Source organism: Vicia villosa, linkage group LG5 (genome assembly GCF_029867415.1).
Source record: "Vicia villosa cultivar HV-30 ecotype Madison, WI linkage group LG5, Vvil1.0, whole genome shotgun sequence".
Lineage (NCBI taxonomy): Eukaryota > Viridiplantae > Streptophyta > Magnoliopsida > Fabales > Fabaceae > Vicia > Vicia villosa.
The window spans coordinates 9,477,435-9,549,523 of NC_081184.1; the positions used below are offsets into that span (position 1 = coordinate 9,477,435).

Below are 72,089 nucleotides of genomic sequence, written 5' to 3' on the forward strand. Positions count from 1 at the left end.
CACCGAGTCCCTCTCTCTTCGCATCGTGGCGTAGTCTGGTTCGCCAGTCAAACTTTCCAATTTCTCTTTCTCTTTCTGATTGGCTGTCACGCGCACATGGGACCCAGGCTGAGTGACATTGTTGACTTTCTCCATTGAATCATTATTTTGTATCTTATGTTTATTGAGTGTTTGATTTCCAAATAATAATTGCAGCTGGAATGGTTGAAACGTGTGTGGCTTTCACTTCAGGAACCTGAGATCGATCCCCAGGGACCAATTCATTCATTTCATTCACTCACTACTATCACTTTTGGAATCAATTCATTCATTTCATTCACTCACTACTATGACTTTCCAGTCACACACTCCTATTTTTAGGGTTATTAACAAACTTGAGGGAGAATGACGAATACAAATGACTAAGTCCAGCTAAACGTATGCTTTCAAGGTAAGACCAAGCCGAGGATGTACAGGCATTATTTCCATTCCCAAACAGTGGAGATATAAGGATGTTAATCCCTCGTTACCCCCTCGAGCCAGGAGTTGGAGTTTGTTTCTACTTTTCAAAAAGAACCTTGATTTTAACCAGGGGCAGGGTAGATGTCAACTAATTCAATGATGTATTTTGGTTGCCAAGAGAATCAGTCAATCCAAGCATAAGGTTCAAGCATATCTTCTTCCTCGCATTCATCCAAGATTGAGGAAGCAATGGAGGTAACATTTACAACACCTTCTTCCTCATTACATCATTCAAGATCGAGGAAGTATCAAAGGCGAAGCTTACAAATCAAAATCAACATAGCAGTCACAACATGCAATATCCAAGAATCAATCTCAAAAAAAGCTTTCAAGAATAAAAAACGCCCGCTAAGTCAAAATGAAAATTCCATAAAAGGAAACAAAAAGACTTAGGCAAAATTGGGGCATCCCGATGGGTCAAATTCAAAAGAATTAGCTCATGCAAAAATAAGGGATAAAAACAAAGGCGAAATACAAAGGATAATCTTGTGACTGCTAAACCATCAAAGCTTCACATCAATGCTTGGATCTTTACAACATATGTCATCAAAGTTTGGATCTCTACTAAGGCTTCTGCTCAACATCGAAACTGAAACGATTCTCTTGCAAACAAAGCACATCCATTGGATTAGGCGAATTTTTAGGATCTGGAGAACATCAAGGAGAAAGGGGTGGGATAAATAAAATTTTGAGCCTTATATCCATTGTTTCTTAAAACATGAACCAGGCCAAGTTACAACATTTAAAAGTCCTAATTGAGGCAAGGTTAACTACGAAAGCATATTAAGCAGGAATTTGTTATACTGACTCCTATGTTTGTTAAAACTACTTCTAATCACTATGCTTCTTCAAGCATTCTTTTCAAAACCATCCAGTCCTAATTCATAACGGACTTCGATTTCAAAACTTGCATACGCATTCCATTAGAGCTACTTCTCAAAAAGTACAACACCATCTACGAGTATACACTTAGCATCGAGGAAATCTCGAAATGGGTTAATCAAAGGTGATCATTTCTAATAAAGACCCTGGAGTCGGGGGAACCACATCTAGGGGGTTCTCCTAAACAGGGGCAAAATTTTCAAGGAGCACAGGGGCATACAATCGAACATCCTATTAACTAGGGGCAGTCTTCCTAAGGTTCAATCGACTCGGGGCACATCTCGAAGCAATCTCAAACAGGGGCATGTCAAACATGGGAAGAATTCAAATTCAGAAGGATAACACACTATGGATAGTCCTCCATATCATGGAAACCAAGGGCACACCCTTTAATCTAAACGGCAAAGCATCCGACGAGGCTATTTCCTGGGGAACTTCCCTCATAAGCATCTTTTTCCATGAAAATATTGGGGCAATGGATATCAAATCCATAAGGCGCACAGCATAAAAAAAGGCGTTCTCGCACTTTACAACATCGAACAAATCTTTCTCCTAACTACGATCTTCCAAGCTCAAACAAAACGGGTATTGGGAAATCGCGCTAGCATCACACCCCATCTTATCAAACAAACCTGCAACTCCAGCAAGCTATATACGCTTTGGTTATCAACAACCTACCATTGGAGCATCATACAAATACATACAAATCATGCATTGCATACATTGGCTGATACATTACACCACACCTTTCTAGGCAGTCTTCTTTAAGACAAATCCTACGATCCTTTTTAGGAACCTTTTTCAGGTAGTATTTTCTAAGACATTCATCATCCTTTCTAGGAACCACTTCAGGCAGTCTTATTTAAGAATAAATTGTCATCATTTCTAAGAACCTTTTTAGGCGATCTTCTCTAAGACATTCTTTTTTTTTTAAACCTTTCTAGATAGTCTTCTCTAAGACAATCAACGCCATTCTAAGAACCTTTTTAGGTAGTCTTCTTTAAGACATTCTTTTCTAAGAACTCCCCTAGGCAGTCTTTTCTAAGGCATTCGTCATCCTCTTCAGGAACCTCTTCAGGTAGTCTTCTTTAAGATATTCTTTTTCCAAGAACCTCTTTAGGCAGTCTTAAGACATATTTCAACCTCTTCAGGTAGTCTTCTCTAAGACGATCACCATCACTTCCAAGAACTTTTTAGGTAGTCTCCTTTAAGACATTCTACAAACCTTTTTAGGTAGTCCTTCTCTAAGACAATCATCGCCATTTCCAAAAAAACCTTTTAGGTAGTCTTCTTTAAGACATCCTCCCTCTAAGAACCTTTTTAGGTAATCTTTTCTAAGACATACATCGTCATTTCCAAGAGCCTTTATAGGTAATCTTTTGAGACATCTTTCAGCTTTTCCAGGTGGTCTTCTTTAAGACATTCTAAGAACATTTCTAGGTAGTCTTCTTTAAGACAATCTTCTTCATTTCTAAGAACCTTTCCAGGTGAGTCCTGTGTAATACGTATCACATCCTTTCCAAAAACTTTTCTAGGTTAGTCTTGTTTAAGACATATCATACCTTTCTAGGTAATCTTTTTAAAACATGTATCCAATCCTGCATCATCCTCTCCAAGAGCCTTTCTAGGTCAGTCTTGTTTAAGACATATCTAAGTTAACCTTATAGTCTTGTTTAAGGCATATTGTACCATTCCCAGGAACCTTTCTAGGTTATTCTTGTGTAAGACATATCCTAACTTCTCTAGATAGTCTTGTTTAAGACGTATCATACCCTTTCTAGGAAATCTTGTTTAAGACGTATCATAACATTTCTAGGCGATCTTGTTTAGGACGTGTCATAGCCTGTCTAGGTAATCTTGTTTAAAACGTTTTCATATCCTTTCTGAGAACCTCTTTAGGTTAATCTTGTTTAAGACATTCCATATCCTTTCTAAAAAGCCTCTCCAGGCGGATCTTGTTAGGGCACATCTCAGCCTATCTAGGTCAGTCTTGTTTAAGGCATATCATGCCTTTCTAGGTAGCGTTCAAATCCTATTCCAATTCCAAACTCCTATTTTTATTTCAAATCCCATTTCAATTCCAATTTCAAACCAAATCGTAACCCTCGCGTTACGTCTTATCACGGCAGTGATAATGGCAATTTCAAACCAAATCGTAACCCTCGCGTTACGTCTTATCACGGCAGTGATAATGGCAATTTCAAACTAAATCGTAACCCTCGCGTTACGTCTTATCACGACAGTGATAATGGCAATTTCAAACTAAATCGTAACCCTCGCGTTACGTCTTATCACGACAGTGGTAATGGCAATTTCAAACTAAATCGTAACCCTCGCGTTACGTCTTATCACGGCAGTGGTAATGGCAATTTCAAACTAAATCGTAACCCTCGCGTTACGTCTTATCACGGCAGTGATAATGGCAATTTCAATCTAAATCGTAACCTATCGCGTTACGTCTTATCACGTTAGTCCCTTGGCAGTGATAATGGCACCTTCAGTTTCAATCCAAATCGTAACCTATCGCGTTACGTCTTATCACGTTAGTCCCTTGGCAGTGATAATGGCACCTTCAATTTCAGTTCAAATCGTAACCTATAGCGTTACGTCTTATCACGTTAGTCCCTTGGCAGTGATAATGACACCTTCAATTTCAATCCAAATCGTAACCTATCGCGTTACGTCTTATCACGTTAGTCCCTTGGCAGTGATAATGGCACCTTCAATTTCAATCTCAATCCAAATCGTAACCATCGCGTTACGTCTTATCATGTTAGTCCGCTAGCAATGATATGGCACCGAGTTCTTTGGCAGTAACCAAGACTCAGTTCAATTTCAATTTCAAAATCAACCCCAACCATGACTTATTGCGTTAGTCCCTGAGCAGCAGTAAGATTATGTCTTATCACGTTAGTCCCCTGGCAGTGATACAAAGCTACGTCTCTTTGCAAGTAGGGATTTATTTTCCCTGATCACAAGGTTTCTCGAACAGTTCTTCAAATTGGGTTTATCACGTTAGTCCCTCGGCAGTGATCTTCTTCAAAACTTTACCCAACAATCAAAGGTGTTATCTTTCTTTTCAGAGCTACTAACATACTTCAACTAACATAACTAACAATCATGTATCATTCAATTGCATATCTCATTCATACATAATGCATATACAAACATCGCTCTCATTTATTTTGAGAAGCTTACTGCATCATACATCGCATGCATCATACCATTGCATAATATTCAGGTTGCCTTTTTAGGCTATGCTACAATCAAAGCACGTGGCTTCCTTCCAAAAGCATCTGGTTCACAACCTAAAAAGGGGGGTATTTACCTTGGATGGCATCTTTAAGCCCATCTCCCGCATAATTTCTTCCCAAACAAATGCAAATTTCGGGGCATTCTTAGTGTCCAATCATCTTCCACCTTTAGATCACGATAGGCAGACGTGCCTATCCGATTCTTCAGGTTTAAGAAGATTGAACAGGGGCAGCTGTCATACCCCAAAATTTGCCCGATCAAATCCACATCTTGTAATTCATCAAAGGGAAAAATTAAGTGTCATGGGGGTTTGACATTCCTATTGTCAAACCCACCCTCTTATAAAATACCCTGAGTTAAAATGAGGTGAAATTAACAGGTATCTTGGGCCCAGTCATGTGGCCCATCTATTTTATTTTTTTAGGGATTTTAGTCGTTATAATTTATTTTTTATATTTACTCATTTTATTCAACTTATCATTTACTTTTTTACCATTATTATTAGAACTATTATTTTTGTAATTTTTACTAACTATTGTTATTCATTTGGGTTATTAGTAATCAGGTTATTATTCAATTAAGGGTATTGGGTTTAATTAATTATTTAGAATTATTTTATTAATATTAGGATAAATAGATTTAGTTTATTTTTAATTATTAGTTATTTGGGTAATTGGCCCATTAGGTATAGAAAAACCTAATTTAGCTAATATAAATAGGACTAATTCTAACAATTAGGGGAGGCCACTTTCACAAACCCTTACACTGCATAATTTCCAAGTTTTTGTACATACAATAACAAGCCACACACGAACAAAGTTCACAACTTCTATACTAACCAATTTTGATCCACACGTCCTATCACCCAAAACCATCATATTTGTCTCAAAACCTCATGAACTTAATATACTAACAGTTTCTAAGTTGCTGCACCCTATATCTTATCCCACTAACAATTAAGCACGAAGAATCTCCTCTCAAGGAAAATTCATATTTTCCAATCACACTCCCTCCTTCACATTACTTTCTTTTATAAATCCATCTCCAACGTGTTCCACTTTCCGATTGTACAACTACATGCGAAATACAAACAATCAAATCATGTTTCTCTTGTAAAGGAAATTTTTGTATTTAAAGTCATGTTTCCACTGTAAAAAATGGAAAGGTTGAAACAGGGAAACAAACATGATTCTGCTTATTTCCTGTTCTGTTTCTCTTGTATTTGTAACAGCACTCAAGGACGCATATAGAACGAAAGAACTGGACCTTCTTGGCCGGAATCGTCCAGCTTCCAAGCGCAACGACAACACCGATGAAGCTCGACGTCCACCCCCTTGCAATATCATTTACGATCACCGCCGCCGCTACCTTGTCTTCAAACCGCACCGCTCCGACCTGCAATCACCAAGAAGCCACGCCGACCAAATCCCTCAATCGCCATCGTCAGATCTTCGCTTAACCATCAAAGAGCACAACACAACAACAGCCTTCAGCGTCGTAACAGCCTCCACGCGATTCGTCCACCGCTCTGAGCCGCACCGCCGTCGTACACGGCCAATCACCGCCGCGCAACAACCGGCCACCATGTCTTGCATAAATCGCCGGCTATAGATCCACCACGAAGCAGCCAGTCCGGATCCACGACAAGATTAGATTGCATGAATAGAAACAGAGGAGGTTTATGGGGAGACTGGACCGAGGATTCTAAGGAAAAACCGCGAGGAAGACGAAGACGGGCGTGGGCCTTTCTTGTAGTTTTATTATTTGACTCTGTTTATGTTAAATTATACTGGCGTTACAAGAATATAACGATGTCATTGCAGCATGAATGGTGAAGGCCTCATACCTATCACGCTCAAGACAGGGGCTCGATCCCCAGAAATGACAATCTTTTTTCCAAAAAATTCCAATATGGATCCGGCGTTGCTCATCAACATACGTACGCGGTGCACCTTCAGGCATCAACCACATGATCTATCAAGCAGCAGATCCAACGCGCCAGAGATTGATGACACACCATGGAGCTTCAAAGGTCGCACACACAGGATAACTGTCCAGGTTTTTATGTATTTTATTATTTAATTTGTATAGTAATCATTTAAATTAAAGAATAATCAATTATGTTTTACATGAATTATTTAATTTAATTAGAATAATACAATTAAATTAGGACTAGGGTTCTATTAGGTTTTAGGAATTATTTTATCCCGACTATTCGATAATTCGACTTAATTAATTATATTAGTTTTAACCATTAAATCGCATTAAACCCTATCAAGGTCATTAACGAATTAGGGTTTACCCCATCCCATTTGGCCAGAGTATCAAATGATTAGGATTTAAATTATTATTCGTTTCGACTAAATTTATTGGTCGCGATGATTAATAATTGGTTAATTTAATTAATCAAATCCTATAAATTAAAATAATATTTATTTTGCTAAACGGTTTTAACCAAAGCTATTGGATATGATGATTAGCATTTACCCTTATCAATTCGTTATTATTTGTAATCGAATTTATCGATTATAAGGGATAGCGATGAATTAATAATTATTTAAAACATACAAATTTGCTGAAAGTGATAATCGAATCAATCGATTAGAATTGTCAGCAATGATTTATTAATCTGTTAATTATGGTGATCAAACCTATTGATCATTGCGATTAATAGTACAAATTAAAATTAGGGTTGTACGCCCAAACACTTAAAACACATCAAACCACAAACCATAGATTTTCATCTCTTCAATACTGCGAAACTACGAAGGTAATTCAAAATACCTTTGTCAAAACTGCGAAACGGTAATTCAAAATACCGTCAACACACTCATATCGATTCAAAGGCGTACAACCTTGACCCCGAACTACGTTGACTCTGATTCTCCCTAAGGAGATACGTAGGCACTTGGCAACAAGGCGAGTCCCCCACCCTAAAATCTCAATTTTTCCCCTATTCAATTCCTTAGCTATAAACCTTGCCATAAACCTATATCTTTGAAATGTTAGCCTTTAGGAAAGGGTTGAGGGTGCCTAACACCTTCCCTCGACCTGAATATAGTATCTTACCCAGATCTCTCAACTGCGTAAGGTTTCCTATTCGCCTTGGTAGAATAGGTGGCGACTCTCTAAGTTAAATTTTTAGGCAGGTTGCTACAACATTCAAAATTCAAAATACTTTTCACACCTCCTTTTCAGATACTCTCAAACAAGGCTACGCTTAGTTACAAGCTAAAGTCCTTAACGAAATCTTTTTACTATTCACACACGACATTTTATTCAAACAATTCAAACATTTTGAAAACAAAGTGAGCTAAGCAATTAAGAGCCCATGGATAACCATGGATGCAAAGGGTGCCTTACACCTTCCCTTTGTATAACCTACCCCCCGAACTCAAAATCTTTCAAAGGTCTTTCCTGTTCTTTTAGCCTTTCCAATTGGATAAAATAAAAGTCGGTGGCGACTCTTGCTATCCGCACATTTCAATAAAATTCAGTTCACCGTATTACAGAAGCATTCATGAATTGAAGCAATAGAAAGGAAGAAGAAGATAGAGAAAGAGGATAGAAGAAGCAGAAGAAGAAAAGAAGATGAGATAAGCTTTGTATTATTTTATCATGAACCTTACAATAATGTGATAGTTCCATATATATATATACAAAGTAACTTGGTAAACCAATAAACCAACTAACTATCTTATTAACAAACCCTAACTACCTAACTGTCTAACTAACTTTCTCAAGGTAGTTAAGAAACGTCTTTTCCACTCTGGATATAGTGTGTTGAAATGGAAATATGACTACCACAGGCACATTGCACTTTAAGGAGAACTGTAATAGGAAGCTTTGAATATTTTTTAAATCATGGAATTGTTGGAAGATGCACATGTCAAGAAGATTGTGTTTGATATTGGTGCATTATATCTTAAACTTGTTAAAGAAGTTATTATGAACCTACCAAAATGGTTAAATGATGCTGATAGTAGTGAGTTTAAGAAGGTTCACTTGCATGGATACTGTTTTTATTTCTCTCAGGTTGTCATAAATGTGTATTGGGGAAGAGGGATACTCATAAAGCATGATTGTATATTCCATCCATAAAGACAATAGCTCAGGAAATCACAAGGAATATTCATGACGATTAGTCTGCCAAGTGTTTTATCTCTATATCAAGTCAGATTGTGAAGTACTCTATTCTCAAGAAAAGAGGAGTTGCTAATTAGGGTCCCACCAACCATGGATCACGAATAAAACCATACCTTTCTAGTTTTCTCTTTCATATAGGAATAAGAGAATCCTTTGATTTTTGTGACTATGTTTTTGAAAAAGTTTTGAAACAAGTTTAATCTTTTGCAATTATGCTACCTATTGCATTTCCATCTTTGATCATTAGTATTTTTATTAAACAAAAATTGGATATATTAACTGGTGAAGATATTGTCAAAATTTCCGAGTCCTTTAAATTTTAGCTATATGCACTTAGATATGACTGAGTTTGTGCATTTTATGATTAAGGAAATATTTTATCTTACTCGGGTTTAGCAAGATTTTCAAGAGATTCATATTTATTCAAGTTTTGATCAATCCAGATTTTCAACCAACCATTATTGAAGATTTATCCCTTGCGCTTTTGAAGATTCAATCATTTTCAAGATCTAAACCCTATAGGGATTTCGAACTTGACAATTGTTTCTATTTAACGATTTGTTCTCCTTTGTGAAAACTCATACCTTGCACTACCAATTTTGATGTGTTTTATTGTTCTTGAGTCATGTGTTTACTTTTTGTATAATACTTCATTGTCACGCCTTTATTCTATGTTAGAGGAATAAAGTATTTTGAGTTAAGTTATAAATATCGTTCCATATTTCATATATTTTGTAATTCTCTAAACACTTTAGATAGTGTTTGAATGAATGTGAGAGGAATTTAAGATTCAAGGAGAGTCTGGACCGAAGTTTGTGGGTAGTATTAAGAAAATAGGTATTAAACTAGAAGAGTAAAAATCATATAAATTTGAATTTAATTTTATTGAGTTAGCGCCCTTTAGACGTATGTTGTCTTGCATCAGATTGTGTTACCAATTCCTGTGTTACTTATACTATGCCTTTATTTTGTATTTTACACATTGTACTTGTCACATACATTGTATTTGAAATCTTGTTGTCAATAGGAAAAAAAATTTAAAAATTATAATAACGATCTTATTTATTCTAGACTAGAAGATGTACAAAATTGTATGTATTTCTCCTTGCTTATTAAGATCATTTCTCAAAAATCTATTTGATTCAAATTCCATGCTTTATTTTTTGTAGTGGCAGACGATCTCAAACTTCATTTCTTTGAAATTGATTTAGTCATTCTTGCTTTGCAACTATCCATCTTTTAGAGCTTCATCCACAGAGGTTGATGAACTAATCCATGTAAGTTTTGATGAAAAAGAGTTTCATAATGATATACTATCCATCTTTTAGAGCATCATCCACAGAGGTTGATGAATTAATCCATGTAAGTTTTGATGAAAAAGAGTTTCACAATGATATAGTCCTTAACTTGTTATTGTCGTTTTCATTTTTATATGGATTGATTCTTCAACCCATTATATTTTTTTGTTAGACATTTTGTATTCTATAGATCTTGTTGAGTATCTAAAGAGGATAACCTTTTGTGCCTTGATACCAAATTTCTTTTATAAACAGTGATGTTTAAAATATAACATGCATATTCAAACTGATGAAGATAAAAAGTGTTGGATTTTTTTTCCTTTCTACAATTCATTTGGAGTCTTTTAAAATAAGTCATATATAAATTCTATTTTAAAATAACATGATGTATTTATTTACTCTATAAGTGTTTAACAATTTTTAATTATGTGATTATGGTTCTTATAATCTCTTAAAGACATTTATTTTTCCTTTTCCAACTTCATTCTTTTGTGAAGCTAGTTTTTGTTAAGAAATGTGGTTTGACCTAACTCAATCCTATAAAGCCGGTTAATAGGGTGAAGATTTCCCTCATTTAGAAGCACATGTTCAGGTCATATATTATACGATATGAGACTTTTAACACACCTCCTCACGCCCATAACTAAACAACTGGAGCATGATGTGAGACTCTTAATACACCCCCTCACGTTTAAGACTAGACAATTGAAATGTGAAAATAAATGGTGGGTAACCCGATAGCAGAAACTATAATAGGTGGCCCATCAGATTATAAACCAAACTTTGATAACATTTGTTAGGAGGAAGGGAGAGTTACTAGAAACATCGCTACAAAGTTGAGGATAACATGGAGAATACTATTTTGTTCATAAATATTTTAAAAATTTTCATTTTTAAATTGTCTACTATTATTAATTCTATTTTTTTAAATATTTATTTCTTTTTCATTTTGAACTAGATATTCATTAACAGTAGCATCTAGAACCGACATCATTAAGAGACCTAATGCTCCTTCCAATAAAACCTAGAGTCAGATATTATGTATTTTCATTTAGAAGAAAACTTAGATATAATTTTTTATGTGTTATTTATAATATTTCTAATGAAAATATGATGAATATATAATTTTTTTTACATATGCAATTTTTTTTTTCTATTTGTTAAAGTATATTTAAGTACACTTATTATATTTTCATTAGAAAATAATATAAATCACACTTCAAAAATTATATTTAAATTTTCTCCTTTTATGTTCATCAAATATTATTACTCAAAATGTGTTCTTGAAATATATAGAAGTTGTGCAACATAATTCATATTATAGTAGTTTATTATATATCACATTTAAAGAAAAAAACTATTTGGAGATGATTAACAAGAACAACTCTAAATATAACCTTTTACAAATGTCTCTTATGACATTTAAATTATTTTTTGAGGTTAAAATTTCAATCTCTTAACGACATATTAACGACAGTAACATTAACGAAAATCACATTTTGCAATGAAAGGAGGCAGACAAAAATCAGATGGGCAATCCGAATCCCTCTTGCAATCTGGCGGCATCCATTTCCTTGTTGTGATAAAAAAAGAAACAAATAAAAGAAACAAGAATGTCGATTAGAATTTTTTTTTACCATTAACGTGAGTTTTAACATGAAATAAGAAAATAAAGAGGATTATAAAAAAAAATTTAATAGTTTGTGCCATAATTTTCTACTATAAACTTGTAACATATGGAAATTTATTGATCAATTTACGTAGTAAAAGTTTTATGTTTTGTTTTATTATGTTGCAATCTATTTATCATGTTTGCCTCTCTGGCTCTCTCGAAAAGGGCAAACTTTTTTTATTTTTTAATTTTGTCTAGCCTTTTATGATAGATAGGAGAGAAATTGGAAATTATATATATATATATATATATATATATATATATATATATATATACTTGGTTAATTGTTTTTTCTTAAGAAAATAATTTTCTAAATACTAGCAAATTGCATGTGCTTTCTATACACGGTGGAAGCGGCACCCTCGACAAAAGGGGTAGCTGTCATACCCCCATTTTTGACCCTAAGATCATACATCATTTGCATATCAATCATCAATCAAGAGTTTCATCTTAAAGCTATGCTCTCGGTGTTATGCTCACTTCATCTGTAAGAGGGATCATCAAACACCAATGTTTTTCTACTTGTATATGTTTTACTAACAAAAATACCAAAAATATTGCCTCGTGCTTTTGTATGTTTGTGTTTTGTAGGTACCAAGTCAAAGTATCCTTCAAAAAGGACATTTTTCAACATTTTCACTGTGCAAATCGATTTGCATAAGGTGTAAATCGATTTACACAACTGTTTCTGCACCAGATTTGCTTCTGCCATCAGTGCAAATCGATTTGCATAAGGTGCAAATCGATTTACATAACTGTTTTTTTTCTCGGATTTAGCCTTTTTCAGCTATGTAAATAGATTTGCATAAAGTGTAAATCGATTGCACCAGCACGAATTTGGAAAAATGAAGGCAAATTTCAGCTTTTTGAAGTGTTGACATCATTTGCAAGCATGGGAAGCATGACTTGGTTCTCACATTTGATTTCCTACATCATCTAATCATGTACCCTCATGTGATTGCATCAAGACCATTGGATCTCATTTTTGGCTCCAAAACCTTTCTCCAAGCCTAATTCTATTTTCCAATCCTAACTCCAAGCCACAAAAATTCCCAAGCCTAGCTCCTATAAATTGAGGCATTCCCCTCTTCATTTTTCAAGCTTTGATAGCCAAGAAACTTATTGCAAATTCTCTCCTCACCTCTTCCAAACCCATCACTCAAAGCTCTTTTTCTTCCACACAAATTAGTGAGTCACATCTTGAACCTCACTAATTTAGAGCTAAACCTCAACATAAACACTACTTTTCTTCATCAATTGTGAGAGATCAAGGCTTGTGGTTGTGTGTTCTTGAAGAAGATACAAAGTTTGTGAAATATTTGGTAAAATTCTTGATCCTTTACATGATCCAAGATGTGATCCATTGTTGTTTATGCTTGATGCACCTTTGGTGCTACATTGATGAGATTTGCTTGCTTAATTGATACATTTTCGTGCACAAATTGATCCAAGATCACAAGGTGTTTGGTTTTATGTTTAAACAAGTTTTCTTCTCTTTATTTGCTGTTTTTTTTGAAAACTGTGTTGTGCAAATCGATTTACATTTTGTGCAAATCGATTTACACAACTGAAAACTGCGCAGATTTTGAAAACAGAGTTGTGCAAATCGATTTACACTCTGTGCAAATCGATTTACACTGGGCAGAATGCTGATTTTTGTGGTTTTTGACTTGTTTTTGGTTCTAACTCATCTTCTACTCCTTTCTTTTGATATTTGCTTTGAATCACAAGTTAGAGGCCTAATTTCTCTCTAATTTCAATGGACTTAGGGCGTCGATAGGATGAGAATCCAAATCCGCAATATTAAGTGATTGAAATTATGGATGAAAGGAGTCTTTAATGTGGTTCCATCTTTTACTTCTCTTTATTTTGATCGATGAAAGTCTTAATACCTTGAGGATTCTTATGGATTCTTGGTGAAGACTAGATCACTCACCATTTTTTCTTTTCGTGCGGTATTGCTTTCGGAAAACGATTTACATATCGTTCTTCTCGCATGCATTAGCACATAAAGTTTTGACCGGCCTCGTTGTAGGGTGATTTCTATATAAATCACTTGGCGATCTGCTTAACATAGCGCAATATTTCGTGTCCCGAATAAAAAAGATCAAATATGGAAGAGAATTGTATGCGGTTGATTTAAGACTTGTGGAGGTTTTTATCGTGTAGTCGCTATGATTTTATCAAGCTTCTGATAAACCCCATTGAATTTAAATCCGAGTACATCATTCACTCACCATCGATCTCCTACTAACTTTGATAACATACTTGACAATTTCAAGATGGTTATCTTTAACATTTAACAACTAACTTTAATTACCGCTCTTTATATTACCGCTCTTTATATTTCTCGCTTTATCGCTTTACTTTATCATTTCATCATATTTACTTTCTGTCATTTTCTCTTTGTCCACTTGGACATATGTTTATGCTTCCGTATTTTTTTTCTTTTGTCCACTTTGACCATACTTTATTTTTTCGCTAAAACACTAATAAATAATCAAAATCTAAAAAATACATAAGGTTCTCTTTGGACTATCAGTTACTATCCCTAGCACTTTGGAGATTCGGACTTATGGACCTAGTACCTCTGGACTCATTCTATTACTATCCTGTGATTGTTCTGTCTGTCTGGCATTGTTCTGTTGTATGTTTATGTGTGCAGGTATTTCCTTGAAAGCCCTTGATGGTTAATTCCAAGGCATTGAGATAAGGATTTTACGCGAAAACACCCGTTACTCTGCCCGATTTTCGTCAGAATCTTAATGTGTTTAATGCAAAAATGGTGCTAAGACAATAAGTTCATGTGGATCCCCAAGTGTTAATGTGTTGGTATTGATAAATCCAAAGGATGGGAAAACTACCTTGGCTCTTAATGTCAAGTGTTGGCTTCTTATTTGGTTAGACCGTTTCTTTCCTTAGCTTTTATTTTATGCATTAGGTTAGCCTCTTCATCTCCTCCCATTCTTAAATTTTCAAAATCTTCTCCCTTTTTCCAAAATATTCTTATGTTTGCAATCTTTTCAAAACCTTTTCTTTTAAAATATCTTTCGCCCTTAGTGGCTTTTCTTCAAAAGTTTAGACACCGTTAATTGTCGAAACGAGTGGTTATACCCCACGATTTTGAAATTGATTGATAATAACGAGATCTTTTCCGCGTGAGAGAGCTAGTGGCATACTCGTTGATTTTATCCGAGTTGGCGCCCTTCTTTCATTTGCGATGCAAAGAACTTGTTTGTTCTCATGCTCAAGATCAATGGCTGAGTATTTCTCTCTAACGACAACAAAGTGTTTATTCGTTTTAAAACGTTTTTCCCAAAAGCGGAACTACATTAGCTCTGACTTCTCCATTGCACCGAGGAGGTATGTAGGCCCAAAGCTTAACGCTTTGCCGAGCTTATTTCAAAAATAAAACAAACCGTTTTAGCACACACACACAGATTTTCAAAAAGGTTCCCGTGGAGTACCACGGATATGAGGGGTGCTTTAAACCTTCCCCTCATATAATCAACACCCGTACCTGAGATCTCTTTCTTGTTTTTTAAAAACAAAACTTTGGGTTTTACGTTCTTTTCCCTTTTCCTTTGAAAAAATAAAGCGCGGTGGCGATTTCAAAACGGAATATTGATTCGAGTCAATCCCATGGCTTCGATGTCAGATTTTCCCCGCTACAGAAAAATGGCGACTTCACTGGGGATCCAGTTTTTAAGTGTGTTAAGCCTATTTTTGTTTATCTGTGTGTTTTGTATCTGTATATATTATTGTGTGCTTTGTTTTTTATTTTCTTTTATTTTCTTTTTGGTGCTCGATGGTTCCTCTGTGATGAGATAAAGTTCTAACCCGAACTTTTGTGAGTAACTTGAGATAGGAGGTGGTAAGACCAATAGTCGCATGTCAGGAGCAATCCTTACCATGAGCGTCATATGGTGGAACCCCAATCAGTGGAGGCCTCATGGAAGGTAGTAGATGTTGTTACGAACTATCGTAAGAACGCTATTACTTTCAATAGTGAGTGTCCGTAGAAGCTGAATGACCTAGAACCCTTTTAACCCATCTAAGCCTTTTTAGGATGTAGTGCAGAAACAAGATCAAGTACCAATTTGAGCTTGTTGTCATGCGATACTACGCTCAGACGAGGTCTTTTTAGGCATATTATTGGCGCCCATGAGCAATTGTGCGAGCCGGTAATATCCGATAGAAGATTGAAAACTCTGGGAACCTTTGTAGAACCCGTTCGGCAGGTACAAAATTCCCTAGTACATACCTTTGTGGGTGGTTCTTAACCTTGACTCCATGCCCGTGACGTCGAACCTTTGAACCCTGTTTGTGCGACCATGTGTGATCTTGATTGTGATTGATGCATAAGCCATGCATCCATGCATTCATTTGATTTCCAAGGAACTCATAGGTCTTTCTTTGTAAACATCATAAGTTTCATCAAACTCAATGGATCTTGGGTGTTGATGGGGTGAAAACTCTAATCCACCAAAATGGATGATTGATCTTGATGATAACTTGATCAAAGCTTTGATCCAATATAGGATTTACTTCCTTCATGTTTTGATGTTTACAAATTAATAACTTGAATTCCTTGAGAATCAAATAAATAAATAAAAAAAAAAACAAAAAACAGCAATTGCATCATTTGCATACATACATCCAGGTTGTCCAGAAAACTTATCCTTGTCTGTCTCCATCTTCAGAGTTTGTCTACCGTCAAGCTGATTCCTCCACACAAGTACGGAACTAGAGCCAACGTCAGATTGAGAATGGAATACCAAGAGCAACACAATGCAGAGGTCAGAATGGAAATTGATGAGTTGAAGTCAGGCATGACCAAGCTAACTGAAATGCTGCAAGTTTTGATTGCTAGAGGAGAACCGCCTCAGAAAACTGTCATTGTTGAAGTCTCAAGTGCTGATATTGACCCTCAACCTACTCAACAACCACCTTCTACATGGCCAGAGTTTGGTTTGCCACATGGTTACACTCCTCCATATGAGAAGACTCCTGGTATTGGTCAATCTTCACAACTTGTGATTGGTCAAGCTTCAAACCAAGTTTTTCATGCTCCTGTCTTCACTGAATCTCAGCCTATTGTGCACACTGTTGCTCAGCCTACTTATGTGAATCCTCTGTTTGAATATCAAGCTGCCCGTTCCCAGAATGGAAGTCAAGGAGATGCTGGAGACATTGAAGATGTCAAAGAGCAGTATCATACCTTAGAAAAACGCCTGAGAGCCATGGAAGGAAATGATTACTTTGGGGTTGCTGCTGAGAATATGTGTTTGGTTTCCAACTTTGTCATGCCTGCAAAATTCAAGACTCCTGAGTTTGAGAAGTATAAGGGGAACACTTGCCCAAGAAGCCATTTGACCATGTACTATCGCAAAATGGCTGCTTATACCCAAAATGATAAATTGCTTATCCATTGCTTTCAGGATAGTTTGAGTGGAGCTTCACTGAAATGGTATATGGGACTTGAGAGTAATCACATTCATTGTTTCCAAGATCTGACTAATGCTTTCATGAAGCAGTATAAGTACAATCTGGACATGGCGCCTGATCGCCGTCAACTTCAGAACGTGGCTCAGAAGGAAAAGGAATCTTTCAAAGAATATGCTCAACGTTGGAGAGAATTGGCTTCCCAAGTTGAACCACCATTGGCTGAGAAAGAATTGACTGGCATGTTCATGGATACTCTCTCCCCTTTCTACTGGGAGAAAATGATTGGAAGTGTGTCCTCAAATTTCACAGACTTGGTTACTATTGGCCAGAGACTTGAAGAGGGAATCAAGAATGGGAAAGTTGCTAATGTTGCTGAATCCTCTGGTGGATCGAAGAAACCTTATGGAAACTTCCACAAGAAGAAAGAGAATGAGACCAATGCTGTGTCTGATGATAGAAGGGGATCTCGTCGTAAACCTCAAAATGGGGATCAACCTTATGTAGCCGCTGTCGCTCCTGTGCAAGTTCAAGTTCCTCAATCTCAGGTTGCTAATCAGAATCAGAATCGTGGTAGGACAACTTATGATCCTATTCCCATGACTTATACAGAACTGTATCCTGCTTTGGTCCAGAAAGGGTTGATTACAACAAGAGCCATGCCTCCTCCTCGAAACCCCCCCTCAAGAGGATTTCGACCTGATCTTCATTGTGAATTTCATCAGGGTGGTGCTGGCCATGATTTAGAAGGCTGCTATGCTTTGAAGGCCTTAGTGCAAGAGTTGGTTAGAGCAAAGATGCTATCTTTCAGGGATATGGGTCCCAATGTTGTCACTAATCCTTTGCCAGAACAGAGTGGCTGAAGACAGATCAAAGCCAGATATTCCTAAAGCCAAGTGTTTCAGACGAGATAGCTCATCTTTGTTGCTGATTAGTCACTAGGCCTTGTTTCTGTACTGTTTGTTTTTCCTTTATTGTACTGTTTACTTTTAGACTTTGTTTGTTTCTGAATGGTGATTTTAATGAAATGAGCATTGCATATTTCGAATTCATTTTCATCTACACTGTTTATGTTCATGCTTTCTTTTACAAAACTTTTTCTTCCATTTGCTTTCTCTATCAAACTTGTGTTTTATGCAAAGATTGGAGGGAGAATGATGACAACGAGATACCCAAGTTGTTGAACTGTATGCTTTCAAATAAAACTCTGCTGATGATGTACAGGCATTGTTTCAATTCCCAAACACTGGAGAAATAAGGAAGTTAATCCCTTGTCAACCCCTCTAAGCCTTCGAAGTTGGAGTTTCTTTCTGTATGAAAAAACCCGCATTTTAAACCTGGGGCAGGGTAGTTCTCAGTTAATTTGGCTGTGCATTCTATTTCAAGAGAATCATTTAGTACACCTTTCAACAAAGGTTTCAATTACAAGCGTTCCTCCGCATACATCAAAGAAATGTTGGAGATGTCAATCAAAAGCTGACGATGGTTATTCTTAATCATTAAGCAAGGCAGTCACTATCTTTCAAAAAAAAATGTATCAAAAAATGTATACAAAGAAAAGCCTACTAAGTCAAAACCCAAAAACGACTTAGGCAAAAATTAAGGCATCCCGCTGACTGTAAGTTCAAAAATAAACAGTTCAGGCAAAAGTTAGGGATATATAAAAAGAAAAGATGAAAAAAGAGAAGTCAATAAATTCCTGAACAACACAATGTTGTGACTACCAAAAGGAAGAAGTGAATGCCATCTCAAAAGTTCTCTTTGCTTTTGAACTATCTGTAATACGGTGAACTGACTTTTATAATCGAAATGTCGCGGTTAAGCAAGAGTCGCCACCGACTTTTATTTTATCCAATTTTAGGAAAGGCTAAAAGAACAGGAAAAGACCTTTTAAAAAGATTTTGAGTTCGGGGGGTAAGTTATACAAAGGGAAGGTGTAAGGCACCCTTTGCATCCATGGTTATCCATGGGCTCTTAATTGCTTAGCTCACTTTGTTTGTTTGATTTGTTTGAAAAGAGCAGTGTGTAAAAAGTAAAAACTTTGTCCAAGGACTTTAGCTTGTAAATAAGCGTAGCCTTGTTTTGAAAGTATTTGAAATTGAGTTGGAAAAGTATTTTTAATTTGAATTTGAAAAGAGCGAGCAATTAGTAGCAACTACCCTAAGTTTGAAAATTCGTTCTTTTAGCTTTTCGAGGCGAAAGGATCTATCCATGCCATAAAGGGCAGGAAGTCTTTCAATTGGATGTTTAAGGGTCATCGAGTAATCGTTCGCCATAAGACTGTCCCATGCCATAAAGAGGGCAGGTAGTCTAAGGGAAGGATATAATAGTCATTAATCTTTTTAGGCATCATGCGAGGATACCTTAGCAATAGGACAATCATCCTTATTTTTCCGAGGCAGCATCGAGGGACAACATTGATGATAATGAACTGAGGGCAACATTTGTTTTGCTTTAGGTATCCTCGGAATCGAGGGACTTTTGACTATTTAGTACACTTAAAGGCAACAACGCAACAAAGGCAACAAAGGCAACCAGAGGGATTACCCTAAAGGTGTGTGGGTGCAACAATCACGTGGTTAACTTCGATTACATTTATCTTGTAGTTAGGTGATCTATGTTCAATTCATGGTTTGCACTCCCTAAATTACTAACCACGCAGTAAAAATAATATCACAATTTAAGTGCCTTCAAGGCCAATCAATACAACCAGTAAACAGTTACATAATAATGGGGAAGGGGACAATGAAACCAGCGGATCCCTTAATAGAGTTTGACATAAGTAATAAAAAGTAAGGTTTAGGGTTACCAACGTCTGGAGCTTTGGCAGTTTGACAAACCTTTGGCTTTGATTGATGAAGGTTGATGGGCAGAGGTTTGCCTTGAGCATGAAGCATTGACCCTGACCATTAAGGAAAAAAGAAAACAGTGAGTGCATTGATTGTTCGAACCAAACCTTATTTTTGGGCAAAAAGGCAAAAAATAATGAATAATGAAATAAAATAAAGGTCAAATTGAATAAGAAAAGACTAAAAACTTAGCTTTTGATCAGTGGAGCGCATGGGCGGAGGCTCCTGACGATAAACCTGAAAAGTTGGGCATAAAGAAAAAGGATGTAGTGAGTGTATGGCTAATTCATTAATTATAGAGGCAAATCTTATTTTAATTTGAAAGGCAGAAATAAAAATAAATGACTTTAAATAAATGAAAATAAAGTAGTGTTAAATAAAAATAAAACAAGTTGGGAACTTAGCTTCTTTTTTTTTGACTTGGAGGCGCGTAGTCGGAAGAATTAGGGATAATCCTGAAAATTTGCGCACAGAAGAGAATTTGGTTAGTGTATGACTGTTCTACAAACCCTGAAAAGGTTTGCAAACCCTGAACCTAAAAAGGTTTGTTTAAGAAAACTTTTTGTGACCTACAAGGTTTGTTAGTGGAAAACACCTACCAGAAGATTCTAGGGTTTATAAATGAATCGGGGTTAACAAACCCAAAAATTAATTATTAAATTTTTTTTATTAACTAATTAATTAAAACTATATACAAAATAATCTTATTTTTTTGTATTTTTTTTTTGTTAATACTATATAAATAAATAAAAAATCGAATCTTCGATTAAATTAAATAAATAATTATATGAAATTATTATAATACTAATATTTAAATTAAATAAAACAAAAGGGAATAAATAAGGTTAAAAACAAAAATAACATAAAAGAAAATCTTAAAAATAAAAAAAGAAAAAGAGAAATAACACTCAGCTGGGCGTTCACGATCCGGTGTGGCTGATTTATGATGGTTCACCGTGGAGCTGCAGGATGAGGAGCGTTAGATCTGCTCGCTGGTCAGATCGTATGGTTGATGATTGACGGTGTACCCTGCGCACAAGCATCCTTGCCATACTGGATCTGCAATCAAAGAAAATTAACAAAATTATATGCAAGAGGCAGGGTTCGAACCCGTGCTCTTGCATAAAAGAACCTTAAGGAAGCGTCTCTTCTCCGCTGGGCCACGCGCATATACTGTTAGCACAATGCCTTTTACTAATCTATGTTAAATTCAATTTCGGATTAAATTTAAAAAAAACATGAAACGCGCCCTGTAGCTAGCTTCTTCTTCCTTGCTGGTTTTTAGAACAGAAACCTTCAGCCACGGTTTCAACGCGTAGCCGTAGGTCTTTCCACTCAAACCTGCAAATTGTAATAAAACAACACCGAATAATAACATGGATCAATTGTAATCAACCTTCTGAACCCAATGGAAACTTTAGTTTTGTCAATTTTCTCCCTAACTTAATATCCCCAAATTAAGACTTAAAAACCCTAACCATGGCACCTTAGGGTTCCTGCATCAAAACTCCAATTAAACATTTCAAACACTTTGCAAACATGATGATAAACATAAATATGCAATCAAATTACGTATACGATGAACGAATTTGCAAAATCGAATTTTGAAAAAAAACATGAGCAAACCGTAAAACGGTGATGTTGATTCAAGATGCGGCAGCGTCTGGGAATGGTTGGGAGACCTTCAGAAACGCCCAGGAAACTCGTTTGATGCTTTGGAATTGCTTGAATGAACCTCTAAAAATTTCTGCCATGGCCCTCCTAGTCACGATTTTTTTTTTTAAGCTCATATATGTTTATGGAGGCTGCCCATCCTTCCCCTTGTTTCTGAACTGATCCAAGTCTTTTATAAGAGGAGAAGTAGGTCAACAAAAACAAATTCAATCTTCATCTCTTTAAGAGATTGAGATTTGATTGAGGAGAAAAATAGAAATAATCATCAATTTAGCCAAATCATATCTTCAATCACGGTTTATCCTATAATTCAATCATTTTATATTTTTTTTAATAATTTATTTAATATTTAAATAAATATTAATAAAATTGTAAAAAGAAAAATGATAGGATTAAAGATTTCTTTTAAGGCCATGGGCTTGGACCAAATTAAGTTTTATGGACTTTATTTCTATTTGCACCTACAACCCAAAAAGAAATAGAACAATATGTAAATATAATAAAATGACTCAATAATTTCGATTAAAATTCAACTTAAATCTAAATTGAATTAAAACTATAATTGTAAGCCTAAAAAGGGGTTAGTGAACCGAAAGTATTGTTAAATCGAAAAAACGACCAAAATACGCAAAGATGAACATGTTCTTCATATTTTCAAAAAAAATGCAAGATTAAGTTAATTTGCAGATGATATGCAGAGCATACGCTTAAGAAAGAATCTGGAGGGCAAATTTTGGGGTATGACAGCTGCCCCTGTTCAATTTTCTTAAACCTGAAGATGTAGATTGGCCTGTGTGCCTGTCGGAATCTGAGGGTAGAAGAGGATTGAACACTAGAATACCCAGGAATTTGCCCTAGCTGAAGCAGGGACCTTTGCCGGAGACGGGCTTAAAGATGCCATCAGATATGGATAAATACGAAAGTCAGGATAAGTCGTACGTTTAGGCTATATTCGAGCTTGAAGTTTTGAGAGGCGTTTGTCGGAGATGGGCTTGAAGATGCCATCAGATGTTTGAAAAGTTTTTCGTCTGAAGCAGATGCTTTTCAGACTGGATCATATGCCTTGATTGTATCTGAAGGAGAGATGAATTAATGTCTTATGGAAGACTACCTGGAGAGGTTCCTAAAGAAGACTATGATTACTGATTTACAGGAAATTAGGCTTTAAACAAAGCTCGGGAAGAAATGTCTTGTAGAAAATTAATTGAGAAACTCCTCGAAAGGGCAGTAGATGTCTTAGAAAATGTTGGATAAATGTTTTAAGGAAGATTACCTAAAAAGGCTGAGATACGTCTTAAACAAGACTCTCCTAGAAAGGCTCCTGGAAAGGATATGATACGTCTTAAACAAGACTACCTAGAAAGGCTCCTACAAAGGATATTGATCATCTTAGAAAAGAATACCTAGAAAGGTTCCTAGAAAGGATAAGAAACATCTTAGAAAAGACTACCTAGAAAGGTTCCTAGAAAGGATAAGAAACGTCTTATAAAAGACTACCTAGAAAGGTTCCTAGAAAGGATAAGAAACGTCTTAGAAAAGACTACCTAGAAAGGATAAGAAACGTCTTAGAAAAGACTACCTAGAAAGGTTCCTAGAAAGGATGTGATACGTCTTAGAAAAGACTACCTAGAAAGGTTCCTAGAAAGGATAAGAAACGTCTTAGAAAAGACTACCTAGAAAGGTTCCTAGAAAGGATAAGAAAGGTCTTAGAAAAGACTACCTAGAAAGGCTCCTAGAAAGGGTAGGAAAGTTCTTTGATTGTTTCTGAATTATCTTTGAAGAAAGACCCAAAATGAAGCAACAAAATTGTATTTGTGTCTTGAATGAGTATTAAGATTGAATCGTTGATACGATCGTCTTTGCATTGTACTTGAATGATCATGTTCTTTTGATTGTGAAATGACCTGAAAAGGCAAAATTAGTTTTATGCAATGTCATGATGCATGTATTGTGTAATGAGGTTCTCGAAATAAACGAGAATGTTGTATGTTATGTATGTAATGTGAATGAGGTTCTCAAAATAAACGAGAATGATGTATGTTATGTATGTATTGTGAATGATGCATGGATGGACTATATAGTCGAAGCATATTGGTAACTTTGTATAGCAATTGCTGATTGAGAAAATAAATCTCTGTATGCTGTCGGAGATAATGACAAGGGGATTGAGAATTCCTATCTTCCGTTTAAGGATATCCAGCTGGGGATTTTTTATTACCGCTTGGGGATGAAAGTAACTTGAATGATCTGATCCTGATGTATCCTAGGGACAATAAGAATAATCTTCTGATGTACTATCTGATTGAGCTCAACTGTGAGTGTCCACTTTAACAGGGACAGTGAGTTTGAATAAACCCTGTTGGAGAAGAAGATTATGTCGGAGAACCGGCAGTGTTGGAGATGTAAACTCCGTTGGGGAGCCATGTCTTTGTCGGGACGAGTATGTTTGAAGATATTTTCTTAATGATTACTCTGTGGGGATATGATCTTATGATCGTGACTCTGTGGGGAGATGTGGGTGTCTTGATAGTTGCCCCCAGTATCATAGTAACTTACTACTTGATTCAGGCACGCCACTGAGTATTGATCAAGACGTTGAACTGGACTTGCATAGATTTGCCCCAGTTAGCAGGGACTTTGGAAAGATTCTCCTCGCGAGGACTTTATGAGATGTTTACTATGGGCGATATGCCCCCAGTAATCATAGGCTCATGACAATGTCTCACGTTGATTGGGGAGTAGCTTTAGATATACTTGGATGCATGCCCCTGATTGTTCGAGCATCCATGAGAGATTCTTAGAATCTTGACTTGATTGCCCCAGATTGATTGGACAAAACATGCCATGCCCCTTGTATACGTAAGAGACATGGCTTCTTGGAGTAATTTTGTTTGTCGGGACCATTTTCAATCATTAGCCATACCCTGTGCAAATTTATTCTGATGCTAACATTTGAAATTATGTAGCAGAATATGTTTAATAATGAATTCATGAGATGCAATGCATACGTCTGTCTTGAGTTTTTGAAAAACACTAAAACAGGAGATATAAAAGCGCGATATTTGTAAAAACATGATATTTGTAACAACGTGATGTTTGTAAAAATGAAATATCGACTCAGCATTTTTGGTAAACCTTAAGGAGTCAGGATACCTTTTTGGTGACAGTATGCTTTCGAACTAACCATGCTTCAATTAGGACTTTCAAGGGTTGTAACGTGGCTTGGTTCACGGTTTAAGAAACAAAGGATAATGGCTCAAAATTTATTTATACCCATCCCCTTCTTCGTGATGTTCTTCAATCCTAAGCTCAGTTGATTCACCTTATGCATTCAGGTTCCAAGAGACTTTTGGATTTGCACCTTTGATAATGATGATGGTTCACAAGCAGAGAGAACTTTTGAGATGACAGTCACTTCTTCCTTTTGGTAATCACAACTTTGAGTTGTTCAAGAATTTATTGACTTCTTTTTTCATCTTTTTGATATCCCTAACTTTTGCCTGAACTGTCTCTTTTGAGCTTACAGTCAGCGGGACGCCTTGATTTTTGCCTAAGTCTTCTTTTTGATTTTTGACTTAGTAGGCTTTTCTTTGTATATATGTCTCTTCCATTTTTTTCCTTTTTGAAAGATATTGACTGCCTTGTTTGATGATTGATGAACCGTCATTGTCTTTTGATTGACATCTCCAACACTTCTTTGATGTGTGCGGATGAACGCTTATGATTGAAACCTTTGTTGAAACGTGTACTGAATGATTCTCTTAAAATAGAATGCACAACCAAATTAACTGAGAACTACCCTGCCCCAGGTTAAGATCAAGGGTTTTAATTAGTACAAGAAAGAAACTTCTACTCCTTAGGCTCAAAGGGGTTGACGAGGGATTAACATCCTTATATCTCCACTGTTTAGGGTTTGAAACAATGCCTGTACATCGTCAGCATAGTCTGTTCAAAAAGCATACTGTATGAGGTTGCGGTATCGTTTTCGTCATCCTCCCTTAAAAGGCCTACAGCTTTAGCAGGAGTCGAGTATCACAAAACATATGCAAAGTAAAGACATAATTTAAAATGAGTGATAGCGAAATAATTTATTCAAGACAAATATATGCAATGCACTGATGATGATTATTAAAACAGATAATGTCTATCATGAGTCGAATGTTTAAACAAACAGGAAAGAACTTGCAAATGAAAGTAGATCTAATGGTCCAAAAGTTCGTCCGTCGAGACGTCAATCAATCTTGTCATGACTAGGCATAAGAGCGGTGATCACCACAGGGGTTTCAGGAGGGTTGGACTTGATTTCTCCGTCATTGATCAGATCTTTAATCTTATTCTTTAATGTCCAACAATTGTTTGTGTAATGTCCAAGACTGTTGGAATGGTACGCGCACCTCGCATTGGGTTTATAGTAGGTGTTAGAATTCGTTGGCTCGATTGCCCTGAGCGTCTGGATCATATGAGTGAATTGATTGTTGTGACTCAGTTTTCGTGATTCCATTATCGTGACTCAGTTGTTGTGACTTTGTTGTCGTGATTCCATTATCGTGACTCAGTTATCATGATTCCATTATCGTGACTCAGTTGTCGTGACTTTGTTGTCGTGATTCCATTATCGTGACTCAGTTGTCATGATTTTATTGCCGTGGTCTTTTCTGATTTGAGTGTCATGATTAAATCTTTAATGACACGCTTCAACGGTCTACCATCCTTTACACCATAACCAGGATTGTTCGAATAATAAGCGCATCTCGCATTGTAATTGTACCCCAAGAATAGGAGTGCCTTCAATTCTTCTTGCCCCTTGGCTGAGTTCAGAATCAAAGTTTGGGATCGGATGTTCTGAGCCTGAAGGTGTTTGGTTGATTGCTCGAAATCCATTTGCACTGAAGTAAACAACAAGAGAGGATGAGATACCTGTTGTGAGAAACCTTTTATGCGATGTTATAAATGCAAATGCAATGCTTTCAAGGTTCTTTAGGAAATTTAGTTCACGACATATAGAAATTAAATCAGTCACAGCTTCGTCTAAAGAACCTTGGCTTCCATCTTTAAGCGTCCTTCTTTAAGAATCAAGCTCACCATATCGAGTGGGTCATCGCCTCTGATTCGGGATATCTCTGAAATTGAAAGTATATGGCTAGAGGAAAATAAATCCTCTTGCCCCTTGATAGGTACAACGTCTCTAAATTGGAAGGTATGTGGCGAGAGGACAATAAATCCTCTTGCTCCTTGATAAGAGCACCTGAAATTGTGCGCCCTAAATTCCTAAGATCCTTGAAAGGGTTAGTTAAATCATGTTATGCTTATGATGTCATGAATGTTATGCGAATGCAGTTCATTAGGCACAACGTGAGATAGTAAGGGCAAAAAGGTCCTTTAACAAAACCTGCAAGGAAACAAAGGTTAGTATGTTATGCGAATGTAGCTCATAGCGTGGAATAGTGAGGGCAAACAAGTCCTTCAACAAAACCTGCAAGGAAACAAAGGTTAGTAGCAAACACAAACAAGTCACACAAGTGTCCTTAGGTTTAGAGGATCGCATGAAGTTCGCAGGTAAGTACCCTCCCCACTGAAGTTTAGTTGGTTCAACCTGTCCTATATAAAGATCGGGTTCTAGGGAGCTCATATCATTGACCTTTCTCGAAGGCGCTTATCTCAGCTCGGCAATCGAATCACCAACCAAGAAGGTCCTGAAAGTCCAGTCCATATGAGTGTAGCTTCGAGTATCAACCAACTTCAGTCGGAACCAAAGCCAGCCATCTCGCTACTTTCTAAAAGGCCAAAGTTTAGTTCAACTAAGGTTCTAGGGGCGAATTAGTGCTTAATGACACCACGCGGTAGCCAAGCATTTCCTCGAGTCGGATCCCAAGGAACACCAGGACAAACCAATGTGTCACACTAACGATGGCCATCAGATCAACCACATCAGTATACGCTGTGCAGTCTCCTTGATCTCATGCCATTTTCCTAAGGTACTCAGATCCGGGTTAGGATCTTTCACACAGAACAATCCCAAACAACCTTTAAGAATAAAGCATACAAACAAACAATTAAAAACATTTATAATGAACTAAGCCCTAAGGTAAACCCCTCTTAAAGATATCCCCAGCAGAGTCGCCAGTTCTGTAATACGGTGAACTGACTTTTATAATCGAAATGTCGCGGTTAAGCAAGAGTCGCCACCGACTTTTATTTTATCCAATTTTAGGAAAGGCTAAAAGAACAGGAAAAGACCTTTTAAAAAGATTTTGAGTTCGGGGGGTAAGTTATACAAAGGGAAGGTGTAAGGCACCCTTTGCATCCATGGTTATCCATGGGCTCTTAATTGCTTAGCTCACTTTGTTTGTTTGATTTGTTTGAAAAGAGCAGTGTGTAAAAAGTAAAAACTTTGTCCAAGGACTTTAGCTTGTAAATAAGCGTAGCCTTGTTTTGAAAGTATTTGAAATTGAGTTGGAAAAGTATTTTTAATTTGAATTTGAAAAGAGCGAGCAATTAGTAGCAACTACCCTAAGTTTGAAAATTCGTTCTTTTAGCTTTTCGAGGCGAAAGGATCTATCCATGCCATAAAGGGCAGGAAGTCTTTCAATTGGATGTTTAAGGGTCATCGAGTAATCGTTCGCCATAAGACTGTCCCATGCCATAAAGAGGGCAGGTAGTCTAAGGGAAGGATATAATAGTCATTAATCTTTTTAGGCATCATGCGAGGATACCTTAGCAATAGGACAATCATCCTTATTTTTCCGAGGCAGCATCGAGGGACAACATTGATGATAATGAACTGAGGGCAACATTTGTTTTGCTTTAGGTATCCTCGGAATCGAGGGACTTTTGACTATTTAGTACACTTAAAGGCAACAACGCAACAAAGGCAACAAAGGCAACCAGAGGGATTACCCTAAAGGTGTGTGGGTGCAACAATCACGTGGTTAACTTCGATTACATTTATCTTGTAGTTAGGTGATCTATGTTCAATTCATGGTTTGCACTCCCTAAATTACTAACCACGCAGTAAAAATAATATCACAATTTAAGTGCCTTCAAGGCCAATCAATACAACCAGTAAACAGTTACATAATAATGGGGAAGGGGACAATGAAACCAGCGGATCCCTTAATAGAGTTTGACATAAGTAATAAAAAGTAAGGTTTAGGGTTACCAACGTCTGGAGCTTTGGCAGTTTGACAAACCTTTGGCTTTGATTGATGAAGGTTGATGGGCAGAGGTTTGCCTTGAGCATGAAGCATTGACCCTGACCATTAAGGAAAAAAGAAAACAGTGAGTGCATTGATTGTTCGAACCAAACCTTATTTTTGGGCAAAAAGGCAAAAAATAATGAATAATGAAATAAAATAAAGGTCAAATTGAATAAGAAAAGACTAAAAACTTAGCTTTTGATCAGTGGAGCGCATGGGCGGAGGCTCCTGACGATAAACCTGAAAAGTTGGGCATAAAGAAAAAGGATGTAGTGAGTGTATGGCTAATTCATTAATTATAGAGGCAAATCTTATTTTAATTTGAAAGGCAGAAATAAAAATAAATGACTTTAAATAAATGAAAATAAAGTAGTGTTAAATAAAAATAAAACAAGTTGGGAACTTAGCTTCTTTTTTTTTGACTTGGAGGCGCGTAGTCGGAAGAATTAGGGATAATCCTGAAAATTTGCGCACAGAAGAGAATTTGGTTAGTGTATGACTGTTCTACAAACCCTGAAAAGGTTTGCAAACCCTGAACCTAAAAAGGTTTGTTTAAGAAAACTTTTTGTGACCTACAAGGTTTGTTAGTGGAAAACACCTACCAGAAGATTCTAGGGTTTATAAATGAATCGGGGTTAACAAACCCAAAAATTAATTATTAAATTTTTTTTATTAACTAATTAATTAAAACTATATACAAAATAATCTTATTTTTTTGTATTTTTTTTTTGTTAATACTATATAAATAAATAAAAAATCGAATCTTCGATTAAATTAAATAAATAATTATATGAAATTATTATAATACTAATATTTAAATTAAATAAAACAAAAGGGAATAAATAAGGTTAAAAACAAAAATAACATAAAAGAAAATCTTAAAAATAAAAAAAGAAAAAGAGAAATAACACTCAGCTGGGCGTTCACGATCCGGTGTGGCTGATTTATGATGGTTCACCGTGGAGCTGCAGGATGAGGAGCGTTAGATCTGCTCGCTGGTCAGATCGTATGGTTGATGATTGACGGTGTACCCTGCGCACAAGCATCCTTGCCATACTGGATCTGCAATCAAAGAAAATTAACAAAATTATATGCAAGAGGCAGGGTTCGAACCCGTGCTCTTGCATAAAAGAACCTTAAGGAAGCGTCTCTTCTCCGCTGGGCCACGCGCATATACTGTTAGCACAATGCCTTTTACTAATCTATGTTAAATTCAATTTCGGATTAAATTTAAAAAAAACATGAAACGCGCCCTGTAGCTAGCTTCTTCTTCCTTGCTGGTTTTTAGAACAGAAACCTTCAGCCACGGTTTCAACGCGTAGCCGTAGGTCTTTCCACTCAAACCTGCAAATTGTAATAAAACAACACCGAATAATAACATGGATCAATTGTAATCAACCTTCTGAACCCAATGGAAACTTTAGTTTTGTCAATTTTCTCCCTAACTTAATATCCCCAAATTAAGACTTAAAAACCCTAACCATGGCACCTTAGGGTTCCTGCATCAAAACTCCAATTAAACATTTCAAACACTTTGCAAACATGATGATAAACATAAATATGCAATCAAATTACGTATACGATGAACGAATTTGCAAAATCGAATTTTGAAAAAAAACATGAGCAAACCGTAAAACGGTGATGTTGATTCAAGATGCGGCAGCGTCTGGGAATGGTTGGGAGACCTTCAGAAACGCCCAGGAAACTCGTTTGATGCTTTGGAATTGCTTGAATGAACCTCTAAAAATTTCTGCCATGGCCCTCCTAGTCACGATTTTTTTTTTTTAAGCTCATATATGTTTATGGAGGCTGCCCATCCTTCCCCTTGTTTCTGAACTGATCCAAGTCTTTTATAAGAGGAGAAGTAGGTCAACAAAAACAAATTCAATCTTCATCTCTTTAAGAGATTGAGATTTGATTGAGGAGAAAAATAGAAATAATCATCAATTTAGCCAAATCATATCTTCAATCACGGTTTATCCTATAATTCAATCATTTTATATTTTTTTTAATAATTTATTTAATATTTAAATAAATATTAATAAAATTGTAAAAAGAAAAATGATAGGATTAAAGATTTCTTTTAAGGCCATGGGCTTGGACCAAATTAAGTTTTATGGACTTTATTTCTATTTGCACCTACAACCCAAAAAGAAATAGAACAATATGTAAATATAATAAAATGACTCAATAATTTCGATTAAAATTCAACTTAAATCTAAATTGAATTAAAACTATAATTGTAAGCCTAAAAAGGGGTTAGTGAACCGAAAGTATTGTTAAATCGAAAAAACGACCAAAATACGCAAAGATGAACATGTTCTTCATATTTTCAAAAAAAATGCAAGATTAAGTTAATTTGCAGATGATATGCAGAGCATACGCTTAAGAAAGAATCTGGAGGGCAAATTTTGGGGTATGACACTATCATCATTATCAAAGGTGCAATTCCAGAAGTCTCTTGGAACCTGAATGCATAAGTTGAATTAACTGAGTCTTAGGACTGGAGATCATCACGAAGATGGGGTGGGTACAATCAAATTTTGAGCCTTATATCCTTTGTTTCTTAAACCGTGAACCTAGCCACGTTACAACCTTTAAAAGACCTAATTGAAGCAAGGTTTGTTTGAAAGCATACTACAACAAGGTTGCGTAAGCTGACTCCCATGAGATTTGCCAATCATTTTTTTGATATCATGCCTTTGCTTTATCTTTCACTTTGAATGTCATAACCTCTATGTTTTGACCAGTGATTCCCTTTGCTTTACATCAATAACATCTTTCCAAAAATGATTTTGATTTCAAAAATATTCTTTGAGCATTGCATTAAAATTACCATTCTTGAATGAACATTTTATCTGCAAGTAAGCACTCATCTTTCAGGAAGTTCAAACAGTCGAGAAACTTGATCAGTGGTCCTATCAGGGGCACGTTACTTCAAGATCCTGTTGTTCAGATGTTCAGTTCAAGATTTGTTGATCAGAATATCATTTCAAGACTTATACTGGGGCCAGCCATCCCAACATGCATTTCAAGAACTGAAGCCATGATCATTTCATCCCCTAATACAGTTCAACTGAAGCCATGATCAGTTAACTTGCAACAATTAGTGAATCAGGGGCAATCTTCTTCAGCAATCCCCAAGCAGTTCATCAGTCCTTCTCAGAGGATCACCAGTCTGATACAGTTACTAATGTGACAAGCAGTATGTCCAAGCATCTTCTTCGTAAGCAGAATTGGCAGAGTTCCCGTGTTGAGGAATTGAGTTCCTATCGTGCCTTACAAAAGAGTCTCCCTCAGTTATAACAAACAATTGCATTGCATTGATCATTCATCATGCATAGAAAAATTCAACATCATGCATTGAAACAAATTTCATACTCATTTACATTCTCCGAGGTCCTGTTGTTATCAACATTTTACCTTGAGATCTAAGTCCAACTTACTTGGCACATACCAAAGTAGATGTTCGTCTGCCTATTTCTATTTCCGTCCAATGCTACTCTTGGATGTGTAAACTTTTCTCTCTGTCCAATGCTACTCTTGGACATGTCGTTTCTCACTTTTTATCCAAAGCCACTATTGGATGTCACAATCCCCATTATTATGTTTCTCACCTCATTCAAAGCTACTATTGAATGACGTTCATGTCTTTGAGCTGGAATAACATTCCTTTTGTCTAATGCCACTATTGGATGTTTATTGAGTTTGTTTTCCATCCAATGCCACTCTTGGATGGATACTCATATTTTTCAAACAAGTTTCCTTTGTGTATTCAAAGCCATTATTGAATCCCTCTGGTTTCTTTTCGTCCAAAGCTACTATTGGATGACCCCAATATCTTCGAGCTTGGTCAACTTCCCTGTCGTCCAAAGCCACTCTTGGATGTTCTCAGGTTGTTTTCTTTTCCATTCAATGCCACTCCTGAATGGCTGCTCAAATTTCCAAATTGGATTCCTTTTGTTCAAAGCCACTATTGAACGTCTCCGCCGTATTTTCGGGTTTGTAGGTCTCCTTTTGCATTCAAAGCCACTATTGAATCTTGTTGGTCTCCTTCCATCCAAAGCAACTATTGGATGTCTCCGCTGTTTCCTCGGAGATTGGACCTTTTTTTTTTTTCAGATTCATTCAATGCCACTCTTGAATGTCTCTGATGGTTGGTGTCGTCTAATGCCACTCTTAGACGTTTCTACCCAATATATTTGTGTTCCAGAGTTTATTCAATGCCACTTTTGAATATCTCCGTTGATTTCCGTCGTCTAATGCCACTCTTAGACGTTCTTACTACACTTCTAACTTGGGTGTTATCCCTCCCTTTCCAAGTATTGCTGGATATTTCTTGTCACCCTGGCGGATAACCAGTAGTATCTTATTTCCCCAGCCGCTCCTTTCATTCGAGTCTATCGCTCATTCCTTTTGTTCCCCCCAGTGGTGTTATACTTCTCTCTATTCCATAATCATACTTGATGCATCCATTAGCATCGCATCATACCTTAGGTTCAAAAATTGTGTGTTTTATATTTAAGTCTCTTCAATTACGTCGAGCTGAGGATTTTAACCCTCACATCTCCGGATAGAAGAAACTTAAATAGGGGCATATGTCATACCCCAATTTTTGACCCTAAGATCATACATCATTTGCATATCAATCATCAATCAAGAGTTTCATCTTAAAGCTCTGCTCTCGGTGTTATGCTCACTTCATCTGTAAGAGGGATCATCAAACACCAATGTTTTTCTACTTGTATATGTTTTACTAACAAAAATACCAAAAATATTGCCTCGTGCTTTTGTATGTTTGTGTTTTGTAGGTACCAAGTCAAAGTATCCTTCAAAAAGGGCATTTTTCAACATTTTCACTGTGCAAATCGATTTGCATAAGGTGTAAATCGATTTACACAACTGTTTCTGCACCAGATTTGCTTCTGCCATCAGTGCAAATCGATTTGCATAAGGTGCAAATCGATTTACATAACTGTTTTTTTTCCCGGATTTAGCCTTTTTCAGCTATGTAAATAGATTTGCATAAAGTGTAAATCGATTGCACCAGCACGAATTTGGAAAAATGAAGGCAAATTTCAGCTTTTTGAAGTGTTGACATCATTTGCAAGCATGGGAAGCATGACTTGGTTCTCACATTTGATTTCCTACATCATCTAATCATGTACCCTCATGTGATTGCATCAAGACCATTGGATCTCATTTTTGGCTCCAAAACCTTTCTCCAAGCCTAATTCTATTTTCCAATCCTAACTCCAAGCCACAAAAATTCCCAAGCCTAGCTCCTATAAATTGAGGCATTCCCCTCTTCATTTTTCAAGCTTTGATAGCCAAGAAACTTATTGCAAATTCTCTCCTCACCTCTTCCAAACCCATCACTCAAAGCTCTTTTTCTTCCACACAAATTAGTGAGTCACATCTTGAACCTCACTAATTTAGAGCTAAACCTCAACATAAACACTACTTTTCTTCATCAATTGTGAGAGATCAAGGCTTGTGGTTGTGTGTTCTTGAAGAAGATACAAAGTTTGTGAAATATTTGGTAAAATTCTTGATCCTTTACATGATCCAAGATGTGATCCATTGTTGTTTATGCTTGATGCACCTTTGGTGCTACATTGATGAGATTTTCTTGCTTAATTGATACATTTTCGTGCACAAATTGATCCAAGATCACAAGGTGTTTGGTTTTATGTTTAAACAAGTTTTCTTCTCTTTATTTGCTGTTTTTTTGAAAACTATGTTGTGCAAATCGATTTACATCTTGTGCAAATCGATTTACACAACTGAAAACTGCGCAGATTTTGAAAACAGAGTTGTGCAAATCGATTTACACTCTGTGCAAATCGATTTACACTGGGCAGAATGCTGATTTTTGTGGTTTTTGACTTGTTTTTGGTTCTAACTCATCTTCTACTCCTTTCTTTTGATATTTGCTTTGAATCACAAGTTAGAGGCCTAATTTCTCTCTAATTTCAATGGACTTAGGGCGTCGATAGGATGAGAATCCAAATCCGCAATATTAAGTGATTGAAATTATGGATGAAAGGAGTCTTTAATGTGGTTCCATCTTTTACTTCTCTTTATTTTGATCGATGAAAGTCTTAATACCTTGAGGATTCTTATGGATTCTTGGTGAAGACTAGATCACTCACCATTTTTTCTTTTCGTGCGGTATTGCTTTCGGAAAACGATCTACATATCATTCTTCTCGCATGCATTAGCACATAAAGTTTTGACAGACCTCGTTGTAGGGTGATTTCTATATAAATCACTTGGCGATCTGCTTAACATAGCGCAATATTTCGTGTCCCGAATAAAAAAGATCAAATATGGAAGAGAATTGTATGCGGTTGATTTAAGACTTGTGGAGGTTTTTATCGTGTAGTCGCTATGATTTTATCAAGCTTCTGATAAACCCCATTGAATTTAAATCCGAGTACATCATTCACTCACCATCGATCTCCTACTAACTTTGATAACATACTTGACAAGTTTCAAGATGGTTATCTTTAACATTTAACAACTAACTTTAATTACCGCTCTTTATATTACCGCTCTTTATATTTCTCGCTTTATCGCTTTACTTTATCATTTCATCATATTTACTTTTTGTCATTTTCTCTTTGTCCACTTGGACATATGTTTATGCTTCCGTATTTTTTTTCTTTTGTCCACTTGGACCATACTTTATTTTTTCGCTAAAACACTAATAAATAATCAAAATCTAAAAAATACATAAGGTTCTCTTTGGACTATCAGTTACTATCCCTAGCACTTTGGAGATTCGGACTTATGGACCTAGTACCTCTGGACTCATTCTATTACTATCCTGTGATTGTTCTGTCTGTCTGGCATTGTTCTGTTGTATGTTTATGTGTGCAGGTATTTCCTTGAAAGCCCTTGATGGTTAATTCCAAGGCATTGAGATAAGGATTTTACCCGAAAACAGCCGTTACTCTGCCCGATTTTCGTCAGAATCTTAATGTGTTTAATGCAAAAATGGTGCTAAGACAATAAGTTCATGTGGATCCCCAAGTGTTAATGTGTTGGTATTGATAAATCCAAAGGATGGGAAAACTACCTTGACTCTTAATGTCAAGTGTTGGCTTCTTATTTGGTTAGACCGTTTCTTTCCTTAGCTTTTATTTTATGCATTAGGTTAGCCTCTTCATCTCCTCCCATTCTTAAATTTTCAAAATCTTCTTCCTTTTTCCAAAATATTCTTATGTTTGCAATCTTTTCAAAACCTTTTCTTTTAAAATATCTTTCGCCCTTAGTGGCTTTTCTTCAAAAGTTTAGACACCGTTAATTGTCGAAACGAGTGGTTATACCCCACGATTTTGAAATTGATTGATAATAACGAGATCTTTTCCGCGTGAGAGAGCTAGTGGCATACTCGTTGATTTTATCCGAGTTGGCGCCCTTCTTTCATTTGCGATGCAAAGAACTTGTTTGTTCTCATGCTCAAGATCAATGGCTGAGTATTTCTCTCTAACGACAACAAAGTGTTTATTCGTTTTAAAACGTTTTTCCCAAAAGCGGAACTACATTAGCTCTGACTTCTCCATTGCACCGAGGAGGTATGTAGGCCCAAAGCTTAACGCTTTGCCGAGCTTATTTCAAAAATAAAACAAACCGTTTTAGCACACACACACAGATTTTCAAAAAGGTTCCCGTGGAGTACCACGGATATGAGGGGTGCTTTAAACCTTCCCCTCATATAATCAACACCCGTACCTGAGATCTCTTTCTTGTTTTTTAAAAACAAAACTTTGGGTTTTACGTTCTTTTCCCTTTTCCTTTGAAAAAATAAAGCGCGGTGGCGATTTCAAAACGGAATATTGATTCGAGTCAATCCCATGGCTTCGATGTCAGATTTTCCCCGCTACAGAAAAATGGCGACTTCACTGGGGATCCAGTTTTTAAGTGTGTTAAGCCTATTTTTGTTTATCTGTGTGTTTTGTATCTGTATATATTATTGTGTGCTTTGTTTTTTATTTTCTTTTATTTTCTTTTTGGTGCTCGATGGTTCCTCTGTGATGAGATAAAGTTCTAACCCGAACTTTTGTGAGTAACTTGAGATAGGAGGTGGTAAGACCAATAGTCGCATGTCAGGAGCAATCCTTACCATGAGCGTCATATGGTGGAACCCCAATCAGTGGAGGCCTCATGGAAGGTAGTAGATGTTGTTACGAACTATCGTAAGAACGCTATTACTTTCAATAGTGAGTGTCCGTAGAAGCTGAATGACCTAGAACCCTTTTAACCCATCTAAGCCTTTTTAGGATGTAGTGCAGAAACAAGATCAAGTACCAATTTGAGCTTGTTGTCATGCGATACTACGCTCAGACGAGGTCTTTTTAGGCATATTATTGGCGCCCATGAGCAATTGTGCGAGCCGGTAATATCCGATAGAAGATTGAAAACTCTGGGAACCTTTGTAGAACCCGTTCGGCAGGTACAAAATTCCCTAGTACATACCTTTGTGGGTGGTTCTTAACCTTGACTCCATGCCCGTGACGTCGAACCTTTGAACCCTGTTTGTGCGACCATGTGTGATCTTGATTGTGATTGATGCATAAGCCATGCATCCATGCATTCATTTGATTTCCAAGGAACTCATAGGTCTTTCTTTGTAAACATCATAAGTTTCATCAAACTCAATGGATCTTGGGTGTTGATGGGGTGAAAACTCTAATCCACCAAAATGGATGATTGATCTTGATGATAACTTGATCAAAGCTTTGATCCAATATAGGATTTACTTCCTTCATGTTTTGATGTTTACAAATTAATAACTTGAATTCCTTGAGAATCAAATAAATAAATAAAAAAAAAAACAAAAAACAGCAATTGCATCATTTGCATACATACATCCAGGTTGTCCAGAAAACTTATCCTTGTCTGTCTCCATCTTCAGAGTTTGTCTACCGTCAAGCTGATTCCTCCACACAAGTACGGAACTAGAGCCAACGTCAGATTGAGAATGGAATACCAAGAGCAACACAATGCAGAGGTCAGAATGGAAATTGATGAGTTGAAGTCAGGCATGACCAAGCTAACTGAAATGCTGCAAGTTTTGATTGCTAGAGGAGAACCGCCTCAGAAAACTGTCATTGTTGAAGTCTCAAGTGCTGATGTTGACCCTCAACCTACTCAACAACCACCTTCTACATGGCCAGAGTTTGGTTTGCCACATGGTTACACTCCTCCATATGAGAAGACTCCTGGTATTGGTCAATCTTCACAACTTGTGATTGGTCAAGCTTCAAACCAAGTTTTTCATGCTCCTGTCTTCACTGAATCTCAGCCTATTGTGCACACTGTTGCTCAGCCTACTTATGTGAATCCTCTGTTTGAATATCAAGCTGCCCGTTCCCAGAATGGAAGTCAAGGAGATGCTGGAGACATTGAAGATGTCAAAGAGCAGTATCATACCTTAGAAAAACGCCTGAGAGCCATGGAAGGAAATGATTACTTTGGGGTTGCTGCTGAGAATATGTGTTTGGTTTCCAACTTTGTCATGCCTGCAAAATTCAAGACTCCTGAGTTTGAGAAGTATAAGGGGAACACTTGCCCAAGAAGCCATTTGACCATGTACTATCGCAAAATGGCTGCTTATACCCAAAATGATAAATTGCTTATCCATTGCTTTCAGGATAGTTTGAGTGGAGCTTCACTGAAATGGTATATGGGACTTGAGAGTAATCACATTCATTGTTTCCAAGATCTGACTAATGCTTTCATGAAGCAGTATAAGTACAATCTGGACATGGCGCCTGATCGCCGTCAACTTCAGAACGTGGCTCAGAAGGAAAAGGAATCTTTCAAAGAATATGCTCAACGTTGGAGAGAATTGGCTTCCCAAGTTGAACCACCATTGGCTGAGAAAGAATTGACTGGCATGTTCATGGATACTCTCTCCCCTTTCTACTGGGAGAAAATGATTGGAAGTGTGTCCTCAAATTTCACAGACTTGGTTACTATTGGCCAGAGACTTGAAGAGGGAATCAAGAATGGGAAAGTTGCTAATGTTGCTGAATCCTCTGGTGGATCGAAGAAACCTTATGGAAACTTCCACAAGAAGAAAGAGAATGAGACCAATGCTGTGTCTGATGATAGAAGGGGATCTCGTCGTAAACCTCAAAATGGGGATCAACCTTATGTAGCCGCTGTCGCTCCTGTGCAAGTTCAAGTTCCTCAATCTCAGGTTGCTAATCAGAATCAGAATCGTGGTAGGACAACTTATGATCCTATTCCCATGACTTATTGTATAAAGCTCAAGATTAAAGCTGACTTAGCTTAGGAATGAGTTTTAAAAACTGTATTTTTGAGATTGTTGAAAGATTATGTTTGTGTCTTATACAAAGCCCAAGATTGAGACTGACACAACTGGGTAATAGATTTAGAGATTTGAATCCTTCTGACTGTTGAAAGTTTGTTTTTTGTCTTGTACAAAGCCCAAGATTGAGGCTGACTCTACTGAGGATGAAATGAGAATTGAGACTTTCCTTGTCTCTTATTCTGAAGGGAAGAAACTCAATACAGAGATTGTGAATACTTAAATGATTTTGATGTGATGTTTTAAGAATTGAATTCTCACATGTGTTGACTAAAGGGAGCTATGTCATGTCATATGCTTTTAGGAAGCCCGAGGGTCCTTGTATACAAGCTCAAAAGGAACCTGAGGGAAACTTTTAAGAAGCATGTAGGTACTTGTACTGTGAGCCCAAGAGGAGGCTAATAGAGGGTCATTGAGGATCCTTGTTGTAGCACAAGAGAAAGCTATGTTGGTTTGACCTTATTTGGATCTAAGCAAGAGCTAAGAGGTTTCACCGAAAAATAATCCTCTTTAGGTGGATGTGCCCTATTGTTTGATATAAGGGTTTCAACATGTTTCAGCGGGAATAATTGATCTTATGGAGAGAAACTGTGTTGTCTAATTAGGAGAGGCTTCACCGGGAAGTAATCCTCAATCCTGGTCATAATCCTATAATATATATATATATATATATATAGTTTATATCTTAGGTTTTTTTCTCTGACGGAGATCTAAGAAGTATATATATACAGTTGATGTTTGACAGATGTATAACAAGTATAGCAGGTATAACAAGTATATACAGTGAATATGGTGACGAATATAGCAAGTATAGCATGTATGGCAATTATAGCAAGTTATATAAACAGTAATTTAAATATGAATGCAGAGAAATGTTTTTTTGATGTTTTTTAGATGTTTTATGACTGTTTTTTTATATGTTATATGGATTATCTGTTTATGAAAGGAGAAAAGCTGTTAGGGCTTACACTCTGATCGAGGCCCATAAGATTTATTTCATGTATAAACAAAAAGGTGTTAGATCTTACACTCTATTAGAGGCTCAAGAATTTGAGATGAGAAATAAGGGATGGGACTTATACTCAAGGAGAAGTCCATTGATTTAAAGTGAAAACAAATGAGAAGTTTATTTGAAAACAATTGAATATTTTAATTGAAAATAGTTGAATAAATAAAAAAAGGGATGGGACTTACTTTCTATTAGAGGCCCAAAAATATTTACAGAGGATGGGGCTTACAGCTCAAAGGGATGCCCATTGGTTGATGCTTTGAAAAAATGGAAGAGTTTTGTTGTATGAAAACCCTAATTGTCTATTTTAATCAGGGGTTTTGCAAAAGAGTTTTAATTGATAAAACAAAACTAAATTAATATGGAAAAGGCTATTCACACTTAATTAAGGCTTAGTATATTAGGTTTTATTCACATGATTATTGAAAATTGATTAGGTTTTGAAAAATCAAAGGAAAATAATTTTTTTTAAGTATTTAAACATACTAAAATGGATTAATTTTAAACCAAATAAAAATATATTAAATAAATAATATTTTGTAATTTTTTTGCGTAATCATGAAATATATATGATAAATGAGTAGTGTGCAAAAGAATTTTTGAAATTGATTAATTTTGATGGGTTAATTAAATGGTTGAAGTTTGGAAAAATATTAAAGAAATTGGTGGTCAAAAAGTAGGTCTGGCCTTGCCAAGTGTTGAACTCACGCGTTTGGATGGTTTAACACATGTGTTCAATTAATAATATTTAAAAATGAGTATTTTCCCAGAATTTTGAAAACCTTCGCGCCACCATTCACCTTCAACCTCAAGCTGTTGATATTTTTTGAATTTCTAACTTCCTCATTTCTTAACCAAATGAGATGATCCAAACATGAATTTCACTCGTTTTTTTCACAAGGAACACGACGGCGATCTTTAATTTTATTTATTTTAAGTGTTTTTTTAAGATTATGCGCATGAACACTCAAGAACCCTAAAACGAATTTTCCATCTGAAATCGTGTATGTGCATGATATGATGTAATTGATTGAGGGTAAATATTCTATATATGTGAAGAAACATGATGATAACTCATTTGGACATTTAAAATGCATGGACCATGGAGTTCAAAGTTTGAGGCTTACCTTCAAAGTGAGAAATAGGGTTCTGAGTTTGAGGTGTTACAAATGCTATGTGATGATCTGGATAGCTCCTATGATGATATTAGAAGGTGTTTGAATGCTCAAATTGGATCAAAACCTTCTGGATAGCTCTGCACGACTCCAACTGCAGCAGCACCAAGTTGAAGATGGAGATGATGATTCTGATGAAATAATATTCTAAGACTTTTTGAAAAGCTTAGATGATGTACTTCAATTCCCTTGTTAATGGATTGAAAGAATTCTTCTTTGATCAATGAGAAAAATGTCTTGGAAGTTGGTGAAAAAAGTTGATAAAAAAGACTTAGACAAATTTTCTGTGTTGGAAGAATCTTCATGGGCTCATATCTCTCAAACGATTGATTTTTGGGAAAACATTATATGTGACAAAGTTGTATATATTGACCTTTTCTCCAAGATAGGCTTTGGGTTGAGAAAATTTCACCAAAGGATGAGAAAGTTAGGACTTTTCAAAGTTTAAATGCAATTTCTTTACATAAAAAGTCAAAACCCTAATGGTTGACTTTTTGAATCTTGATTGATTTTCTTGATCAAATGGCTTTAATGATCATATGTTCATGATTTTGATTCTTAAAAGTTCATAGTTGACCAAATTTCTCAAAAGCCAAAGGTGATCTTAAACAGTTGACTTTTCCCTGATGAATTATAATCTTCTCAGTTTTAAGTGAAGCAAGCTTTTATAACCAAATGAATGATTAGAGTGGCTTTATAATGAGGAATGCGAAGAACTAAAGGAGAACTGAAGAGGGAGGGACCAAAGATCAAGAATTGGCTAAGGTAAGGGGGGACTCTCCATTTAATCTCTATTATCGTGTTGGGAATGATGATGTTGATTAGGAATATCGTTTAGATCAATAGGTTATGTATTCTGATTTTACTATTGTATTCATCATTGAAATTGAATCTGAAATTCCCTAATAATTGAGTAGAATTAGATTGTGATGAGTAAAATCGAATAGAAGATCATATACTAGTGATGTTGGATGGATGTTGTGTGTCTGGATATGTGAAATTATTGGTTTCAGATCAAAATCGCAGGCTGTACAGGTGAATTCGCGAGGGAAACGAATGGGTAAGTTGCAGATTTGAGAACTTCTGCCCGTTCACGTATGATACGCGTATGGTACGCGTATGGAAGGGGTGATACGCGTATGATACGTTCCCCATGTGTGCAGCTGATTGTACCTTCTGCTCATACGCGTATGGTACCTGGTTGATACGCGTATGCCTGGCTGGTACGCGTATGTGCATGTTTTGTGTCGAAATGAGGTCCTGTCCATACGCGTATGATACGCGTATGGTGTGTGTTTTGTGAATTTTGGGGCATGTTGGTACGCGTATGGTACGGGTATGGCCAGCGTGATCTGCAGATTTTTGCTGTTTTGTGATGTTTGAAAGTCTGATGACGTGTGACTTTAAACTGATGAATCTGTATGAAATATTGTTGACTGATTTATTGAATGATGCAATTATATGTATATTGAACGTACTTGTTAATGATGATGAATGATGATGAATGAGTATAGATGATGCTACTCATAGTATGATGATGATGATAGTATGTTATATATATTGTTGCATGCATTCATAATCATAGATGAGGGTTGTATCCTAAAGATGAGAGGATTCAGTGAAGGGCAAGATTCCCATTGTGTGGAATCTGTGCTGGCAGGGCCGTATCTGGATGATGATAGATCGGTCGGTGGATTTTCCCACTGGTGATGTTTGGTACCACATGCATAGTGTCAGTTTCATACATATGCATGATTTTTCTTGTAACATGATTAATATATGTTATGTGATGACTTGATGTTTGTAGATGTGTGACAATGATGTATTCTGAATATGAAACGATTGGGTGAACGATATAACTATGATATGTTATTATTTATGATGCAATAACATTGGTTAACTGTGATGAGACTCAGCCTTACTTGTTGTCATTTTCAGATTGAGGATAGCGGCGCGACTTGGTGAGGATTAGCTCATAAGCCGGTTTTTAGTTTTTGTGTCGGTGTCATGCTCTGGTAGATGTAACACTGGGAACACGTTGTTTTGGAGTTTTGATTATAACTCTATTTGTTATGTTGTTTGAAGTCTGATACATTAGTGATGAATGTTGACTCGATAATTCAATTCCGCTGTGTAAACATGATTCTATTTAATGAGTTATAATTTCAGATGTTTCAGTGAATGCATGACATGTGCCGAACGTGTGTATTCTTTATTTTATGAATTGTGACACCTCTTGCATGTTTACTCTGATTAATATTTGTTTAAATGCCGCGGGTTATTAGAGGGGTGTTACAGTTGGAATGTCTAGATATATATATTTTTTTGTTGTAATATATAAAACCACGTAGTGTTTTTTTCTCTTAACATTATTCTGTTGTAGATTAGAGATGTTTTAGATGACAAAACTAAATATAGAGTCAGCCATTCTATATTTTTATACATAATTTTAAATTATGTATATAACAATGACACCTAAAATTTATCTCAAATTGTTGAGCATTGTTTTTGAAAATAGGTTATAAAATAGATACAAGTATTTTTTGTACATTTTATATCTTACATTCTATTGCTGTAGTTTATTATACATCATATTTTTGAGATGATTAATAAGATCAACTCTAAAAATATTTTACATTGCACGTGACATTGTACTTTTGAGCTCATAGTTTCAATCTCTTAACGACAGTAACATTTATGACGTTCATATTTTGCAACAAACGGAGGAAAACAAAAGTTGGGGAAATCCGAATCCTGGTTTTTTTGGTCCTAATTTCTTTCGGTATGGCAAGTCTGAGTATGGAAAATTTGTCCATCAACGATGACGGCGAGGGAGAAGGTTTTTGTTTTGATCTGGAGAATGAAGAGTGTGAAGCGGCAGATCTACGATTGTGTCTTGTCGGGCGCTTCCTTTGCGACAAACCTATCCATGTGAGATCAATGATGAGTAGAGTGGCAGATATATGGAGATCGGTGAAAGGGGTAGCAATCAAGGAAGCGACGAATGGTTTGTTTCTGTTTCAGTTTGAACACAAACTCGATATGGAGGCGGTCATTAATGGAGGTCCGTGGACTTACGATAGTCATCTTCTTATTCTTGAAAAAGTTCAAATTGGAGTACAGATTGAAAACATTCCGTTATTCCATGTTGACTTTTGGGTCCAAGTCCATAATCTTCCTGCGGGTTTCATGCTAGAGAAAGTGGGGAAAGCTATGGGTAGTTATATTGGAGAGTTTGTGGAATATGATAAGAATAATAACACTAGTTTTTGGCGTCAATATATGCGTATTCGGGTTAAAGTTGATGTGAGGAAACCATTGAAGCAATCTACTAAGGTTAAGAATAAAGGAGTAGATTGGTGTGTTGTGAATTTTAAATATGAGAAACTGAGCATTTTCTGTTTTGTTTGTGGACTTCTTGGGCATTCAGAACAACGATGTGAAGTGCAGTTCGCAATGACAGAAGATGATGGTGTCTGAGGTTGGTCCAATGATATCCGGGCGGAAAACAAGAAATATGGTGTCTCTTCTTCAAAATGGCTTAGGCAAGATACTGCTGGAAGTTCTGGAAAAAATAATATGGCAAGAGGGGATCAGGCGCGTGAGGCACAGGCGGTTCAGGGGGAGAGTAACGCATTTGCTGAAACGAATATTCCCTCCCAGCCAATGGGGGAAAGTTCTGATTCACTTTTAGCAATTAATGCTAATCACTCAAGGAATAATGCTGTGAGCATTAATGAGCTTATTTTCGTTACAAACAGTAACCCACTCGTGCATGGCTGTGTTCAAACCCAAATCCAGCTTTTTCCAACTGCTCAACCGACAAGCCAATTATTACCCAATCATAACTCTGCATTCCCTTTGTCCCCCACCCATAATTTCTTGCCCCACCAACACCTTAATTACCGGCCCCACATCCTTGAACCTACCCCTAGTAGTGGCACGTTTCTTTCCCCATTTGAGGGACAATCTACTGTGTTAATTAATCCCTCTGTCTCGACCCCACAACAACAAAGCCACGTCAGCCCCCATAATTTGTCTGAAGCCATGCACTCTTCAAGCTTACCCGCAGCCAACAGCAAAAAAATCCCTTCTTTCCACACTGTTACAACAACTAAAAACACCAGCCTTCATACTAAACCTTATAAATTCAAACCAAAAAATTCCCAGTAAAAACCTATTCACGTTGATCACAATAAATCCCAGCCACACATAAAGCTCCAACCTCTCGACCAAAACCATACTGCCCCTACCATATTCCCTCATATGATCTCTGAACCAGGATTGGAAGAGCTAGCTAATACCGACTCGCAACTGGAACGTAAGCGTCGTCGTGAACAAGCCAAAGATGAAGGAAAAGCTACTCAAAATACGACAGAGCATTTTTTATCAGCAAGTCCTGGTGGTCAGGACTGCCGGGAACAATGAAAATTCTCAGTTGGAATTGCCGGGGCCTGAGCAACCCGAGAGCAATTCCTAACCTGCGGCGTCTCGCTCAACAACACCGTCCTGATGTTGTATTCCTTTCGGAGACGCTTGCTAAAGCCCAGAGAATGGAAGGTATTAGAGTCTCGTTACGGTACAGTTCGTGTTTAACGGTTGATGTGGAAGGCAGGAGTGGAGGGCTTGCTGTTTTATGGAATAATAATGTTCACTATCAAATTTTAAATTTCTCAAGGAACTTTGTTAACATTCTCATCCAGGATGATACTAGAGGTTCTTGGCGTCTTACTTGTTTCTATGGCTATCCTGAGCGTAATCATCGGCAACAATCTTGGGATATGCTTCGTAATCTCAGAGACATGGCAGATATTCCCTGGTGCATTATCGGAGATTTTAACAACTTATTATCCCAACAAGATAAACGTGGACTTCATCCACATCCGAATTGGCTATGCGCTGGATTCCGTCAAGCCGTGTATGATTGTAATGTTATGGATCTCTCCTTGGAGGGACATCAGTTTACATGGACTAAGAGTCGTGGAACCGATCATGCATTGGAGGAGCGCCTTGATAGAGCGCTAGTTAGTCCCGGTTGGTCTGACTTATTTCCCGATGCGAAGCTGGTAAATATGATTGCATCCCATTCAGATCATAGTCCGATCTTATTGCAATGTGATCAAGCCCAACCCAGGCGGACAAAGTTTTCTTTTAAATTCGAGAATAGACGGCTTAAGGAGGAGGATATAGAAGATGTTGTTTCAAGAGGTTGGCATAAAAGTGTTAATCCAGATTTATTGCTCTGTACCGCTAATTGTGCTAGTGAGCTTGGGTCGTGGAACAAGCTGAGATACAAAAAGCATAAGGAAAGTGCAGCAGTTTGTTTAGATACTATGGAACTGTTTAGAGATGCTCGGGATGCGGCATCATCATCCCAGTTTCTCGAAGCGCAGCGGGAGTATAATAAGCTGCTTGTTGGTGAAGAAACTTTCTGGAAGCAGCGGGCCAAAATGCATTGGCTCTGTAACGGCGACCGCAATACGAAGTTTTTTCATAGATCTGCCACGGTGCGGAAGAATTATCAGAAAGTAGACATGTTACTGGATGAACAAAACTCCCGGGTGCGAGATCAACATGGTTTATGTGGTATTGCTCAAAGGTACTTTGAAACTCTCTTTGAGGCCAGTGTCGGTGATTACGACCCGGTTCTTGGTCTTATTAAGCCTGTGATCTCTATGTAAGACAACAACAGGTTATTAGCTAATATCACTAAAGAGGAATTATATGTCGCGCTTAGTCTTATGCATCCAGATAAGTCCCCAGGGCCTGATGGTTTCAACCCGGCTTTCTATCAGAAATTTTGGCATATTTGCGGTGATGATATTTATACAGCGGCTTCTAGTTGGCTTGCGCAAGGTTTTTTCCCCTCATCGCTAAATGATACAAATATCTGTTTGATTCCGAAGTGTCCAAAGCCTCGTACGATGAAAGAATTGCGGCCTATTTCTTTGTGTAATGTAGCTTATAAGCTGGTTTCTAAACTGTTAGCTAATAGAATGAAGCGTTGCTTGGATAATTGTGTTTCTGAGGAACAATCTGCATTTGTTGAAAATCGGTCTATTTTAGACAATGCTATGACGGCCATTGAGATTATTTATGCTCTCAAGAGGAAGACATCGGGGAATAAATCTTATATGGCTCTGAAGATTGATATTAGTAAAGCCTACGATAGAGTGGATTGGGGTTTCTTGAGGGGTATGTTGAGAAGGTTGGGGTTTGCGGATAAGTGGATCCACTGGGTGATGATGTGTGTGACTTCGGTTAATTACACGGTTCTTGTTAATACTGATAGAGTTGGACCAATTCAGCCAGGAAGAGGATTGAGACAAGGGGACCCACTGTCTCATTATCTTTTTATTCTTATTGCAGAGGGCCTCTCAGCTCTTATTAAGGGAGCTGTTTCTCGTGGGGACACTCATGGAGTCCAGATTTGCAGAAGGGCACCTAGTGTGTCCCATCTTCTTTTTGCTGACGATTGTTTTTTATTTTGCAGGGCTAATATTGTGGAAGTCTCTCACCTAATGGAGTTACTTAAGATCTTTGCCACCGCGTCAAGTCAAGAAATTAATTTGGCAAAGTCGGAAGTCTTTTTCAGTCGCAATCTTAGTGTCCCAATTCAGGAGGATCTTGCAAAAATTATGGGTGTCCGTCATGTTCTTGGGACAGGTTCGTATTTGGGTTTGCCTTCGATGATTGGTCGCAGTAAGAAGGAAACTTTTGCTTTTATCAAGGATCGCATTTGGAAAAGAATCAATTCTTGGAGTGGTAGAGCTTTGTCTAAAGCATGTAAAGAAGTGATGATAAAATCGGTGTTGCAATCTATCCCGGCATATATTATGAGTGTGTATATTATCCCGGATGGGGTGGTTGATGACATAGAGAAGATGTTGAATTATTTTTGGTGGGGTGGTGGTAACAATAACAAAGGGATTCGGTGGTTGGCGTGGGAGAAGCTCTCTTGCTCTAAGAGGGATGGAGGTTTGGGGTTCAAGGATTTTCGAGCTTTCAACTTGGCTATGGTAGCTAAACAAGGGTGGAATTTTTTAACCAAACCCCACTCTTTAGTTTCTAGGCTCTTCAAGGCACGGTATTTCCCTAATTCCTCTTTCTTGGATGCTAGTGTGGGTTCTAACCCGAGCTTTTTGTGGAGAAGCCTTTGGAAAGCTAAAGATGTTTTACGGTTGGGTTGTAGGTGGAGTATTGGAGACGGAAGCCAGATTAGGGTCGTAAATGAACCGTGGATTCGAGGTTGTCAAAATGTTTGCTTAGGAGGTCCGTATCCTCAAGGTGTGTACAATCTTTATGTTCAGGATCTTCTATTGCCTAATACTAAACAGTGGAATATTTCGGTTGTTGAATCTTTGTTTGATAATATGGTTGCAAAGGAGATTTTGAGTGTTCTGTTGGTTGAGGATGTGGTAGTCGATGGGCTGGTTTGGAGTGCAGAAAATAGTGGAAACTATAGTGTTCGTTCAGGTTATAGGCTCTGGAGGAATTCTATCGCTTCTCGCTCAATTTGTAAAGTTGTTGGTAAGTGGGAGGATTTGTGGAACATCATGGCTCCTCCTAGAGTCAAACACCTTTTGTGGAGAATTTGTAGAGGTTGCTTACCGTCGAGAATTAGGCTCCGACAACACTATGTCCAATGTACACCGGAGTGCCCAGTTTGCGAAGATATGGACGAAGAGGATTGGCATGTGTTTTTTTGGGTGTTCCACCATTATCTAGTACTGGCGGGCAGCAGGTTTGTCGTCTATCATAGAGCCTCGTCTTCAACATTTTAGTGATGCTAAATCTCTCATTTTTTATGTTTGTAGTAGAGAAGATCGTAGGGATGCCGGTCGGTTTGCTATGATGGTAGAAGTGATTTGGAAGAACCGTAACAATATAGTTTGGAATAATGAAAGGGAAGGCATGTCTCGTTTAGGCTTGCAAGCCTATGTTAAGTGGCAGGATTGGTTCACAGCCCAGGTTGCTCAGGAAAGGAGCAACAGTACTCACCTCCCTGTAGTGTGGTTTCCTCCGGTTGATAATTGGGTCAAGTGTAATGTTGATGTCGGCTTCAATAGTGCTTATCGTTCCACTAACAGAGGTTGGTGCTTCCGGGATAATTTGGGTAGATTCATTACTGCAGGAACTGCTTGGGATATTGGTAGTATGTCAACTATTGAAGCTGAGGCGATAGCCTTGAAAGAAGTTGTCCAACATGCTATCTCCTTGAACTTGAATTTTGTGATCTTCGAAAGTGATTCTCAATTGGTTGTTCAAGGCATTCATTCTAATGTTTCTGGTTTGTCTGAGTTCAATCTTATCCTCCTCTCTATTAAGCGTTTATTAGCTTTGATTCCAAACTTTAAGGTGAAGTTTATTAAGCGCCAAGCGAATATGGTTGCCGATACGTTAGTTAAGGCGGCCAATTCTTGGTCTAGGCGTAGTTTCGTTAATGTTATTCCTCCTTGTATTGACTTTATTTTGATAAATGATATGAGTTAAGTTTGTTCTTGTCAAAAACAAAAAAACAAATTTCAAAAGGATACAAAAATCGTTTACCATTAATGTCAGTTACAACAAGAAATAAGAAAATTAAGAGGATCATTAAAGAAACTAATTTAATAATTTCAGCCATATATTTCTACCCTAAGCTTGTAACGTAAAGAAATTTATTGATCAATTTATGTTTTAAAAGTAATATTTTTTTTGTTTATTTTGTTGTGATCCATATATAATGTTTGCCTCTTTAGCTCACTCAATCGATAAGTGCAAACTTTCAATATTTTCAATTTTTTAAAATAATTTCTTCTTGCCTTTTATGTATGATAGAGGAGAAATTCAAAATAATAATAATAATAATAATAATAATAATAATAATAATAATAATAATGTACCAGTTGAATTGTTTTTTCTTAGCATATTAGATGTGCTTTCATATGGTTTCATGATGTAGGTTACCATATTAAGATATAGTGATAGACAATATAGTAAAACATATGTCAATGTCTATTATGAGAATTGAGGAAAAGTGGAATATTGTAGAGAATTATTGTTTTAAAATTTGAAAAGTTTAGGTGTAATGAGGAGTTCTGGAGTTGCCTCTTTTGCTGCATTATTCTAATCATTGACATAGGATTGACCCGAGTAGTATTTTGTGCTTGATGTGATTGAAAATAGTTGAGATAGTTGTCCTTGTTGGGTTTTTGATAATCAATATTTATTAATCCATACTCAATTTAAGATAAAATAGAAAGCGGGAGCGTATCTTAAGGATCCATGAAATATTAACGAGAAGATAATAATCTTGATAGTCAAAAGACATTCCAATTGTAGATTCTTTAATTCTTTAGTTTCTCTTCCAATGAGATAAAGAGAATAAAAATTCTATGATAATTTTTAGTGTCTACAATTTGGGACCATGACTCATTATTTATAAGAATCACATGCCCTTTTGTTATGTTTAAGGACAAACAAGTGAGCTGGCATAATAAAACCGTTAGAGAAAAAGGACAAAATGAAAATAATCAGGGACAAGTGGAAGGTGATCTGAGCATCAAGGATCTAGAAAGGGGGCAAAAGAGAGAAAAAACCTAACAAAAAATATTAGCCATAAACCTTATATTAAATAGATCACTTCAATTTGGCTACTTAAATAATGGTCATAACACATTCATTTATAACATGTATGACCTAAAAAATTCTTTTTTTCAAATGATTTTTGTCAAACTCATAAAAATTACAATTAGCATGAGAAATATTCTCAATAAAAGACCACTCCAAATCAACGTTTTACAACATCCCAGAAAATCCACCTCGAATTCTTAAACATAATTTCATTCCTAATCAACCAAATACTCCAAATGGTAGCCAACCAAACACATCTCACCTTCCCTCTTCTAACTTTCTTAATTTTGCAAAAAAAACTTTATGTCCAAAAACTTTTTTTTTTCAAATCGGCTGCTTTATAATTCGACAAACTAATCTAATTTGCCAATACTTTTAACTTTGAACATATTAATTTGTTTAGAGAAAAAAATTGACAACCATAAACAGTTATCACACAATATAACTCTACTTCTAATTCCATATAACTTCAATACAGTTGCAATTTGTCAAAATATTACACTCATATTTATGAATTTATCTCTTACTGAGACACTTATTTTAAACAAAGGCCAATTTTTCGTTTCATGTACAGAACACAACTAAATTTATATTTTATATACAACTTTTCTTGCATAAAAACAAAAACTAATTATGTGTGTATCAAAGTTGCAGAAACGTTTCTTAATCTGACGAAAAGTCCAACTTTAGGATGATACGTAAAGAAAAAAAATCAATAAATTAAACTATTGGTTTCTAAGTTACTCGCGATGGCCATTCTTGCCACAATTAACATTTCTCTTATAATAACTATCCATAAAAATATATAAACCTTAGAAATAAAAAATCCTTATTTCAAGATTTCTTAAAGTTCAAACATGAATTAAGTATGTGTGACTCGGATATCACTCGTTGGATTTTCAATAATTAATATTTATTAATCCATACTTAATTCATGATAAAATTTGTTAGCCGCAGACGTTTTTCTTTGGGACAGTTTTATTTCACTTCTACTGTCATAACACATTCATTTATTACATGTATGACTTAAAAAATTCTTTTTGTCAAATGATTTTTGTCAAAATCATAAAAATTACAATTAACATGAGAAATATTCTCAATAAAAAACCACTCCAAATCAACGTTTTACAACTCCAAACAACATCCCAGAAAATCCACCTCGAATTCTTAAACATAATTTCATTCATAATCAACCAAATACTCCAAATGGTAGCCAACCAAACACATCTCACCTTCCCTCTTCTACCTTTCTTAATTTTGCAAAAGGAATCTAATTTGCCAAACCAATCTAATTTTCCAATACTTTTAACTTTGAACATATTAATTTGTTTAGAGAAAAAAATTGACAACCGTAAACAGTTATCACACAATATAACTCTACTTCTAATTCCATATAACTTCAATACAATTGCAATTTGTCAAAATATCACACTCATATTTATGAATTTTTCTCTTGCTGAGACACTTATTTTAAACAAAGGCCAATTTTTCGTTTCATGTACAGAACATAAGTAAATTTATATTTTATATACAACTTTTCTTGCATAAAAACAAAAACTAGCGTGTATCAAAATTGCAGAAACACTAGTTTCTTAATCTGGCGAAAAGTCCAACTTTAGGATGATATGTAAAGAAAAAAATCAATAAATTAAACTAGTGGTTTCTAAGTTACTCGCGATGGCCATTCTTGTCACAATTAACATTTCTCTTATAATAGCTATCCAGAAAAATATATAAATCTTAGAAATAAAAAATCCTTTTGTAGACAATGGGAATTTAACCCATGACCTCTTGATTGAAAGAGAGGGGTGCTACAACTAGGCCAATTAACTTGTTTTGTTTTCTTTCTCAACTCAAATGTATCAATTACATAATACCTCTTTTTCCAAACTCAAAATGCCAACGTGGCATACACGACCATCACTGACGTAGTTTTCCCTTGCACCTCCTTTGCTCACCAGATCCGTCGTTGATAGCTTTTCATTTTCCTTTCTTCAATTATAGAATAGATATCATTTCCTTTTGATTGTTTCAGATTTGAAAAGTGAAAGTATGGATTTGTGTACTTTTTTTTTTAATTTTTAAATAGAGGAAGAATATTTGTTTTTATTTGTGAAGTTACTGCATTTTTTTTTAATAAAAGAGGAAAAGAGGATTTGATTTATTTTTTTATCTCCATAATCTTTATTTTCCATTACTAAATATCTCGATAATTTTTATTTTTATTTTCAAATTTTATCATTAATGGTGCATGTTTAATTATTTAATTTTAAGCATCTTTTCAATGTAACATTCAGAAGTCCTAATTATTTAAATTCTTATATGTTTTCAACCAAAAAAAATACCACTTTAATTGCCTTTTCATTATTCTTATTTTATTGAAAATGGGTCACTTTAATTGTCTTTCTATCACCCTTATTTCTATCACCTAACCTTAAAACAATTCCCCTCCCATAAATCTACTATTTTTTCATTGATTTTGTTTGGTTCGCTGTCATGTATCTAAGTTATATTATTTGTCTGAAATCCAAATACGTATATTATTTCCTTAAATAAGAGGGTAACAAATAAAAATTATTGATGTTATTGTTTAATATTCTATAAATAGATGTGTAACAAACAGAATAATATGATCATTTTAATCAATAATAAAGTAATGCAACAATTATTTTCGTTCCATGGTAACAAAATTTAGTTATAATATTTGCACTCATTGCCTAACTTTTCTTTACACAATTTGAAAATTTTTAAATGTATATTGATTGCCTATATTTTAATATTATATTATTTATTTTAATTAATTTTGTAAAGACATAACACATTAAAATTATAACATAATTAATTAGTTTATAAATAAGCTTAAATTATTTATTTCCATAACATTATTAGGTAGGACCAATATGTGTTATTCTTTAGAAATCGTTGAGTTAAAATATAGGACCAATACGTGTCATTTATATATAATTCAATATTTTATTTGATAATATATTTAATAAATAAAACACACATTTAACAGGTATTATAAGATCAAATTAATAAAATAAAATCAATAATTTACGTAAGTAGGATATTTTTAATAATATTAAATTTAAATATAATTAGACCTCTTACTCATAAATGTTTTATAAATCTCACCTAATCATTATTCCTTACATTTAGGGACATTAAAACATTATTAGGTAGGACCAATATGTATTATTCATTAGAAATCGTTGAGTTAAAATATAGGACCAATATGTGTCATTTATATGTAATTTAATATTTTATTTGATAATATATTTAATAAATAATACACACATTTAACAATTATTATAAGATCAAATTAATAAAATAAAATTAATAATTTACATAAGTAGGATATTTTTAATAATATTAAATATAATTAGACCTCTTACTCATAAATGTTTTATAAATCTCACCTAATTATTGTTCGTTACATTTAGGGACATAATAAAAAGCTCACCAAATTATTGTTCCTTACATTTAGGGACATGAAAAATTATTGATTATTTTTAGGCCCAATATATTTTGCTTTAAATTATATATTTACATATTAATTTATAGTAGGTTAAATTAATGTTAATACGACCATTACAATTTTAAATATTATATTTTTTTAATCATTACTATATTATAATTTTTTTTATTATTTTTAACGATATTGCGCAAGTCATGAGAACACACGGATAGATGACTATTTAATTATTTTATTTATTTTTTATATTAAATTATACATTTTTCACTGACCGAGATTACTTAATTTACCTATGTTTTATATATGTTTCTCAATCATCACTATACTATATTTATTTATTATTTATAACGAAAATGCGTGATCCGTGTAAAAGCACGGGTAGAATATAAATCATATTAATTTATTTATTTATTAATATTGGAAAAATATTAATCAACTATAAATATTAGAAACAAAATTTATATATATATATATATATATATATATATATATATATATATATATATATATATATATATATATATATATATAAAAGAAGCTGGCACATAATAAAGTTTGCTGGCACATAATAAAGGGGGGGTGTTATAGAAGCTATCCAGGAATTCTTCCAATATGGTAAACTATTTAAAGCATTTAATAGTACCATTGTTACTCTGATTCCTAAGCATGCTAGAGCTGTCCACATTAGAGAGTTCAGACCTATAGCAGGGTGCACCACATTTTATAAGATTATATCTAAATTCCTGACAAGAAGATTGGGAAAAGTTCTGAAAGAAATCATTCATAACAGCCAAGCTGCCTTTGTCCCAGGCCAGTAGATTCATCATCATATCCTCCTTGCTACTAAGCTTATGAAGGGCTATGGAAGGAAAAGTGGTCCTCCTAAATGCATGATGCAACTGGATCTTCAGAAGGCATATGACATGGTTGATTGGAATTCTTTGGAGTGTATCCTTCAAGGGATTGGCATGCCTAAAAAATTCATAGAGTGGATCATGTTGGGCACTTCCACTGTCACCTATCGTTTTAATGTGAATGGTGAATATACTGATGTCTTGGAAGCTAAGAGAGGTCTAAGGCACAGGGATCCTATCTCCCCCTTTCTCTTTGTTATCATCATGGACTATCTGCAAAGAATTATGGTAAAAATGACCACAGGCACTGAGTTTAAATTCCACAGTCACTGTGCAAAGCTTGGTATCACTCATCTCTCATTTGCAGATGATGTGTTATTATTCAGTAGAGGTGAAGAAAGTTCTGTGAATCACATGTTGGATGCTTTCAAGGACTTTTCTGAATCTACAGGTTTGGTTGTTAATCCACAGAAGTGCAAAATATTTTGTAGTGGCATGGAGGAAATAACCATTAGGAACATTCAAGAGGCTACTGCTTTTGGAAGTGGTAACCTTCCTGTAAGGTACCTTGGTGTGCCTCTAGCTAGTAAGAGATTGAACATTATTCACTACCTGCCATTAATTGAGAAAATCATCAGTAGAATCAGGCATTGGTCAACCAAACTCCTTAGCATAGCTGGCAGAATTTTATTGGTCAAGAGCATTTTCTTAGCCATAACTCAATACTGGATGATGTGCTTTCTTATTCCTAAAACTGTTATCCATAAAATTGATTCCATATGTAGAGCTTTTTTCTGGACAGGTACAGAGAAAAGTAAGAAGAGCCCCAGAGCCAAGAACCGTGTTTGTCGACCTGTTAAGCAAGGAGGGATGAATCGCATTAATATGGAGTGTTGGAACAAAGTTGCCATGATGAGATATCTATGGAGTCTTAGTATGAAGATGGATAGCTTATGGATAAAGTGGATGCATACTTATTATGTGAAGACTGCTACTATCTAGACTACCAATATCTCAGCCTCTGCTTCATGGATTACAAAGGACATTTTGTCAAGAAGGGAGGACATCCATCAGCATATGCAAATTTGGAATGGTATGATTAGTAGAGGGAAGTTTTCCATGAAGCAAATGTATGATCATATGCTTCAAGCAGAGGAACATGTTAATTGGTGTCATTTAATCCAGCACAATGGTGCGTGTCCTAGAACCATAGTTTGTCTCTGGCTTGTGTGCCACAATAGGCTGGCTACTAAAGCGAGACTGAAACGACTCGGGCTTCTCCATGATGATTGTTGTAGTTTGTGTGAGGAAAACATAGAGGACATCAACCATTTGCTTATCAGCTGCAGAGTTACAAAGCATATATGGCAGGATGTGCTTAATTGGATAGAAGTGAATCACAAACCGCAACAATGGCAAGAGGAGTTGAATTGGATTCTTCAGCACACAAAGGGTAAAAGGTTCAAGGCTAGTGTGCTGAAAATTGCAATAGTGGCAACAATTCACAGTATATTGAGATATCGTGCTGAACAATTTTTTGGTTCTAATACTAATGAAGATACTACTACAGTTGTTCACAAGATTATAGAATCCATAGTGTTTAGAGGTTGGTTAAAAGACAAGTTTAGAAGGAAAATAGCTTTACTCATGATGTAATTAGTCCATTGAGTGGACTGTGTATGTTTATACAGTTACTTTTGAAATAATATATATTCTTTTATTTAAAAAAAATGACATATTTGGAATATTAATATTATTTTGTTTTACAATGAATTTTTGGCTTTTGGTTGAATGTACGGTTTATCATCTTTATTTTATTTAATTTGTGTTTTAATTTATGTGTTTCTAAATGATGTGTGGTGCTATTATGATTTTTATTGTGCTCTTCCTAATCTTTCATCTATACAAGTATAATAAACAACAAAAAACTTATTCAATTTATTAAATAAAATTATTTTAAAATAAACAAGATAATGTAAATTTAAATGCTTTAAAATGATTATAATAATAAATTATTTACAAATAATTTTTTTAACAATTTACTTTATCTAGCACTTTGAAATATATGGTTCATTATCTACCATTTTTAAATACGTTAATACAAAATCAAAAGTAAATATTATATTAAAAACAAAGATTCTTAATATTTTTTATAAATAATATTTGTAAACACAAATACTTATTAATTGTAATAGGAAATGACTTTAATGGCTAATGTACTCTCATAATTTATATTTTTTTTGTTTTGTTTTAGTGAATGAAATAATATACTTTTATCCATAAATCAACTATTAATACATATTATTATTAATATTATTATTATTACATATTAATATTACTATTATTATATATTATTATTTATAATAAAATATATTTAAAAAATCAAACTTAAAGGGAAGAGATTTAAAAAATAACGTAGAGATTCTATGGTGTGTGGATCCTCCTAAAATGGTATTACATTTATACTAAAAATTATTATAATATTTGTTTTAACAAGAAACGTATGATAATTATGATGTATATAAATCACAATTTTCTTATGTAAAACCAAAATTGTCATTCTTTTTATTTAATTTATTTTATTATGTATTAAATATTTATAAGAAAGATAAAAAATGTAAATGTATAATATATAAATTTTATATTCATATGATATTTTTGCTAATGTAAATTCATACTATACGATCCAAGGCCATGAGCATATCCTTAATCATTATATAGTTATCTTAAATTTCGTTTTAAGAGTAAGATCTAAAGCCCACATCATCAAGAGACTTAAAACTCTTCCGAATAAAAAATAGAGTTGGCCATTATGCATTTTCATCAATTATTCATCAAATATTATTACTGAAAATGTGTTCTTGAAATAGAAACAAGTATTTGTGCATGATACATTTTATTAAACACAGTAACATCTACGAGAATCACATTTTGCAATCAAAGGAGGAAGACAAAATCTTGGTGGGCAATCCGAAGTTTTCTTGCAATTTAGCGCCCCCGATTTCCATTCTGTGATAAAAAATAAAAACAAATATTACATAAAACATGAGAGATTTTGTATAAAATAAACATGAAGGTTCAAAAGGATAAGAGAATTGTTTACCAGAGAATTGTTTACCTCCAGCATCAATTACAACAATAAATAAGAAAATAAATAAGATTATAAAAATTACAAATTTAATAGTTTCAGCCATATTTTCCCCCTTAAGCTTGTAAAATTTTTTGATCACTTTATATTATGTTGTATGTCATATTTTTTGTTTATTATGTTGTAATTTATTTATTATGTTTGCCTCTTTAGCTCTCTCAATGGATGAGAGCAAACTTTCGCTATTTTCAATATTTTTTTAATAATTTCTTCTAGGCTTTTAGGATAGATAAGGGAGAAATTGAAAATAAAAATAATAAGAATATGTATACAAGTTGAATTATTTTTTTTTAAGAAAATAATTTTTAAAATACTAGCAAATTGTATGTGCTTTCATATTGATTTCGTGTTGTTGGTTATGGAGTATTATATTAAGATTGAGTGACAGACAATATAGTAATAAAATAATTCTATATTTATTATGCGAAATGACGAAAAGTAAAATATTGTAGAAAACTTTTAAGTTCAACTAACACTTTATTCCCGCTTGAAAAATGTCTCATATTCCTTTTAGATAGGCAATAGTTTTAATTACTATGCCATAAAGGTGTTTACCAGTGATTTCTGACAAACAACTGTTAGTCCTCCAAAGGTATATACTTTGGTAACTTATAGGATTGACTAGATTGATCCTAGGACATGTGTCTCGAGAGTTCGTATCTTTGTGATTTGATTCATGATTGATGATATTTCTGGATTATGAATATTATCAAAATATTTTGACTAATTTCAACTTTCAAGAATCTATTAACAATAACTCTAAGTGAAACTTAAAGATTAAAGAAATAAATGACGAAAATGTAAGTCAACCACATGTAAAATACTTTAACTTAAATTGCAGTAAGTAAATGACTCAAATGAATAAACTTGTAAATCTAAAGAAAGCAAAATAGTGACTTTCGACGTAAATTTAACTTATATTGAATAAGTAAAATAAAGAGTAAATGTGGTGTTCTTCATACATATATTATTTCAGCAAATTATCTTTTCTCTAACACTGGTACTTCGAGTAAATTTGTGAATTTCTATACATTAATTCGAACAGACTTAATCTAAACATTAAGACTTCTATGTATACTAGTTCGACCATAACAGTCTCTACGTAGATTACTACTACGTCTAATATTTCAAACGCCGATTCCCTTCAGATGCTTCCATGTGTTCACCATGCAAAACCGTTCCGTTTGAATTTCAAACTTTCCCGCTCAACGCTTCGACTCTGCTGACGCCGCTGTCGAAGGGTACTTGCAAAGATTATAAAATCTCTTCAATCACATCCTTCGATAAAAATATCTTTTCCTTCAAGGAAAAAACTTAAAATAGCTTCACAAAAGCCATTTCTTCTTCATAACAACACTTTTAAAGTATTATGATCTTTTGGTCGAAATCTTCAGCTAACAAATTGCCCCCCATAAATGTCTATATCGAATCCATGCAGAAGTAGGAATTTTTTTATCACCTAATTTCGACTAAAACCTTTTATAAACTCAAAGATATAATAACTGTCAGTCAATCACGACTTGACTTCCCAAAAACTTCCCATCGAGACGTGCGTTCAGTTATTGCCATCATAACTACCTATTCCCTAGAAAGTGAACAACAATTTTTCAACTTCCTCACCAAACCACTAGCACGTGGCCCACTACTCCTGCCAGGTGTGCCCTACTGCCTCATAGAGTAGCTCTATAAAAGCTAGCCACCATATTTCTTTCTTTTGCGCAAACATCCATCTTCAACCTTGGTTCAAATTTCCAGCTTTCTGAAACTTCTCTTCTTCAGAAAAACCCTTTTCATAACTCCAAGATATACCATGTCTTCTGATAATCAGCAAAATAAATCTAAGAAAGCCAAGAAGGTTGAATCTCCAAAGAGTTCCGCTTCTCACGATACTCCAACAAGTAATATCGTCACGGTTGGAAATCGAGAGTACATTACAGCTCCAAAGCTTACTAAAGAACAAAGAGATATTTTCACTTCTCATGCAATGATCCCATCCCTTCTTTATGGAAATAAATTAGGGTTTTTAGGACCATTAGTTTCTCAAGGTCATTTAAAAAAATGAACAAAATTTTTTCCATGTCATTTTAATACGAAACCCATAGCAAACAAAACCGTTCCCTCAAAGGATGAAGATTCAAACCAGAATTCGGATGAACCTATTAAAGAAAACACCTCTGAGGGTACCTCTTCACCTTCTATCATAGAAAGAGATGCATTCCAGTTAGATTACATAACTGAGAATTTCATACCTTTTCGTTCTTGTCCAAACTTAGACAAATCTTATCTATCTTGGTTAACTAAAGTTGAAAAACAAAAGGCCCCGTTCTGGAAGGAATTAGGCATCTTTGACCTAATTCAAATGTCCAAACTAGGGTTCAGCTATTACCAACCCGTATTGTTGTCTAGCCTGTACTTCTGGGATGGTACATACAACGCTTTTCACCTTCCATGCGGATTAATAACACCTACGCTTTTCGACATAACTGTCATATCTGGACTTCCTCCAACAAGAGAGACCTTCGACCCTTATCAGGATAATGAAGACTTTATTGACTTCAACGTCAAAAATACTTCATTCAGTTCTTACATCAATTTATACCACACTTCAGGAGAAGATGTGTCTGACGTAGAACACATAGCATTCCTAGGTTTATGGTTATCTAAATTTTTCTTTTGTTGTAAATCCCTACAAGTCGCAAAGAGATTCCTTGTTCTTTCCAATCAGTTGCATAATAGTCGAAAAATATGTTTAAGTGAACTCCTATAAGCCAGTTTGTATGAAAGTCTAGGGTCTGCTAGTGCAAAATTAAAGGACTATACACCAGGCCCCAACCTACTTCTGTCTGGACCTTACTGGCTTCTTCAACTGTAGTTGAATTAATGTCACTTTCGAACCTTCTTTGCCAACCCAAGGGCATATTGATGAAAGTAACCCAAGAATAAAAGACAAAAGCATAACAGAGGGAACCAAATACTTTAATTTGTTGAATGTCGGGTAGGGTGTCATATAGAAATTGATATGGAGATTTTTGGTGGGGAAGATTAGTGGTAACTCTATTAATGATAAAGGCAGCATATGAAACATCATAGGACCAAAACGTCTTTGGCAGGTTAGATTGAAATAGTAAGGCTATGCTGATGTTTTCTTTCTACCCTACCATTTTGTTATTGTGATTCAACACATGACCTGTGATGGACAATGCCTTTAGAAGCATAAAACTGAGAAAGAGAGAATTCAGGTCCATTATCAGATCTAATGTATTTAGGACATGTTTGAAACTAATTTTCAATAAGAGTAATGAATTGTTGAACATGGTTAGATACTTCAGCTTTTGATTTTAGTAAGATGACCCAAACAAATCTACTATTGTCATCAAGGACTATAAGGAAGTATCTATGACCATTGGTGGAACTAGTGGAAATAAGACCCCATATATCAAAGTGTATCAATTCAAATTTACTGGTAGCTTTAGAATTGCTTGGGGTGTAAGGAAGCTTCTTATGTCTAGCAAAATGACAGATATCACAAAAAGTTTTATTATCATTAACAATTTGAGGATACAAATGAGACATTTTGGATATTCCATCATGAGATAAGTGACCTAACCTAAAATTCCACAAGGCCTTAGTAGGTATCACTTTACAATTATTGATACTAACACTAGGTGGAACAAATTTGTATGGAGGAAGGTTGTGGATTTTAGAAGTAAGAAAAAGAGTATTAGCCACATGCCAACCATCATCAATCTTCAGTTTGTATAGCCCTTCAATCTGACTAGCCAAACCAATCATCTTCTGGGATGTCATGTCTTGTATAACAGATTTGTCACCAGAAAAATGAAAGACACAGTGATTAGAAGCACGTAGTCTTGACACATATATTAAATTTAGGGAGAAATCAGGAGTGTATAGAATATTATTAATACACAATTGCAATGAAAGCTTAACTGTACCAGCTTGGTTAGCTCCAAATCTAGCACCATTTGGTAAAAACATATTAATTGGCTAAATATTATGGCAAGATCTAAACCAATGTAGACCAAACATGATCATTGGCACCAGAATCAATGATGCAAAATTTTGACCTATTTTGAGTAGAACAAGAGGATATAAGAGGTTGGGAATTACCTGAGTACTCATTTGGTGTATGACCAATATGATTGAGAAAGAGGTAGAAATATGGTTAGAGGTGGAAGTAGTGTTAGGGCTAGGGGTCTGAGGTATTAAGTTTGTTTACTGCAACAAGCTAATCAACTGAGAGTACTCCTCTGGAGTAATAGTGGAATTTTGGTTGTTGGATGCTCATTCTTCACCAGTATTGCTCCATAGTAATGGTTGAATTGGCAGCAACTTGTTTCTTACCTAAGTTGGGTGGAAATCCATGTTTCCTATAACATACCTCCACTATATGACCTCTCCTATTGTAGTGTGTGCATAATCTAATATCTCTTTTAGAGCTTTGAGATCCACCATTGTGGCTGGAAGCTTTACCACGATCAGAGTAATTTATTGAATCATAAGTATTGATTAAAGTATCGACTTCTTCAAGAGCCAAAGAAGAATTAGGTTTAGGAAGAAGAGATATATTGTGGATTTTCTTCTTGAATTACCATAGAATTGATCTTGTTAATAGATGGTAGAGGATCCATCAAAAGAACTTGAGTTTTTATGACAGAGAAATTTTCATTCAAACCTGTAAGAAATTGAATGACTTGATCTTCAATACGAAATTCTCGTGCAGATCGCATAGCTTGATATCTGCATTGATGGATACATGTGCATGCTGGGAGTGGCCTATGAGAGTTCAATTCTTCCCAAAAACCACGCATCTCTGTGAATTAATCAAGAATAGATTTTGAACCTTGTTTGAGATTATTGATCCCAAGACAAAGGTTAGACACGCAAATTCGATCAGTTTTTGAAAAATGTTTTGGAGATCATTCCAAACATCGAGAGAATTTTCCAAGAACACGATCGTTTGAGCAATCGGAGGCGTAACATAATTCAAGATCCATGAGTGAACTAAGCAATTACAATGTTCCTAGGCACTGCGATTAAGATCTTCCATGTCAGGCGTAGTGATGGAACCATCGATGAATGCAAACTTGTTCTTGGCACCAAGAGCCCATTTCATTGATCTTGACCAAGAGATATAGTTAGAACCATTGAGAGGAGGTGTGATGATCACTGAATTTGGACCTTCACTTGGATGAACGTAGAAGACGGAATCAACCTGAATAGTAGGAGCCAAGCGTAGTGGCATGATGAAGAAAGGGATAATGATCGAAAGGAAGAAGGAGGTTTGAGCGGAAGAAGATTAATCGATGAAGAAGATAAGTATGGATCTTAACCGATGATACCATATTATGATATTGAAGCTGTCATACCCCAAAATTTGCCCATCACATTTCAAGATATCTTGGCTCAAACAGTCTCCTCAGGCTCATTTGATATCCAATTGCAAGCATGTTCACTCTCCTCCTAAACAATAAGGACCAAAACTAGAGTTTTATTTCTTTCCAAGAAAAACCAACTTCTGATACCTCAAGTGGACTTCATGGTCTCTAATATGATTCAAAGTATCCTCATGACAAGTATCAAGCCCCGATTCGAAAGATTGCCCACTCAATGGCCCAAACGATCAATAATCGACTGGTTGACCTAAAAGTCAAACTATGGTCAAATCACGGTCAAAATTCTTGATTTTTGGTCAACGTCAACATTTTAAAGTTAGATTCATCATTTGATCATGATTCATCAAGGAAAATTCATAAATCAACAAAACCTAAAGTTTCTAAATTAGGGTTTTTAACCTAAAGTCAACTAAACTTTAACCAGCCATAACTTTCACATGGAACATCAGAAATTTTCCATCCAAAGCTCATTTTGAAGGAAATTGAATTCTCTACAACTTTGTCTCCCACATGCCAAGGCTTAAAATGCTTCATTTGAGAGATATGGGTCAAAACATTATAGGTCCTTTTGAAAGTCAACAAAAAGACATTTTTTCTCAAAGAGTGGTACATGAACATGGTAGACTCAATTGAAATGAAACCAAAAGGATCTTTTATAGGACTCTTTGATCTTTCTAAAAAGTGCAAGAACACCTCCATATGATTAAAGATGAGGGAGATATGCTTGGTACAAGTTGGTCTATTTTCAAGAAAAGTGTGAAAACCTAATTGGCAAAATTCCAACTTTTGAGTATTGGGCCTTAACAATTGAAGTACCCACGTGATATTAAGCTTAAAATAGGCCCATGAGTCATTATTTATCTATTTTATGGTTTTATTCCAATTATTTTTGATTTTATTCAATTAAAATCAATTTAATCCAAATAAAATCATAATTTAATAAAAGAATATTCTTTGATTCATTCTCCAATTATTGAATCAGATCAAATCTATTCCAATGGCCAAGATTAAAAGAAGAATGTGCTTGAAATAGAATTGGTCCAAATGAAGAAAGATTTCATTCAAAATCTCTTTCAAATTTCCACATCACCAAATGATTTGATTTCTCCATAAATTATTAACCCTAATATTTTCCTCTATATAAACTCACATTCTCAGCAGCCAAAAAAAAAGAGAGGATTGGAGAGAGCAAGGGCTTCAAGGTACAAAAGAACATCAAAAAAAGGTGGAGAATTGGTGCCTCCTGTTGCAGCCACTTTCAATCTTGCTCAATTATCTCAATACACTCTTAAGGTATTACAGAGTAAGTTTATACGATTCATAACATGTGAGAATGCCTAGAATTCACGTATCATACTACTCATGTTCATTCATGATCTTGAAATCTGTAATTCTTGATTTATCACGTTTCAATGCAAACTAACAGCGCATTTGAGTTTATAATGTTCATTAGAGGCTATTGGAATCGTTGGTTTAGAGTTTACGTGCATGAATCGAGCTACACCATGTTTAGGGCATAATGGAACTTCACGTTCGTGTCCATACCTACGAACATTTTGAAGACAAACCATGGGCACCATTGGATTCAGGACTTTGTAATTAGTAGATCTGGGTTGTTTGCATCTCTGTTTGATTTGATTTTTCAGGTTTCAAACGTGCAGAATTATCCAAAGGTTTATCCGCAGGAAAAACTACAGCGAAATTCAAAGCTAAATCCGCAGGAAAGCTTGAAGAAGATAATGAACAGTAACATTGGACTTCTTACTCCACGCGCGCAACACTGATTGGCCAGTCCACCGAGTCCCTCTCTCTTCGCATCGTGGCGTAGTCTGGTTCGCCAGTCAAACTTTCCAATTTCTCTTTCTCTTTCTGATTGGCTGTCACGCGCACATGGGACCCAGGCTGAGTGACGTTGTTGACTTTCTCCATTGAATCATTATTTTGTATCTTATGTTTATTGAGTGTTTGATTTCCAAATAATAATTGCAGCTGGAATGGTTGAAACGTGTGTGGCTTTCACTTCAGGAACCTGAGATCGATCCCCAGGGACCTCACCTTTTGCATTATTTTGGGGATTATCCCTTTGCTAAACTCTGCAAGTGGATCCAGCACGCGCGCGCCCATTAAGGCCTACCATGCACCCTCATGCTCAGAAGGGCTAATCCGAGGACTCAGAGAACGCCTCCCTACCGTGGACATTCAAAGGCTGCCCACACTGAATCGTACGCCTGGTTTGTCACAAATTCTTTATTCTTTTCCTTTTCTTTTTATCAGCTATGTTTGTTTTTTATTTTTTTTTATTAAAAACTGAAATTAATGTAGGTTTTTTTATTAGTTTCATCACTTAGTCTTTAGGTTTTATATTAAGTTTTACAACTAAAGTCTTATCAATAAAAATACAAAAATTTAATTAGTTAAATAATTGTAAGTAATTTATTAATTAGGTTTTATCAATTTAATTTTAGTTTAATTTTAATTAATTTTATTGGTCTAACATTAATTTAATTAATTTAATAATAACAATTTAGACTTAGGACTATTTTCACTTACCCTTTTAAAAAAAAAAACTCTAATTTTAACTCGCGATTCTCTTCTCATCACAAATCCATTGATTGTCGCATGAGTGTTTACATTATTATTTGGTTACTTATTTATTTTAGTTGTTCATTTAAAATTATAGAAATTATGTATAGGTCGCTTACTCGATTTTTTATGTAATAGTAATTAGGACCTTTTATTTTCCGCACTTTACTTTCCGCATCCCCCGGTTTTGGTTATGTACCCCCTAATCCCGAAGCCTTGTAATAGCATAGGATATTTACTTTCCGCAATTTATTTTCTGTAAATATATTAACTGTGTGGTTAGTAATTTAGGGAGTGGCAAGATCAATTGAACATAACTGAATTCAACTCACGTGATTGCTACACACATTCACCTTTAAGGTAACCACTCTTATGTTGCCTTCTCGATCAAAAATAGTCAAGTCCCTCGGATATAGGGATACCTTAGCTTTCTCCCTTCGATTCAAATCATCATAGTCCCTCGGATATAAAGATCATAGTCCCTTCGAGTTGCCTACGATAAAAAATGATCTCGTCCCTCGATGTTGCCTCGATAAATGATGATCGCCCCTTCGAATGTTAAGGTATCCTTACTGTTGCCTAAATGAATATTATATCCTTCCCTTAGACTACCTGCCCTCTTTATGGTAAGGGACAGTCTTATGGCGAACGATAACTCGATGACCCTTAAACATCCAATTGAAAGACTTCCTGCCCTCTCATGGTATGGATAGACCCTTTCGCCAGAAAGAATTAAAGAACATGAAAGACAAACTTAGAGTAGGTAGTCCTTAAATGCTTTCTCACATTCAAAATTCAAAATACTTTTCACACCTCCTTTTCAGATACTCTCAAACAAGGCTACGCTTAGTTACAAGCTAAAGTCCTTAACGAAATCTTTTTACTATTCACACACGACATTTTATTCAAACAATTCAAACATTTTGAAAACAAAGTGAGCTAAGCAATTAAGAGCCCATGGATAACCATGGATGCAAAGGGTGCCTTACACCTTCCCTTTGTATAACCTACCCCCCGAACTCAAAATATTTCAAAGGTCTTTCCTGTTCTTTTAGCCTTTCCAATTGGATAAAATAAAAGTCGGTGGCGACTCTTGCTATCCGCACATTTCGATGAAATTCAGTTCACCGTATTACAGAAGCATTCATGAATTGAAGCAATAGAAAGGAAGAAGAAGATAGAGAAAGAGGATAGAAGAAGCAGAAGAAGAAAAGAAGATGAGATAAGCTTTGTATTATTTTATCATGAACCTTACAATAGTGTGATAGCTCCATATATATACAAAGTAACTTGGTAAACCAATAAACCAACTAACTATCTTATTAACAAACCCTAACTACCTAACTGTCTAACTAACTTTCTCAAGGTAGTTAAGAAACGTCTTTTCCACTCTGGATATAGTGTGTTGAAATGGAAATATGACTACCACAGGCACATTGCACTTTAAGGAGAACTGTAATAGGAAGCTTTGAATATTTTTTAAATCATGGAATTGTTGGAAGATGCACATGTCAAGAAGATTGTGTTTGATATTGGTGCATTATATTTTAAACTTGTTAAAGAAGTTATTATGAACCTACCAAAATGGTTAAATGATGCTGATAGTAGTGAGTTTAAGAAGGTTCACTTGCGTGGATACTGTTTTTATTTCTCTCAGGCTATCATAAATGTGTATTTGGGAAGAGGGATACTCATAAAGCATGATTGTATATTCAATCCATAAAGACAATAGCTCAGGAAATCACAAGGAATATTCATGACGATTAGTCTGCCAAGTGTTTTATCTCTATATCAAGTCAGATTGTGAAGTACTCTATTCTCAACAAGAGAGGAGTTGCTAATTAGGGTCCCACCAACCATGGATCACGAATAAAACCATACCTTTCTAGTTTTCTCTTTCAGATAGGAATAAGAGAATCCTTTGATTTTTGTGACTATGTTTTTGAAAAAGTTTTGAAACAAGTTTAATCTTTTGCAATTATGCTACCTATTGCATTTCCATCTTTGATCATTAGTATTTTTATTAAACAAAAATTGGATATATTAACTGGTGAAGATATTGTCAAAATTTCCGAGTCCTTTAAATTTTAGCTATATGCACTTAGATATGACTGAGTTTGTGCATTTTATGATTAAGGAAATATTTTATCTTACTCGGGTTTAGCAAGATTTATTTTTTATTTTCAAGAGATTCATATTTATTCAAGTTTTGATCAATCCAGATTTTCAATCAACCATTATTGAAGATTTATCCCTTGCGCTTTTGAAGATTCAATCATTTTCAAGATCTAAACCCTATAGGGATTTCGAACTTGACAATTGTTTCTATTTAACAATTTGTTCTCCTTTGTGAAAACTCATACCTTGCACTACCAATTTTGATGTGTTTTATTGTTCTTGAGTCATCTGTTTACTTTTTGTGTAATACTTCATTGTCACGCCTTTATTCTATGTTAGAGGAATAAAGTATTTTGAGTTAAGTTATAAATATCGATCCATCTTTCATATATTTTGTAATTCTCTAAACACTTTAGATAGTGTTTGAATGAATGTGAGAGGAATTTAAGATTCAAGGAGAGTCTGGACCGAAGTTTGTGGGTAGTATTAGGAAAATAGGTATTAAACTAGAAGAGTAAAAATCATATAAATTTGAATTTAATTTTATTGAGTTAGCACCCTTTAGACGTATGTTGTCTTGCATCAGATTGTGTTACCAATTCCTGTGTTACTTATACTATGCCTTTATTTTGTATTTTACACATTGTACTTGTCACATACATTGTATTTGAAATCTTGTTGTCAATAGGAAAAAAATTTTAAAAATTATAATAACGATCTTATTTATTCTAGACTAGAAGATGTACAAAATTTTATGTATTTCTCCTTGCTTATTAAGATTATTTCTCAAAAATCTATTTGATTCAAATTCCATGCTTTATTTTTTGTAGTGGCACACGATCTCAAACTTCATTTCTTTGAAATTGATTTAGTCATTCTTGCTTTGCAACTATCCATCTTTTAGAGCTTCATCCATAGAGGTTGATGAACTAATCCATGTAAGTTTTGATGAAAAAGAGTTTCATAATGATATACTATCCATCTTTTAGAGCATCATCCACAGAGGTTGATGAATTAATCCATGTAAGTTTTGATGAAAAAGAGTTTCACAATGATATAGTCCTTAACTTATTATTGTCGTTTTCATTTTTATATGGATTGATTCTTCAACCCATTATATTTTTTTGTTAGACATTTTGTATTCTATAGATCTTGTTGAGTATCTAAAGAGGATAACCTTTTGTGCCTTGATACCAAATTTCTTTAATAAACAGTGATGTTTAAAATATAACATGCATATTCAAACTGATGAAGATAAAAAGTGTTGGATTTTTTTTCCTTTCTACAATTCATTTGGAGTCTTTTAAAATAAGTCATATATAAATTCTATTTTAAAATAACATGATGTATTTATTTATGTTTAACAATTTTTAATTATGTGATTATGGTTCTTATAATCTCTTAAAGACATCTATTTTTCCTTTTCCAACTTCATTCTTTTGTGAAGCTAATTTTTGTTAAGAAATGTGGTTTGACCTAACTCAATCTCATAAAGCCGGCTAATAGGGTGAAGATTTCCCTCATTTAGAAGCACATGTTCAGGTCATATATTATATGATATGAGACTTTTAACACACCTCCTCACGCCCATAACTAAACAACTGGAGCATGATGTGAGACTCTTAATACACCCCCTCACTTTAAGACTAGACAATTGAAGTGTGAAAATAAATGGTGGGTGACCCGATAGCAGAAACTATAATCCATCCTTTCTTCTTCCCTGACAAGAATGACAAAGTGGATAGAGACACTGTCTCTTACAGTCATCACCATTGCTACGGTGATCATGACTTTCTTCTGCCTGCATAGTCCTGAAGAGTGTGGACCTGCAATGGTTGCACTCCCAATCATCTACATGTTATTGTTCATAGCATGGGTTATCAATCGTCATTCTTAAAATTTGCAGTATTTCTTATTTCTTAAATGTACCGTTTATTCGTCGTACTGTTCAATATAGTATGTAATATTTGTACTGTCAGTATTAAATGTTGTACTATTTGTCATAATATTGCTTAATTACTAAGATAATATTTTGTATGTTTTCTGCCAGTCAAATATTCCTATTTCTGTGCATTAAATGATTTTCAGGGTTATTATCGGTAATTTTGCCCGCATACCGTAAATATTAGTTATTTATTATGGCTGTGTTTTTTTAACAAGTCATGTAAATAAACTTTCATTTTTCACATAAAACAAAAACAAAAACAACAAAAAAGAAAATTAACTTTGACTGTTGATTTTTCACTCTAACTGCTACGTCAATACCGGAACAATCAGTTGACAGCCAAACTGCTGGCAGTACAATTCTCAGTGTTTTGTACCATCAATCAAATCAATCTTTCACAATTCAAAATTCCAAGATTTTTGTTCTGGAAGTCTTCTGAATATCACGCGATTAGCAGAGACTCAACACTGCACAAAAATCAGGTACGCTTAATTGTCTCCTACATAAACAGTCCCTGACTAGGGTTTTCTTGTTTTTACAGGAGAAACAAGTTTTTGAGAGCTCAAATGGATTTCATACACATCCATATATCTCAAAGTACCATCATACAAATTTTCAAACTTCAATTCACTCAGACGCACCGTCGGCAGCTCAAACAGTCAACAGACGACCCGTTTGACCAAAAAAGTCAACAGACAGTCAAAAATGAAATTTTTTGTCAAAGTCCATATTTTGTCAAAGGATTCATCATTTGATCATTGGATGATCATAATTCATCAAGGAAAGATCAAAAATCAACAAAACCCTAAGATTCAAAATTAGGGTTTTTGCCTGAAAAGTCAACTCAACTTTGACTGATCATAACTCTCTCATCCTTCATCCAAAAAATTCAAACCAAAGCTTGTTTTGAAGGAAATTCAATTATCTTTCAAATGCCATTGATCCCATGGTCATTGGATTCACCATTTGAAAAATATGATCAAAGACATTACAGGTCATTTTCAAAGTCAACAAAAAGACACTTTTTTCAAAAGGACACACAAGGAGCTTAAAAAATCATTTTGACATGAGACCAAAGGCATTGGTTAGAGGACTCTTTGAGGTTTCCAAAAAGTGCAAGATCTCCTTCATATGACAAAAATTTAGGGATCTACACCTTGTTGAAGTTGGCTAAATTTTGGGAAAATGCATGAAATCAACATTGCTCAAAAATGTATTTTTTCCAAATGGGGCCAAGTTTTCATGGTTCAAACATCTTTGCCATGTTATTATGGGCCTCCCACGACCAAGACAAGGCCCACACCTTTTTTATCCATTTTTGGCATAATTTTATCTTATTTTAAGATTAAATTAAAAGGAAAATGGATGGATAATGGGTAGCTTGATTTCCAAGCATGACTCACCCAAGGAATCTTCATCTTTCTGCAGAGAATTGAAGAGCAAGGCAGGTGCATTGAAGACAAGAAGACTTGGTCAATAATTCAAAGCTT

At 35.3% G+C, this 72,089-nt stretch overlaps 2 protein-coding genes and 1 long non-coding RNA gene across 3 annotated transcripts; 2 read left to right on the forward strand and 1 right to left on the reverse strand.

The window, feature by feature from the left end:
* The first annotated feature begins 5,391 nt into the window (after nt 1–5,391).
* Nucleotides 5,392–29,062, forward strand: LOC131601309 (uncharacterized). The gene is made up of 2 exons (XM_058873094.1): nt 5,392–6,696; nt 9,954–29,062. The coding sequence occupies exon 2, from the start codon at nt 16,524–16,526 to the stop codon at nt 18,060–18,062; it is 1,539 nt and encodes a 512-aa protein (XP_058729077.1). The 5' UTR covers nt 5,392–6,696; nt 9,954–16,523; the 3' UTR covers nt 18,063–29,062.
* Nucleotides 29,063–44,231: 15,169 nt separating this feature from the next.
* LOC131604171 (uncharacterized) lies at nt 44,232–44,927 on the forward strand. Its single transcript, XM_058876633.1, has one exon. It carries the CDS (start codon nt 44,232–44,234, stop codon nt 44,925–44,927), a length of 696 nt encoding a protein of 231 aa, XP_058732616.1.
* Nucleotides 44,928–58,208: 13,281 nt separating this feature from the next.
* Nucleotides 58,209–58,857, reverse strand: LOC131606235 (uncharacterized). Its single transcript, XR_009284766.1, has 2 exons — nt 58,495–58,857; nt 58,209–58,400 (listed from the first exon to the last, which is right to left on the reverse strand). It is a non-coding gene; the product is annotated as an uncharacterized LOC131606235 (long non-coding RNA).
* Nucleotides 58,858–72,089: the final 13,232 nt, after the last annotated feature.

Coding starts and splice junctions, on each gene's coding strand:
- LOC131601309 (XM_058873094.1), top strand. CDS start 16,524: ATGGAATACCAAGAGCAACACAATGCAGAGGTCAGAATGGAAATTGAT.
- LOC131604171 (XM_058876633.1), top strand. CDS start 44,232: ATGGCAAGTCTGAGTATGGAAAATTTGTCCATCAACGATGACGGCGAG.